The following is a 72,089-nucleotide window of genomic DNA, read 5'->3' on the forward strand; positions in this document are numbered from 1 at the left end:
TCCTGGATCTGGCCCAATAAACACATTGCTGGAGTGGCCATTGTGTCAGAGATGAACACTGTGCATGGGCTTGACGACAGAGTCCCCATTTGCCAAAGGCTATCTGGACACTGGTGCCTCTGAATGTCTAACCTGATACCAACAAAGACCAACTTTGAGCCCTCTAGATGGCACTATTTTTTGAGGAATCTGATTTGGTGGCAAGGAGACTCCATCTTGGAAGGGATAGAGATTTGTCCAAAGAGACGCTTGTGTATTCTTGGTAAGAATTTGCCTTTCTGGCCCTTAGTGCTTCAGCTAGCACTGTCGTCCTGGAGCTTTTAGAATGTTTGATCCACAAGTGTGGAATCCTACTAATCATCCCAGGTGCGATCCACTTACAGCAAAGGAGGCGTGAGAATGGGCCTACAACCGCTGGATTTACTGGTTGTATCATATACTTACAGTATCAAGAAGTAACTGGCCTGTTGCTCTAACAGGCCTTCTAGCAATGGCCTTCTCAAGACATAGGTGAAGCTCCAGCTTGAAGGCAATAATCCGAAAGGATGAAGAAGCACCATACTCAGAATGCACACTATACATTTAAACAGAGACCTAAATGTGATGCTCTGCCAATAATAGGAAGAATATATGGGCCCAGGTACCAAGGTGGGTAGCAGAAGGGTTCCTCTTGCCATCATCTCTGACATACTGGAGGACATTGTACTTCTCATCCCTATAATTCTGGGCATTGCATTGCTAGAGTTCCTTGCCTAAAGTGAGAGGACTCTTACAAGGAGACATAGCAAGAGTTTCATTCAACTGGAACACTTTGGACATCTTGTGTTCAGGGTCTCACAGGTAAGAAGAGACTCATCATTTGGTAGAATAATTGACACTGATCAGCAGAAGGAGGTAGCGAAACTTTCAGACATTGATGGTTAGGAGGAATGTATAGAAAGCAAGTAATCTCTGAGCACATCTTGGTACTCTCTTATCTCAACATAAGTCTACATGGACCTATGCAGCAACTCTGAAGAAAGAACCGTGTGAAAACCAGGAGATCAGATCCTTCAGAAATGATATTTTGGGTCACACCACCAGGTAGGCCACCAGGACCTGTGAACGTGGTAACTGCGGGGAGGGAAATATAGAGAATCTCAAATTTGTTTTTCATGTTACTGATCTCATTTGCATTTTTGTTGTTTATTAACTGTGATGCTAATTTAATTTTGCAAATATATTTTAAATGCTTTACAGTTCTTATGCACCTCTCTGCTTTAAAATTCTTATTGTCTCTTTTTCAAAAATTTAAAACTGTGGAAGTTGATATGACTTCCTGCCAAAGTTTCACAGCAATTTTTTAAAAATATCTTTCTGAGGATTCTTCTACTTTACAACTTAGAAGTCTTCTCTTTGTCTAAGCCTTCTACAAGATGTTTTCTTTTCCTTGTCCTGCAGTATTCTGAATTCCTGTTTACGTATATATTTATATTTATATATTTATTTTCTGGGGGGGATGGAGTCTCGCTGTGTCCCCAGGCTGGAGTGCAGTGGTGTGATCTTGGCTCACTGCAACCTCTGCCTCCTGGGTTCCCGGATTCTCCTGCCTCAGCCTCCCAAGTAGCTGGGACTACAGGCGCGTGCCACCATACCTGGCTAATTTTTTTGTACTTTTAGTAGAGATGGGGTTTCACTGTGTTAGCCAGGATGGTCTCAGTCTCTTGACCTCATGATCCGCCTGCCTCGGCCTCCCAAAGTGCTGGGATTACAGGCGTGAGCCACTGTGCCTGGCCTTGTTTACTTATAGTTAAATGGTAAGAGCTCTATTCACATCTGGCAGTTGTCAACCACCAGGGTATATATATTGTCCTTGGCTTTAATCTCTGTCCATTTGGCAGTAGGTTAAAGCTCCTTTGCATATTTTTAGCAGCTTGGCAAGTTGATGTGTTCAGCTCAGACTGAAATTCTCTCTGTATAATGAGCTCCACATATTTTCTAGAACTATATTGGCTTTAAGTAGCAGAAATTCTCCTAGGAAGCTTCGGTAAAAGCAAAAACCAAGTTTAAGATGAAGATGCAAAAGTATATCTTGGAAACTGATGAGCAATAGAAACCATTGGTCACTTTCTTTGTCTCTTCTTTGCCTTGTGTTTGCTTCCTGCCATTCTCTTCCTGTCTCCCACCCTCCTCTTCTTGTTTCTGGCCAGTCTTCTCTAATTCATTCAACTCTCCTGCTATTCCAGCTGGTGTGGTCTGAACCATGACCATCATTAGCTCTCAAATAATGTGTCTTCTGTGGTGCGGCTAACCTGACTGATCTGAAATCTTCTTTTCAAATCTAAATTACCTAGGAAAGGAGTTTATTGGCTTAGTTATTTTTCTCCCATGGTGCAGTCAGCTGTTTCCCATGCAGTGCAGTCACATGGTATCAAAATAATCATTACCCACATGGAGGGGAGAAAAATGGTTCTCCGAGAAGTGTGTGCCATATGGTGGTGGGGCAAGGCAGGGGCTGAGGGGTAGGCAGGAGGGAGCTGGATTGGCAGTCTACTTACTAGGTGTTTATTCACTGTTATCCAGTGTGAACTCCTCTACCCTAGCTCCTTATACCTAGCTCCTTAACGATAGAAACAAATGGGAGAATGGAAAGTTCCGTCCACAGTAAACACTGCTGATAAGGCTCTTCTTGTTTCCATCATTGTCTACTCCTGACCCACCTGGTAGAAATTTCAGTTTCCAATTTTCCACCTGCCATTGCCAATTCCCTCATGTGCTGTTTATTGAAATTTGGAGTTTCTAACTGGATATAGGGAACTGGTATTGGATGGATAAGGGAATGTGTGAGGTTTGGAGCAATTTTCTGGTTTATTTTTTAAGGCATAGACAAAGAGGAAGGATGAAAAGGAGTATTTCTACTTATTTCCAGGTGGGTGGTGTCATAGCACAGGTGGCTCACAGTCCTGTTGTCCTTGTCATCGATGAAGATTTATTACAGATTTAGTAAGCTTTCACTTCTTGTTTACAATATTGTGAGTTTTCATCCTTTTTATTTTCTTAATTTGGTATTATATTTTGAAAGCGGAAGTGAGGCCAGTGTTAGGGTCCCTAACCCTAATCTGTTTAAAACTGAATATTGATTATACTATAATTTATTGGCCAAATGATTTCATTCTGTTTTGAAATAGATTGTTACCATTTTTATTTTTTTTACTAAGGAATCAGCATATACTTCAGTGTATACATAAAAAGACAAAACAATGATCATAATGAAAAACTACAGTTACACCTTTGGACTATAGAGTTTTCTCTCCTTTAATTTACATGTATTAGAAATGCTTTGCTAACTGAGAAGGACTAATTTTTCTATTAACTTGATTTTTCTTTATATGTAATTTCTGAATAGCAGAGCACTTTTAAACATAATTAAAAATAAAATAGGTTAAATAATTTAAAAAGTGATGCATTATTAAAAATAACCAGAATATCCATCTGTTGTGGCTAAATACATAATTTGTTTTAAAATATGGGTATGAAAAATACAGTAATTCATAAAATCAGCATGGGAAATAACTAAAAACTTTAAATAGGCTTTCCCACCTGGCTACTATTTTTGAAACGCTAGCAGGCTATAAAAGGAAATCAGTATTTGATAAAAAATTAGAAAACTGAGTAGAGATTTAGTTAAGTAAACCAAGAAAAGGATTTTTAAAATATGAATGGAATAGTATCAACACTATTTTGTAGAAGAATATTAATAAAGCCTACCAAGAGAGTACTGAAGTATTTTGTGCATTTTAAATGCTGTTGATTCTTCTAGGTAATGATGCTCTATTATAAGAAGAGTCAATATTTGTATGACACAAGATTAAACAATAGATTGTCTGAATTGGCCTCATTCGTTTGACTTGCAGGATAATATCCTCTGAATTGAGAAGCATATATTAATATTCATTTTGAGTTCTGAAGTGCCAAATTAGGCTATGAATCCAGACTAAAATAGAGTACTGCAAATTTGAAAGCACAACAGCCAATGTTTAAGGGGTGCTGTGGTTTGTATATGGTTTGTTTGGCCCCTTCCAGTCTCATGTTGAAATTTGATCCCCAGGGGTGGAGGTGGAGCCTGGTGGGTGGTGTCTGGCCCATGGGGGTGGATTTCTCATGAATGGCTTGGTGCCATTCTCCTCATAGTGAGTGAGTGTCACTCTATTGCTCCCTGCAAGAGTTGCTTGTTAAAAGAGCCTGGCACCCTTGCCTTCTCTCTCTTGCCTCCTCTCTCATCATGTGATTTCTGTACATGCAGCTCCCCTTCACCTTTCAATGTGAGTGGAAGCAGCTTGAGGCCTCACCAGAAGCTGAGCAGATGCTGACACCATGTTTCTTGTACAGCCTATAGAACTGTGAGCCAGATAAATATCTTTTCTTTATAAATTACCCAGCCTCAGGTATTTCTTTATAGCAACACAAATGAACCAAGACAAGGGGTCAGAAAACAAATAGCAAAATTCATGATGGCCAATAAGTTTCAGCTTCAACTGCTGAAGTGGAAGAATGCTTGGTAATGGGAATGAGAAATCCCTAACAGGGGGAAAAAATGGTAAGTTGGATAAAGCTTGGACAAAGAGATAATGTATTTGAAATATCTTATGTAATAGAAATGTAAATTGTGAGACATAATAATAATAAAATAAACTTATCCGGAGCAACCATCCAATCTTTTTTTTTTTTTTTTGAGACAAGGTCTTGCTCTGTTGCCCAGGCTGGAGTGCAGTGGCGTGATCTTGGCTCATTGCAACCTACGCCTCCTGGGTTCAAGCGTTTCTCTTGCTTTAGCCTCCCGAGTAGCTGGGATTACAGGCATGAGCCACCACACTCAGCTAATTACAACCGCCCAATCTTAGCAAGAGACTTTTACCAAGTATTTCTTTCAGTAGATACTGCCCATGTCTTCTTTACAGGAGGTCTGAGCTGAATTTTGTGATCATCATTCTCTTTCTTCTCATTATAATTTTACCAAGTACAAATGCATCACTAAGCCATGCATTATTCAGTTTCACAGCTTCTGAATTTTAAGAACTGATTTCATTGTATATATATGAATTTTGAAATTTGCTTCTGTCACTCAACATTTTAAAGATTCATTCTTGTTGATGTATAAACCTGTAGTCCATTCACTTTTACTGTTGTATAGGATTCTACCTTATGAGTATGTCATAGTTTATCCATTCCCCTGTTGATGGGCATTTTTTTTATAATTTTAAAAACAGGAACAATGCTCCTATGAACATTCTTGTTTATGTTACTGGGCACATATGTATGTGTTCTCCAGAACAGCACTGTGTAACCAAACTTTCTGCAGTGATGGACGTGTTCTATGTCTATGCTATCCAGTATTGCAGCCAATACTCACAGGGGCTTTTGAGTACTTGCAATGTGGCTAATACAACTTAGGAACTGAATTTCTATTTAACTTTCTTTAAAAAGCATGGATTTTATGCACTTAATATAAAAAAAATCAATCTATGGGGTGTTGAAATTAATTTCTCTTGATGCAAAGATTGAGGGGAAGAGGGACAATACATGTCATTTAGAGCTTCATTATATATTTTTATTACTATTGTATTTGTAATATATTAATATTTCTTTATTTTTTCCTAATGTTGTTTTTCTGCTCCAAGATCCCATTCAGGATCCCACGTTACATTAATCATCATGTTTCCTTAGGCACTTCCTGGCTGTGACAGTTTCTCAGACTCTCCTTGTTTTTGATGACTTTGAAAATTTTGAGTACTTGTCATATATTTTGCATAATGTCACAGTATTGGGATTTGTCTGATGTTTTTCTTATGATTAGATTGAAGATAAGGGTTTTGGGTAGGAAGAGAAGAGTAGAGTACCATTTTATCACATCATATCAAGAGTATTATACTGTCAACATGGCTTATCACTGTTGACATTGACCTGGCTGAGGTAGGTTTGTCTTTGTCAGGTTTTTCCACTCTGAAGCTACTCTTTACCATTTCTCCCTGCCCCATCTTTCCATATTGTCCTCTTCAGAACAAAGTCACTATGTGCAGCCTACGTTTAAGGAGTGGAAATTATTTGGGATTCTTCTGCAAAAGCTTTGTCTTTTCTCTCTCATTTACTTTCTTATTCAGTAATTAACTTATATTGTATGGATTCATGAACATGTATATTTTAGGTTATAATCTTACTTCATTGCCCAAATTGTTCTAGCTTTGGTCATTGGGAGCTCTTTCAGGTGGTTCCTGTGTCTCTTTGACATACTCCCATCAGTATGCATGTGTATGTGTGTGTACTGATGAGTGTGTGTGTATGTGTGTGTTTTGAGCCCTTTCTTTCTGGCACTGCAAGATGCTCCAGGCTTATCTTGTGTATTTCCTATTCTAGCCCCTAGAATCAGCCATTTCCCCAAAGGACCTGGTTCCTTTTATTGGAAATTGGTATTAGAGACCAACATCCAGGCACTAAGTCTGCTCATTACTACTGCATATATTTTACTCAATTTTAATTAATTAAAATTTACATAGGTGTATGTGGCTAGTGGCTTCTATATTAGACACTACAGCTCTAGGATACATTCTTACAAATAGACTTGCTGAATCGTGGGATATGTGAATGACCCAGTTTATAAGATAATTCCTAATTGTTTTCTAAAGCGTTTGTACCAGTTTATACTCTTACCAACAGTGTTTGAGTTTCTGTGCCTCCTGCTTTCTCACCAATACTTTGTATTCCAAACTACCAAACTTTTGCAGGTTGTAAATATTCAATACTAAAATGTTAATATCAGCATAGATTTTTAAAGTAGAAATTCAATGCCTCTTTTAAAAATTAATTACAAAATTGCATCCAATTGGGTCAAGATCCTAAGGAGACAACCTGTAGCTCTTGAATCATAGCTTTCTTATTACTGATGTATATGATTGAGGCAGATGTGATCATAGGGGGAAAACATAAAGTGTTATGCTTACTCTAGGTTTTTCCTAGATGTCCTTTATTAAGTGATAAAATTTCCCTCTCTTCCTAGTTCGGTGAAGTTTTCATTGAGAATGGATTTTGGCAAATTCTTTTTTTATTGGTTGAAATGATCATGTGATCATTTGGTGTACCTGATCATATGATCATATGATTTTCCTTTTAGTTTCTTACTGGGGTTAATTACAATGATTAACAGTGTAACTGAGAATTTTTAAATTATACAATTTGGGCTGGGCGTGGTGGCTCACGCCTGTAATCCCAGCACTTTGGGAGGCCAAGGCAGGCAGACCACGAGGTCAAGAGATTAAGACCATCCTGGCCAACATGGTGAAACCCTGTCTACTGAAAATACAAAAATTAGCTGGGTGTGGTGGTGCATGCCTGTAGTCCCAGATTCTTGGGAGGTTAAGGCAGGAGAATCGCTTGAACCTGGGAGGCATAGGTTGCAGTGAGCCGAGATCACGCCACTGCACTCCAGCCTGGAGAAAGAGTGAGACAGTCTCAAAAAAAAAAAAAATTATACAGTTCATCCATTGAAAATGTACAGTTGAAATGTTTTAAAGTATACAATTCAATAGTTCTTGGTACACTTCAACCATTACTATAATCAATTATGGATCATTTTTATCACTCCAAAACCCTATACCCATTGGCAGTCACTCCCTATTTCTCCCCACTTCCCTCTTCCTTGAGTCTCTAGGCAACTACTAATCTACTTTCTGTCTGTATGGCTTTGCCCATTCTAGACATTTCATATAAATGGAATCTTACAATATGTGGTCCTCTGTGACTGAGTTCTTTTACTTAACATAATACTTTCAATTTTAATTCATGTAGTATGTATCAGTACTTCATTTTTCTTTATTGCTAAATAATATTCCATTGTATAATATACCACAGTTTATTTAGCACTTATCACCTGACAAATTGGTTAACCTTTGAACATAAACCAAACTTGTATTTCTGGGATAAACTCAATTTGGTCAGGATATACTATACTATTTATAAATTGTGGGATTCAATGTGTTAAAATTTGTTTAGAACTTTTGCATATATATCATGAGGGATACTAGTTATAAAGGATAAAATTTTGTTTTCTTGTAATGTTTTTGTATAGTTTGGGTGTCAGGATAATGCTGGCTCCATACAATGAGTTGGGAAGTGGTCCTTCCTCTTCGATTTTCTGGAAGAGTGTGTTTGTAGAATTGGTATTATTTCTTCCTCAAATATTTGGCACAATTTGGTGAAACTTCTAAGCTTGGAGTTTTATTTATGGAAAGGACTTTAAAAATTTAATTTCTTTGATATATGGAGCATCTTGTAAGGCCTACTAGAAGAAAATTAGGGGTTCTTTTGTGGATGATCTCTTCTTAAACCTGACATGACATTTTTGTGATGGTCAAGCATGTGCCTTTATCTTTTTGGACATTCTATACTTATTATAATTGATTTAATGATAAATTTCCAGGTACACCAAACAGCCTTAGAAGTTGACTTCCCCTGTGGCATGCCTGCAAGGAAAATACATTGACCAAAGGATTTGAGTGATAGGTCCTCTCTGCAGTCATTTTTTAAAATGGAAATCAATAAACTCGTATTCTTATTTTGTGTGTTAGTTTTGTGAGCTTGGTTAATGTGATTTCCCCTATTTGTACTGACTGACATACCATCATCATCAACCTGCAAAGGTTGAACTGTGGCAAGTTAATTAAAGGCTTGACACTCTATGAAGACACTTGGGAGTTTGGAGGGTACTTGCTTTTGCTTATTCAACTCCTTTCCCTCTAAATTATTGTGAAGGTTAACACACTCCTTTCCTTCTAAATTATTGTGATGGTTAACACACTCCTTTCCCTATTTGAATTTCTAAACCTGCAATATGAAATATAATTCAGAGGGAAAATCATTTAGTTCTGTTCAGTTGATATTAGAGGAGAAAATACGTATAAAAGTTTTGATAGTATTTACAAATTTAGCATTCAACAAATAAAAATTCAAATTCTTCATGAATTTTTGCTCTGGTTAAGGCATTACTACATGAAAAGATGCATCGTGCTGGAGAAGAAAATCAATATTGGCCTGTGAAAAACCCAAGTGAAAATATCTTGAACGACATATGACATTCAATAGAAACTTCGCAGGTATGGATATCTGACTGTCCAGTGAAAGGAAATAAGGATCCTTGACCTTCCGTAGATCATAGGCCATGAGAGAAGTTTTGGAACAGTGAACAAAAGAGCAGGAATTAAATGAGAAATTTATTATTCCCCTTAAAAAAGCTATTGAAAGTTAGTAAACCAAAAGTGTCCAGAATAAAACTCCAAACATGTCAAAATGCTAGGTTCTAATGCCTGACTTCTAAATAGTAAGCACAAGAATACATTACTTTTACCATATTTAATTAGTCTATATTATGTAATATCATAAGAGATGTCACTATGATGGAAGTAGGTGCAATGTACAAAGCACACACATGCATTCAGGCAGCCGTTCCCAGTCTTCTTAGCACCAGGGACTGGTTTCATGGAAGGCAGTTTTTCATGGGGTTGGGGTGTGGGTGGATGGGGGATGGTTTCTGGATGATTGAAGTGCATTACATTTATTGTGCACTTTCTTTCTACTATTATTGCATTGTAATATATAATGAAATAATTTTACAACTCACCATAATGGAGAATCAGTGGGAGACCTGAGTTCATTTACCTGCAGCTAGATGGTCCCATCTGTGGGTAATGAGATACAATGACAGATCATCTGACATTAGATTCTTATAAGGGGCCCACAACCTAGATTGCTTGCATGAGCAATTCACAGCAGGGTTTGCACTCCTGTGAGAATCTAATGCCACTGCTGATCCAACAGGAGGTGGAACTCAGGTGGTAATGCCAGTGATGGGGAACCAATGAAGCTTTGCTCACTCGCCCACTGCTCACTTCCTGCTATGTGGCTTGGTTCCTAACTGGCCAGGAACGTGGTGGTGGTCTGTGGCCTGGAGGTTAGGCACCCCTGCATTAAGTGATTTTACCTTGATTTCTTTGGTTGAATTTGCAAATGGAGTTTATAATTCTACTTATGTGAAGGACCTCAAAGTAGATGTTTAACGTTTTCTCATATTTTTCTTATTTAGATATTTTTAGATTTTTGTTTAGATTTTTTATTTTAGATGTTGTGACTATTTTTAATTTTATACCAGTTACCTCCAATGTCATTTTTCAATGTCTCATTTACCTGATGTCATTTGCTAAATATTCCAAAAATAAACCACATCTTGCCAGCATAACTGCTGAAAGAAAAAAAAAAGATTTTTTTTAAGTTATAAGGGCAGATCTTATTATGTATAGGAGAGGAAGTTAGAACAATAGAAAATCTCATATATGGAAGGTAGGAGTATAAATTGATACGATGAGTTTGAAGAATAATTTGGCGCTATCTAGCAGGTCTAAAGATGCATATACCCTGTGACCAGCAATTTTATACTTCATTCCCATGATCTGAAGAAGGTATCTATCTACCTATCTGTCTGTCTGTCTATCATCTATCTATTAAATATCTATTTTTTCTTATCTAAAAATATGACTATTTATTACTATTCTTTGCAATTAAACTGAAACCAATAGAGGTGGCCATTAATAGGAAAAATGAGTAAACTGTCACATATTCTTACAAGTGAACATTAATGGCAATTAAAGAGAGTAAACCAGACCTTTAGCAACATGCATAAATTGCAAAAACAAAACTTTAAGCAAAAAATAGAAGTGTGTAAGCCTATATAAAGAATAATAGAATGTATGCATAGTTGGGATACTTGTAAAACAATACTATATGGTTTAATAATACACATTGTTACACCATGAGGTGTAACAACATGGGTGGGATAAATAATGCCAGATTCAGTGACTACCACTGGGAAGAAGAGAGGTGCACGATTTTCTATCTGCTATGTCTTGTTTGTTTATTTGCTTTTAGCTAGGTAGGTACACCTAGTTCATTGTTATTATTTTCTGTGTATTTTGTATGACTGAAAATGTTTCCTAATAAGAAAAAAATCATTTTTAGGCTATTACTTCTATAGTGCTCATTGCCCAGAGAAGAACTATTTGTATCATAGACAGTTAATCCTCTAGCCCTTAAATATGAAAAATCCAAATTTTGGGGGATCTTTACCTAGGTTGTCAGTTTTATTTGCAGCAAAATATACAAAACTTGAAAATATACTAATGTAACTCTGAAATACCACTACTGGAAAATGTTTCATAACATTCCAATGACCCTCCGTCAGTTTGGGTAATAAGAATGCAGGGAGAGTATGAAGAGTATGTCTTTTCACCACTTTATCCTTCTCTACTTTTATTACTGGGGATTGCATAGCAGTCTGACATACATAATACTGAGGCAGACACAAAGCATTATTCTGTAAGAGTAGTATTGCATTATTACCATGATGCATGTGAACTTACAGAACAGCTAAATAGATGAAGTTTGTGCCTTGCTTTGATGTTCTTATATTCTGCCCTCTTTCACCCTATGTTCTGTCTTCTCAGAGTTTGTTAAGGAAGTGATAGTTCTCAGACTTACACACTTTTAAATATTCCATGCTCTAAAATTATCATCCCCTTACCAGGAAATAAAGCTCAATGGTATAAGTTAAGCAAACAGACCTCAGTTAGTACCATATAAGGGTCATATATACTGTATATGAGATAATATACCTTGAGCTACTCTATAAATTTAATCAATTTAATGAACTAATTACTATGCTGTACTATTTTTCTATTTGTAGTAAAATTGGAAATTGGACTAGTTAATCTTTAAGATATTTTCTAGCTCGAACATATGCATAATTCTATTTTATTTCCCCAATCTGCAATATTCTAAGGTATTACTAGGTGAAGTTAAGTAAACATGGCAGAGGAGACAGATTTAAGAATACAGGTCAGAAAAATCTCTCTTTTCTTTTAAAGGACTCACATCTAGGAATAGATAAATGGAACAAACAAAACCAGAACAACACACAGTAAAATATGAAATGCTGTTTTTCTTCAAAGTGATTTGCTATTATTACCTATTGTATATTGGGCACCTGTATATATCACCTCTAAGCCTTGGAGTAATGAAAGATGTGATAATTATCCCTACTTTATGTTGATAAAATAAAGATTCAGATAAATTAAGGAAAATATCAAAGTTAACCAGATAATAAATAGATGCAGAATTATAGTTTAATTCATGTTGTCTGCATATAGAGATGATGCTTAGTTCACTATACTATATTGCCTGCATTACATGCACTTTCTAATTGATTTCTTAGAATTATTTTTAAATAAAAAAGTAATCTTGCATTATATGCCTGTTGCCATTCAATATAAACAATAAAAAATAAAGGAATGAAAGCAAAAGTATCCCTTCATAGCCTACTTCCCCTCAGCATTCTCATTTCTTCGTTTACAATTTCAGATCATGCCACACACATTATTCTTTGACTTCTTTTTTAATGGGAAAGTATTTCTTGTGATTATTTCCTATCTGTTCATATAAACCTACTTCAGTGAACCACACCGTAATTTATTTAATTTTTTATTTCCTTATTTTTGGATACAAATTGTTTCTATTTTTTTATAAAATGCTCCAATAAATATATTCACATATATAAATTATCCCTTGTGCAAATTTCTCCTGTAGGAGAGTTTCCTGAAAGTCATGTGCTATGTCGTTTGAGCTCATGAACTCCAAAGCCTATTCTCCCCATCTCACTCATGCCAAAGTTAATTATTTATTTTCCCTCCCTCTTTCCTTCCCTTCTTTTATGAAGCTTGTTTCACTAATGACTTGCTAAAGTCTGCTTTCTTGCAAAATTCTGCCTCAGTGTTTTTAACTCTTTAAAAATTCCAAGGATTGTTACTTAAAATTTTGCCTTAAAATTTAACATTAAAAAATGATTATAGCAAAAAACAACATTGTGTGCTAATGGCCTATATTACATAAATGCCCCAATAATGAATATTATTTTAATCTGTTTTATGGGCATTCTAGGTAAATAAGGATCGACCCTTGAGTGTGTAATATCTACTAGTAGATGTTAGTTTCTTTTATAGAATTTAAAAAATGATTTAGAAGAAATGATTTAGAAATTAAAGAGGAAGAATATAATAAAATAATGGAATGAAAGTGGATTTTAGAGACAAATTTGAATATCAGTTCTATCATCCCTTAGTTCTGTGGCTTTGGACAAATAATTAATTTTTTTTTTTACTGTCATAGTACTTTAAATTAAGAGTAGTAGTAATAAGAATAAAACTAATAATACTAAATATATTAAAACTTTGTCTAAGGCAGCATTTTGCAAAGTAATTTCACTTGAACCTAAAAAAAAATAGTTTCACGATCAAGTTAACATAAGAAACCTTGAGATAAAAACTTGTATTGCTTTTTTTTTTCACACTATAGATCTCAGATGATTTAATATATGAATATGTTTCAGGAACCTGAACATCAAGAAATAGTTTGAACCAGTCTCTAAATGATCCCCAAAGCCTAGTGTTTTTTAAACACTTTAGAGGACTTGAGCTGCAAATAACATATTTTTGGGAAATACTTGTAATATTTAAACATAACCGGCCGGGCGCGGTGGTTCACGCCTGTAATCCCAGCACTTTGGGAGGCCGAGGCAGGCGGATCACAAGGTCAGGAGATCGAGACCATCCTGGCTAACACGGTGAAACCCCGTCTCTACTAAAAATACAAAAAAATTAGCCGGGCGTGGTGGTGGGCGCCTGTAGTCCCAGCTACTCGGGAGGCTGAGGCAGGAGAATGGCGCAAACCCAGGAGGCGGAGCTTGCAGTGAGCCGAGATTGCGCCACTGCACTCCAGCCTGGGCGACAGAGCAAGACTCCGTCTCAAAAAATAAATAAATAAATAAATAAATAAATATAAAATAAACATAACCTATATAAAATTTCTGGAATATTTTAGATACTCAGTAATGGTTTCTATTACTATTATAAATCAATTTTAAAAATATAAAACAAAGGGCTATATAGGAGAGCTAATGGGCATTGGAGAAGAGGGAATACGAACAATATAATTAATAAAGAACACCCTCCCACAAAGTTTTAGGAGAAATTTTACCCAATAAATGAGCTTTAAAATGTAGCAAAGATTTGTGAAGTTTAGAAAGTAAGCATCAGAGGTATTAGTTTTCAACACAAATGTATTGAATTTCTCCTGTCTTTTCCATCATTGTCCTATGTGTGAGCGTATTAGCCTGAGAATAAAGAGCTCTAAAATCTTTAAACACAAAAGACAATAGAATGATGGCCTTGATGACAAGAAATGGGGCGGACACTATAAAAACAGGCATGTTGAGAATGGGATAATTAAAAAAAGAAATTGGTAGGTGCTCTTTGTTTCTAGAGTTTGGTATATTTGTTTGCTTTTTTTTTTTTTAACACATTGATGGATTCTAGTGAAATAATGATCTCTGTTGATAATTTATTAATTCAGGCCATTTGCTATAAATACAGTAGGCGTCTATGGATTATTTCTGGTATCTTCTAATTGTCTAGTGCTTCTGATGTTATTCTATTGATTGAACTTTTCCATTGTGTGTCCCAAAGGCAGAGAAGGGCAAACAACAATCATGAAATATGAATGAGATGCCTCATTAACCTTTGGGCTTTTGAGTACTTGGAAGCATCTAATCTATGTCATTGGCAAGAAAAGCCTGGAAGCACTGCAGGAGGTAGAGGGGAGAGAGGAAGGACAGTTTCCTTTGTGGTTGGTAAACTCTTGTATGCCAAGTGCTGGTGAGGTGCCTGCTCTCACACAACAGGATCCTGCATTAAACTAGAGACTCTGAAATCTTAGTGGACATAAATGTGATGCAGAAAGCTTGCTGACATTTAGATCACGTTGTATCCCCAAAGATTCTGATTCAGCAGCAGAGGCTAGATTTCCATAATCTGCACTTTCACAGGCACTCAGGCGATTACAGTCCAGGTGATCCATGGACTACACTTGGAAGAATATCAGACCCACTCAACAAAGAGGAATTAAGCTGACAAAATTAGATTTCTTGTGTGTGTTATTATTTTTTTTTACCAGAACATGTAGAACTGCTTTTATTTTTGTATATTTTTCATTTCAGATAAATTTCCTGTAAGTTTGTTTGAGTTCATTGTAGATTCTGGATATTAGCCTTTTGTCAGATGAGTAGGTTGCAAAAATTTTCTCCCATTTTGTAGGTGGCCTGTTCACTCTGATGGTAGTTTCTTTTGCTGTGCAGAAGCTCTTTAGTTTAATTAGATCCCATTTGTCAATTTTGGCTTTTGTTACCATTGCTTTTGGTGTTTTAGACATGAAGTCCTTGCCCATGCCTATGTCCTGAATGGTAATGCCTAGGTTTTCTTCTAGGGTTTTTATGGTTTTAGGTCTAATGTTTAAGTCTTGAATCCATCTTGAATTAATTTTTGTATAAGGTGTAAGGAAGGAATCCAGTTTCAGCTTTCTACATATGGCTAGCCAGTTTTCCCAGCACCATTTATTAAATAGGGAATCCTTTCCCCATTGCTTGTTTTTCTCAGGTTTGTCAAAGATCAGATAGTTGTAGATAATGCAGCGTTATTTCTGAGTGCTCTGTTCTGTTCCATTGATCTATATCTCTGTTTTGGTACCAGTACCATGCTGTTTTGGTTACTGTAGCCTTGTAGTATAGTTTGAAGTCAGGTAGCGTGATGCTTCCAGCTTTGTTCTTTTGGCTTAGGATTGACTTGGCAATGCGGGCTCTTTTTTGGTTCCATATGAACTTTGAAGTAGTTTTTTCCAATTCTGTGAAGAAAGTCATTGGTACCTTGATGGGGATGGCATTGAATCTATAAATTACCTTGGGCAATATGGCCATTTTCATGATATTGATTCTTCCTATCCATGAGCATGGAATGTTCTTCCATTTCTTTGTATCCTCTTTTATTTCAGTGAGCAGTGGTTTGTAGTTCTCCTTGAAGAGGTCCTTCATGTCCCTTGTAAGTTGGATTCCTAGGTATTTTATTCTCTTTGAAGCAATACAAGAAAAAAAACAAACAACCCCATCAAAAAGTGGGTGAAGGACATGAATAGACACTTCTCAAAAGAAGACATTTATGCAGCCAAAAAACACATGAAAAAATGCTCACCATCACTGGCCATCAGAGAAATGCAAATCAAAACCACAATGAGATACCATCTCACACCAGTTAGAATGGCAATCATTAAAAAGTCAGGAAACAACAGGTGCTGGAGAGGATGTGGAGAAATAGCAATACTTTTACACTGTTGGTGGGACTGTAAACTAGTTCAACCATTGTGGAAGTCAGTGTGGCAATTCCTCAGGGATCTAGAACTAGAAATACCATTTGGCCCAGCCATCCCATTACTGGGTATATACCCAAAGGACTATAAATCATGCTGCTATAAAGACACATGCACATGTATGTTTATTGCGGCACTATTCACAATAGCAAAGACTTGGAACCAACCCAAATGTCCAACAACGATAGACTGGATTAAGAAAATGTGGCACATATACACCATGGAATACTATGCAGCCATAAAAAAGGATGAGTTCATGTCCTTTGTAGGGACATGGATGAAATTGGAAATCATCATTCTCAGTAAACTATGGCAAGGACAAAAAAACCAAACACCGCATGTTCTCACTCATAGGTGGGAGTTGAACAATGAGAACACATGGACACAGGAAGGGGATCATCACACTCTGGGGACTGTTGTGGGGTTGGGGGAGGGGGGAGGGATAGCATTAGGAGATATACCTAATGCTAAATGACGAGTTAATGGGTGCAGCACACCAGCATGACACATGTATACATATGAAACTAACCTGCACATTGTGCACATGTACCCTAAAACTTAAAGTATAATAATAATAATAATAATAAATTTCCTACCAAAGTACATAATATTTTGAGTTAAAGTTATTATTTCCGTATCACCAGAAGCTATTTCATCTACAAAGAAGTCATTGCCATGTGGACTATTTAGGGCTTGTCTTTTCAGATTTTACAGTGGCCTTGCAGATGTATAGTCATTATTGTGTGAACACTGTCTATTGCAGGGAGAAAACTCAAAAACTTAATATTTTCAAGTGTTAACAAAAATGCTACGTGATACCAGAAGCTGACAACATATGACATCAATGTAAATAGTAGATAGAGCTATTAACCATGAGGTGATAAGCAGAGTAAAATAACAGCACAAGAAGATAGAAAGCCCAGTTTTGTAGGAGGCAGGTGGAAGTACTTAAAAGAAGAAGAAAGTGAAAGTTGTTTTCAATTACCTGCCCTGAAACAACTTTTCTGGTTCTCTCACAAACCATCTGTAGTGTCTTAGATTAATGAGAACTGGGGAGGTGAATTATTTGACTCAACGTCTTCTTCCTACCTTCTCTTTTCTTTGTCTGCCGTAACCTCTCTGATTCCATAGCTTTTCCTTTTATAGCTAAAAGCCTAGTTAATTGCTTGTATCACAGTCACTTTCTCATGCTCACCCTGTAGTCTTTAATCTCATTTTTTTACCCCTTTACACTCCTGCCTCATGCCTCTTGAAAATCTATAATCACCTTCCTCTTTCTCTCTTCAATTGAGGTCAAAGAATAACAACACAATTGTTAAGCATAAGAATTATGACAGAGATGTGCATTATAATAAGAAAAAGAAAAGTCATATGTTCTGAAATACTAGCTATAATAATGATAAGCAAAACAGTGTCATTGGGATATAAAGGGCCTTGAAAATACTCAGAACATTTGCAGAATTCCTAAAATAGTCTCCATCTACCAGCTCATTCTCCACTAATTAAAATTGCTTTGCCTCAAGGAGTCACTTTCAAGATAAACTATGTTCAATTAGATAAGCTATATTCTATAATTTTTTACTTTTATTCCACTTCAGACTTGTATTGCTTCCTTTTTCATATATACACACTTTTTTTTTTTTCAGAGACAGAGTCTTGCTCTCTTGCCCAGGCTGGAGTGCAGTGGCATGATCTCAGCTCACTGCAACCTCCGCCTCCCAGGTGCAAGAGATTCTCCTGCCTCGGCCTCCCGAGTAGCTGGGAATACAGGCGCCCGCCACCATACCCAGCTAATTTTTTTGAAATTTTAGTAGAGACAGGTTTCACCGCACACACACTTCTTAATTGTTTTAATATTTTAAATAAAAGGTAAACCAGGTTTTCTTAGAAGAATTGAGAGATTTTGATTCATCTGAAAACATTGACTTTGTAGGAAAAAGCCTTTCTAGTTCTAAAGACTGTCTTTTAATGAACTTCAGAACACCACATAGTAAAAAAAAACATCTGAGAGGTTAGGACAGGACATGAGAAGTTAACTCTGTTCCTACATTCTGCAGAAACAGAATCGGAAAGGTTATGGTCACATAGCTAATTAGTTGCACAGTTATCAGTGGAACCCATATTTTGTAATGTGATTTCTTTATATCATGCTGCACATTTATAATTTGGTTTCATCTCTAGAGAGATTGTGTTGTTTAATGCCTATATCAAACATTTATTGTGCTACTACTACGTGCGTGGAGCCACGCTAAATATCTGAAATACCAAGATGAGAAAAACAAGTTTCTGCTCCCATGTCATTCACAGTAAATGTTTATAGTGTTATTATGTTTTCCCTTTATTTTAAGTTGGCACATAACAATTATATGTATTTATGGGACACAGTGATATTTTAATACATAGGATTTGTGTATCAGTGATCAAATTAGGATAATTCACATATCCATTACCTTGAACATTTATCACTTTGTATGTCGTGAACATTCAGAATTCTCTCTTCTAGCCTTTTGAAATATACACTAAACTGTTGTTAACCATGTACACCCCACAGTGCTACAGAACACTAGAACTTATTACTTTCAACTAACTATAACTTGTCTTTGTTAACAAACCTCTCCCTACTCTACTCCTCTCCCTAGCTAGCATTCCTGTTCTCTAATGACTACAATTCTACTCTCTACTTCTATGAGCTCAATTTTTTTTTTAACCTCCACATATGAGTGAAAACGTGGTATTTACCTTTCTGTGCCTGTCTTATTTCACTTAACATAATGTGCTCCAGGCTTATCAATGTTGCTGCAAATGAGAAGATTTCATTTTTTATGGCTGAGTAATATTCCATTTTTTATGGCTGAGTAATATTCCATTGTATATATATGCCACATTTTATTTATTCATCTGTTGATAGATATTTTGGTTGATTTCAAACCTTAGCTATCATGAATAGAGCTGCAATAAACATGAGAGTGAAAACATCTCTTCGATGTACTGATTTCTTTTCCTTTGGTTAAATACCCAGTAGTGGGGTTGCTGGATCATATGGTAGTTCTAGTTTTAGTCTTTTGAGAAAACGCCACGCTGTTTTCCATAATGGCTATGTTAATTTACATTCCCACCAACAGTGTATGAGTTCTCTTTTCTTTGCATCCTTGCTAGCACTTGTTATTTTTTGTCTTTTTGACAGTTGTCATTCTAACTGGGGCAAGATGGTATTCCATTGTGGTTTTGATTCGCATTTACCTGATTATTAGTAATGTTGAGCATTTTTTCATATGTTGCATGTTCATTTGTATGTCTTTTTTGGAGAAATTTCTATTCAGATCCTTTGTCCATTTTTAATCAAATCATTTGTTATGTTGTTGCTGTTGAGTTTTTGAATATTTTGGATATTAGTCCCTTGTTGGTTGAATAGTTTGCAAATATTTTCTCTCATTCTACAGTTTGTTTCTTCACTCTGTTGACTTTTTCCTTTGCTGTGCAAAAGCTTTTAGTTAGATATAATTTCACTGGTCAATTTTTTGTTTTTGTTGCCTATGCTTCTGAAATCTTACTCATAAAATCTTTGCCTATATCAGTGTTCTGAAGCATTTCTCCTATGTTTTCTTCTGGTAGTTATATAGTTTAGGATCTTATGTTTGTCTGTAACCCATTTTGACTAGATTTTTAAAAATGGGGTGAGAGATAAAGGTCTTGTTTCATTCTTCTGTATATGGAGATCCTGTTTTCCCAGCACCATTTATTGAAGAGGTTGTTCTTTCCCCAGTATATGTTCTTGGTGCTTTTGTCAAAAAAAGAGTTGGCTAGTGGGGCACCATGGCTCACACCTGTAATCCTAGCACTTTGGGAGGATGAGGCACGTGGATTTCTTCAGCCCAGGAGTTTAAGACCAGGCTGGACAACAAAGTGAAACTCAATTTCTACAAAAAATAGTAAAATCAGCTGGGTGTGGTGGTGCATGCCTGTGGTCCCAACAAAAACAAAAAATTGACCAATGAATTATACTACATTGGCAGCTGAGGCAGGAGAATTTCTTGAGCCCAGGAGATTAAGGCTGCAGTGAATGGTTTTCGCACCATTGCACTCCAGTCTGGGTGACAGAGTGAGCTCCTGTCTCAAAAAAATAAATCAGTTGGCTGTAAGTACGTGGATTTATTTCTGGGTTATCTATTCTGTTCCATTCTATGTGCTTGATTTTATGTCAGTACCATGCTGTTTTGGTTACTATAGCTTTGTAATATATTTTTGTATAACTTTGTATATTTGTAGTATATTTTGATATAATTTTGGCATTGTTTTGCTTCCAGCTTTTTGCTCAGTATTGCTTTGGCTGTTTAGGGTCTTTTGTATTTTCATATAAATTTTATGATTGTTTTTCTATTCTTGTGAATAAGTCATTTGTATTTTGATAGGAATTGCATTGAATATGTAGATGCTTTGGGTGATATGATCTTTATAACAACACTTATTCTTCTAATCCATGAGCATGGAATGTCTTTCTATTTGTGTCCCCTTCAATTTCTTTCATCAGTGTTTTGTAGTTTTCCTTGTAGAGGTCTTTCACCTCCCTGGTTAAATTTATTCATATTTATTTTATTATTATTATTATTTGTAGCTATTGTGAATGAGATTGCTTTCTTGTTCTTTTTTTCAGCCCATTTGTCAGTGGTGTATAGAAATGCTACCAGTTTTTGTATGTTGATTTTGTGTGTTGCAACTTTCCTGAATTCATTTGTCAGTCCTAAAAGTGTTTTGTTAGAGTCTAGGTTTTCTCTATATAAGATCATATCATCTGCAAGGGACAATTTGACTTCCTCTTTCCAGTTGGATGCCCTTTCTTTCTTTCTCTTGCCTAATTGCTCTTATGTTGAGTAAGACTGATGAAAATAGGCATCCTTGTCTTGCTCTAGTTCTTAGAGGAAAGGCTTTTAGCTTTTCCTCATTCAGTATGATGTTAGCTGTGAGTTTGTCATATATGGTCTCTATTGTGCTGAGATGTGTTCCTTCTATACCTACTTTGTTGAGAGTTTTGGTCATGAAGGGATGTTGAAGTTTATCAAATGCTTTTTTCTTCATCTTTTGAAATCATCAGATGGTTTTTGTCCTTCATTTGGTTAATGTAATGTATCATACTTACTGATTTGCGTATGTTGAACCATCCCCACATTCCTAAGGTAAATCCCACTTGATTGTGGTATATTATGTTTTTGATGTCTTATTTGGTTTGCTAGTATTTTGTTGAGGACTTTTGCATGTATGTTTATCAGGGCTTTTAGCCTATGGTTTTCTTTCTGTCTTATTTCTTTTTTTTTTTTTTTAATTCTGTCCTCGTCTGGTTTTGGTATCAGGGTTATGCTGGCCTTGTAGAATTAGTTAGGAAGAAATCCTCCCTCTTTAATTTTTTTGGAATAGTTTGAGAAGAATTTGTGTTCTTTAAAAGTTTGGTAGAATTCAGCAGGAAAGCTATCCAGGCCTAGGCTTTAATGTGTTGTGAGGCATTTTATGACTAATTCAATCTCATTACTCATTATTGGTCTGTTCAGGTTTTCTCTTTCTTGCTGGTTTAATCTTGCTAGGTTGTATGTGTCCAGGAATATATCAATTACCTCTAGGATTTCTCAGTTGTTGGCATATTTATCCATAATAGTCTCTAATGATTCTTTGTATTTTTGTGGTATCAGTTGTAATGTCTCCTTGTTCATTTCTGATTTAATTTTGTGTCTTCTGTTATTCTTCATATAGCTAATGGTTTGTCAATTTTGTTTATCTTTTAGAAAACATTTTGTTTTGTTGACTTTTTGTATTTTATTAGTTTCTATTTTGCTTAGTTCTGGTTTATTCTTTATTATTTATTTCTGCTACTAATTTTGGGTTTGTATTGTTTTCACTTTTCTAGTTCCTTAAAATGCATCATTAAATTCTTTATTTGAAGTTTTTCTACTTTTTAATGTATGGATTTATTGCTATAAAATTCCCTCAGTACTATTTTTGTTGTATCCCATACATTTTGGTATGTCATTTCCAATTTCATTTTTTTCAAGAAACTTTTTGATTTCCCTTTAAATTTTTTAATTGGCCCTTTGGTCATTCAGGGGCATGTTTTTAAATTTTCATGTATTTGCAGTTTCCAGAGTTCCTCTTGTTATTAATTTCTAGTTATATTCCATTATGGTCTAAGAAGATACTTAATATAATTTTTAATTATTTTATTGATATTTGTTCTGTGGTCTTGCATGTGGTTCATCCAGCAGAATATTTCACAAGCTGATGAGAAGAATATGTATTTTGTAGCTTTTGGATAAAATGTTCTGTAAATGTCTTTTAGGTCCATTTTGCTTATCGTGCAGTTTAAATCTGATGTTTCTTTGTTAATTGGCCAACTGGATGGTTTGTCCATTTCTAAAAGTGAGGTGTTAAAGTTCCCAACGATTATTGTATTAAGGTCTATGTCTCTCTTCACCTTTAATAATCCTTGCTTTATATATCTTGGTGCTCTGTATCGAGTATATATATTTACAATTGTTACATCCTCCAGCTAAATTGATTCCTTTTTGTTGTATAATAATTCTGTCTCTTTTTGTTTTTATTAAAGTCTGCTTTAGCAAAGTGTAGCTACTCCTGCATGCTTTTGATTTCCATTGCATGGACTATCCTTTTTCATTCCTTCACTTTCAGTCTCTACATGTCTTTACAGGTGAAGTGTGTTTCTTGTAGGCAGCATATAGTTGGGTCTTTTTTGATTCATTCATTCAGCCTATAGCTTTTAATTGAGGAATTTGAACTATTTACATTCAAGGTTGTTATAGACTGGTGAGGACTGGCTCCTATCACTTTGTTAGATAGCTTCTGATTGTTTTGCATATCCTTATTTTCTTTCATCTTCTCCTATTGTTTATTTTTGGATTTGGTGGTTTTCTGTAGTGATAAGGTTTAATTCCTTTTGCTTCCATATTGTATATTTGCTCTACCAGTGAATTTTATTTATACTTCCATGTGTTTTCATGATGGTAGATATCATCCTTTCGCTTTCAGTTGTAGGACTTGCTTAAGCATTTCTTGTAGGAATAGTCTAGTAGTGATGAAATCTCTCAGTTTTTGTTTGTCTGGTAGAGACTCATTCTCTTTCATTTCTGAAGAATAGCTTTGCTGAGTATAGTATTCTTGGCAGCCATTTTATTTTTCTTTCATCACTTTGACTATATCATCTCGTCCTTTCCTGGCCTATATGGTTTCTGCTGAGAAATCTACTGTTAATATGATGGAAATTCCCTTATATGTGACTTGATGATTTTCTCTTGCTGGTTTTATAATTATTCATTTTGTCTTTGACTTTGATAACTTTGAAATTTTGGAGTTAAATTTATTTGGAGAATTTTGAACTTCCTGTATCTGGATGTCTATATTTCTCAAAAGACTTGGAAAGCTTTTAGTTATTATTTCATTAAATAGGTTTTCTATGCCTTCTCCTATTTCTTCTCTCCCTACAAAATTTGAATGTTTATTTGCTTCATGTTGTCCTGTATGTCATGTAGACCTTATTATTATTCTTTATTAATCATTTTTAGACAGAATCTCTCTGTCACACAGTGTCACAATCATGGCTGATTGCAGTCTTGACCTCCCAGGCTCAAGCAATCCTTCCACCTCAGTCCCCCACCCCCAGGTAGCTGGGATCACATGCACCACCATGCCCAGTTAATTTTTTAAAATTTTAGTAGACATGAAGTCTTGCTATGTTTTCCCAGGCTGGTCTCAAACTCCTGAGCTCAAGTGATCCTCCAGCCTTGGCTTCCCAAAGTGTTATGATTACAAGTGTAAGCCACTATGCCCAGCCTTCTTCATTCTTTTTCATTCTTGTATTTTTTATTTTTTACATTGGGTAATTTTCAAAAGACCTATCTTCAAGTTTAGAAATTGTTTTTTCTTCTTAATATAGTCTATTGTTAAAGGTCTTGATTTATTTCATTCATTGAATTATTTCATTCCAAGATTTCTCTTTAGTTCTTTTCTTATATATATATTTTTTGTTAAATTTCTCTTTCAGATCACAAGTTAGTTTCTTGATTTCTTTGTATTGTCCATCTGTGTTTACTTGTATTTTACTATTTTTTTAATATTGTTATTTTGAGTTCCTTTTAAGGTATTTTATAGATTTCTTTTGGGATCTGTTATTGGAGAATTATTGTGTTCCTCTGAAGGTGTTGTGTTGACTTGCTTTTTCATGTTTCTTGTTGATGTTTATGTTGATATCTATGCATCTGGTGTAACAGTGCATTTTCTAATTTTATGGAGTAGTTTCCATAGGGAAATATGATTTCTGGTTGATGTATCTATAGTGCCTATTGGTTAGGGTACTTTGACTTAGGTTCTGAGTGGGTGCCAGAGTGTAATCTCCATATGATTTCTTTGGCTGTAATCAACGTCAGTGGTGTCTGTGAATTCCTTAGTGGTTGTAGTTATTTGTGCAGGCTGTGGTAAGACTTTTCTGGAAACTGGGGTGCCAGTCAGGCCAGTCCTCAGGTCCCTGGGTGGCTTGGATGAGCCCCAGATGAATCAGTCCTCAGGTCCCTAAATAGCTTGTGTGGGTATTGGCTGTGGTGAGAATGGGCTCTGGGCGGGCCAGTTCTTGGGCCCCTACGTTGGGTGTGTGGGCACTGATGGTAGTGACAACAGAACCTGTGCTGGCTGGTCCTCAGCACCCTGGGTGTGGTGCACAGGCACGGGTAGTGGCAGCCATAGTCTGGCTTGTCTGTTCCTTGGGCTGCTCCTTCGGACCCTGGGCAGGGCATGCAGGTGTCGGTGGTGGTGGCATGGAGACACCTGGTGGGCTGGTCCTTGAGTTCCAAGGTAGTGTGTGTGGGTGCCAATAGTAACAGTGGTGACCCAAGAAGGCTTATCTTTGAGCCATCCCAGGAGGTGCACACATGTACTGGCTGTGGTAGTAGAGGTCTTTGGGCCCCTTCGTGAAGCATGTGGGTGTTGGTAGTTATTGTGGGAGGCAAGGTGGGCTAGGTTTTAGGTACCCAGGCAGTGTGCTTGGGTATACAATGGCTGCTGAGGTAGGGGCAGGATCACTGTTTGTTGTGGAGGCTTGGGCAGGTGGCTCTCAGGCTATAAGGAGCATGTGCTTTGGCTCCCTATGTCTTCGGGGCAGCCTCCTTGATGTGCTGGACTGTCTATTCCCTGTGTTGTAGGGTGTTGCATGGGCTTGGGTATCAGAGACATGGCCCACCTCTAGGTCCAGCTGGGGTGATGCTGCAGCCCTCTGGGGGATGTGGGAGAATGTTGATGGGGCCCCAAGGAAATGGAGATGTAGGAGTTATAGTGCTCCAGGGCGGGATATAGTCTGGTGTTGGCTCCACTCTGAAAGTGATGCTGGGCTGCAGCAAATTGGGTGCTGGTGGTGCATATACAAAGTATGAATTCCCTTGCAGGGACAACATAATTGTGCTGCCTGTAGGCTCAGGGTCTGGGAGGGTTGAGGGGCTCACCTGTAGTTAGGATTACAAGCATCTGTGGTGGGAAGATGGACCAGTGGGGATCTCTCATGTACATTTTTCCTGAAATGGGGAGTCTTCCCTGGCTCTTAACTGATCCTGACCATCTGGTTTGCTTCTCTGTTTATGGTGCAGTCTCAAGTTAAGTTTCCATGCCTCAGAGGGTCACTGTTACTTCTCTGCTGAATCTCAGTGGTTTTGCTTAGGCTATTGGACATGTGGTTATCTACTTGCTATTTTGGTCTTTTTTTTCAGGAGAGAAGAGTGCTGGGCACCTCTAGTCAGCCATCTTGAAGACCGTCAGTATTATTATTTTTTTGAGATAAAAAGTAATCTGTCTCTGAGTATATTTTTTCTTAAGCAACCACTACCAAAGTCTAATAATGAATGAATCCGTGTTCAAACAAAATTGTAACAGAATTCTGGACCTTAAGGGCACCATGGAGATTTTTGATCTTGCCCAATAGCCTCTTTTACAAATTATTTGGCCAATTAATTAATAATCCACTTTGTTGTAAAAATACTATAGCTGCGTACAAGCCATTTATTTTCTTCCTTTTTGTAAAAGTCTAGCATTGCCTGGGAGAAATTTGGAGGGATTATCTCAGAACACTTAATATAATAGTTTTAAAATTCAGTCATTCATTTAGCAAATACTTATCACGTGGCTGTTATATGCCTGGGGATTTTATTCTTTTTGAAAAAGAGAAAAATAACACCTCACTCCATGGAGCTTGTATTCTAGAGGTGGGAACATGTAACAAATAAGTAAAAACATAAATAAATAAAAATAATTTTAGATTCTGGAAATTGTGAAGTAACTAAGCAAGGCAATATGATAGAGGGAAGGTAATGTAAGTTTGGCTGTTAAGGAAGCATATCTGATAGTTGACATTGAAGTTGAGATGTGAAGGATAAGATGGAGTTAACAAAATAAAGACCTGGGGAAAAGGATATTCTAGGAATTTGATGGCAAGTGCAATAACCTGAGGGTTGAAGTTACTTTGTTTACTAAGAACTGTATTGCTGTAGCATAGTAAGCAATGTAATGAGTGAGCAATGAGAGGCAGAAGAAATATTATGCAAAACTGTACAGGATATGGAAATAAGCTTCAATTTTAAGGGTTATAGAGGCTATTGGAAAGGTTTTTTGACAATCTGATATGGTAAAATATGCTGTTTATGGGGTGTAGTTATACAGATTTTGGCAAATGCATGAAGTCATCATGTTTTGACCACCACAGTTATAAAATAGAATAGTTTTGGTATGGTTTGGCTGTGTTCCCACCCAGATCTCATCTTGAATTGCAGCTCCCACAATTTCCATGTGTTGTGGGAAAGACCCAGTGGGAGGTAATTGAATCATGGGGGCAGGTCTTTGCTATGCAGTTCTCATGATAGTGAATAACTCTCATGAGATCTGATGTTTTATAAAGGGGAGATCCCCTGCGCAAGTTCTCTCTTGCCTGTTGCCATGTAAGATGTCCATTGCTCTTCCACCATGATTGTGAGGCCTCCCTAGCCATGTGGAACTGTGAGTCAGTTAAACCTCTTTCTTTTAGAAATTACCCAGTTTCAGGTATGTCTTTATTAGCAGTGTGAGAACAGATGAATACAGGTTTCCTCATCACAAAGTCTCTCAGTGCTGCCCATTTGTACTCAACTCTTTCCTTCTCTTCCAATCCCTAACACCCTATGATATGGTTTGGCGCTGTGTTCCCACCCAAATCTCACCTTGAATTGTAATAATCCCCATGTGTCAAGGGTAGGACCAAGTGGAGACAATTGAATCATGGGGGCAGGTTTCCCCCATGCTGTTCTTGTGATAGTGAGTGAGTTCTCATGAAATCTGATGGTTTTATAAGGGACTTCCCCATTCTTTTGGCACTCATTCTCTCTCCTGCTGCTCTGTGAAGAGACTCCTTCTGCCATGATTGTAAGTTTCCCGAGGCCTCCCCAGTCATGTGGAACTGTGAGTCAATTCTACCTCTTTTTTTTATAAATTACCCAGTCTTGGGTATTTCTTAATAGCAGCGTGAAAATGAACTAATACAACCTATGATGTGTTTCCCATCCTATAATAAGCCATATAAAATGGAACCATATGATATGTAGCTTTTTGGATATGGTTTCTTTTACTTGGCTTAATGCATTTGAGATTCATCTATGTCATGTGAATCAAGTTCATTCCTTTTTATTCCTGAGCAACATCCCATTGAATGGGTTTGCTAAAGTTTATCAGTTTACCATTTGAAGAACGTATGAATTGTGTCATTTTTAGACTTTAAAAATAAAAACCTCTATAAATATATGAAGGTATTTGCATAAATATAGTTTTTATTTCTCGAGTAATTATCTGGAAGTAAAATTGTTGGGATGTATCGTAGGCACATGTCTAATTTTATTAAAAACTGCCAAACTATTTTCCAAGGATGCTGTAACATTTTGCATTTCTACCAGCAATGTATGAGATTTCCAGTTGCTCTTTACCCTTCTAAGTAACACGATGTTGCTAATTTTTAAATTTTCTTTTTAGCTATTTAAAAAATGCCTGGCAGCAGCCCTATGTGGCCCCTGCCCTGGGAGCAGCCCAGTGGAGAGGGGGCGGCTGTGTGCTGAGGAGCCGATCAGGTCTGCCATGGGTGAGGGGCCTGGCCAGAGCTATGGCAGTGGAGCTGTGGGTCCTTCATAATGAGAATCTTTGGGGCACTTCTGTCTCCTCTGTGTAGTTGGTAGTTTGGGTGGTGAAGAGATGCCTGACAGTGTTAAAACCTTTCTCCAGGACCTTGGCAGGGGAATCAAAGATTCCTTTTGGGGTATTTTTACAGTCTCCAAGCTGTGTGCTTGAATCCAGCAAAAGGGAGAGGAGCAGCATTGAAGAAAGGCAAGTAGTATCCTGGCACAGAGGAGCTAAGAACATAGAGTAAGAGTGAGAGAGTGAGCCATGTATTGTTAGTAGAATTTTTCAGTGTTGCACTTGGAATGGTGGAGTGTTCTGGTCCAGTCTCCTCCTGCTTTATTGAGTGTTTATTCTTCTGCTTTGGTCAGTGACACCCTGAATTATTGGTGATCTATCATGACATGGAGATGCTCAGTCATGGCTAGAATTCTTCCTCATGTCAACCTCCAGTGCTCATTGGGTGCTCCCCTTGTTTGTGCCTAGCAAAGTTGTCAATGCCATTTGGTTTCAAGATATAGCTGACCTGGCATTTGAGAAACCAGTGAGGAAGCCTCACCCATTCCCTAGTGTCTGCAAAATAATTGCTGACATGCTCTCCAACCTTTTGCTGCAGGCTCTTTTCCTCAATCAAGGAGTGTTTGTGGGTCTCTTTCCCATCCATATTGTTGTTCAGCTGGTTAGTCTCCTGCATATGTCTCTTCTCTACTCACTGTGCTGCTTCAAACATTGTTGGTTCAATAAAGGAATGAAGTGCACCAGCAGTTGCCTAACATAGAAAGGAACTGGTCTTACTACTTTGGGTTTGGTTTGCCCTTGGCTTTTCTCACGGCAATGCAGTCTTCATTACCAGTGCAGCCATATTATCAGTGGCTGCCTCATCTCTATCCTTGTTCCTTTATTCCTCTATCCTTGTTCTTTATCAGCACCAATGAAGCAAAGACCCCTGGCACAGCGTACCTCTTCCAGTTGTGCCTCTTGCCCTTGGTGGTCTTCCTAAGCACCAGACTCTTACAGGACAGTCTACCTGCAGTCTGCCCTGAGCAGCTTAACCTCTTTAGGGAAGTTCCCTTCACTGCATCCATCTCCTGCCAAACTGAAGGCTACTGCCATGCAAAGGGCATGGGTGAGGTAGGAGGGAGGCTGTGCTCACTTCCCCCTGCCAGGGAAGGCGGAACCCACTCTGCCAAGGTTCTTCTGTGTATTCCCTTCTTTCTGAGGAATCAGAATTTTTTTCTCTGGTGCACATAAGGCAGAATCTTCCTGACATCAGTGTGTGGATTTTTAACACCATCACGAGTCTGAAAGGAACACAGGTTTTTCTGCAGCTATTTTCTAGCATTTGCCAGTCCCTGTGCCTAGACTGATTTGAATACTTTGTTTTTTTCGCTGTGCCATTTACCCCCCCACCCCCCACCTTTCCTTCCTGCCATCTACCACCCTTGGATGAATGAATTTTATAATTCTAGCTGTTGTATTTTGTGGATTGGTTTTGCATGCGCGTGTGCGCACGTGTGTGTATGTGTGTGTGTTTCTGTGTTTCTGTGAAGCACATACGTTTGATGTGGGAGGTAAAGGAGTGTTCCAGTTGCTCCTGGTCACTCCCTTTATGGCCATCACCGTCTTGTTTTTTGTAACTCAGTTTAGCTATTGGTCTCTCCTGCTGTACTGCAAAAAATAAAAATAAAAAATAAAAAAGCCTGAAGAGATGGGACAGGAGGAAAGACCTCACAGACAGATCTGCTGAGCTTTGAAGTGATTTTCTTTCTTTCCCTTGAAGAGGAAAATGATATTTTCACCGGTACATTTGAAGTCCCCCAAGTATGGGAAGGTACCAATTCCGGACAAGTGCCACTGCAGCGTAACACTCAGAGAACCTGAACTTTTCAACTCTGTTGGTGATGGGGGCAGAAATTCACTGTTGGCCACTGCCAGGTCTGTTTCATATTTCAAAGGAATATTGGGTGCTGCAAATAGGAACTGAGGGTTAAACTCATTAAACCCATCAGTCCTGTGATTGGTGGGTATTTTGCCATCATTTTAAGACACTAAACGTGGGAGGCAGATGTCAAAATACTTGTACAATTTTAAAATGTCACAAGTTTAAAATGATACAATTAAAGCTGGTTGCTAACAAAATAAATTTAAAAAATATCTAGCTGTGTCTAATTGTGGTTTTAATTTGCATTAATGATATTAAGCATCTTTTTATATGCTTATTTGCCATCTGTATATCTCCTTTGGAGAAGGCTCGACTCTTTACTCATTTTTATCAGGTTTGTTGCTTTCTTATTGTTGAGTTTTGAGAGTTTTTAAACATCCTTTTAAAGAAATGTGATTTCTATTGACTTATCTTCAGGTTACCAATTTTATTCTCAGCTGCGTCATGTGTACAAAATCTTCATTGCAATTACTGTTTCATTTCCAGCATTTCTACTACCCCTCCCTCCCTTCCTTATTTCCATTTTTTTTTTTTTTTTTTTTTTGAGACAGAGTCTAGCTCTGTGTCCCAGGCTGGAGTGCAGTGGCACGATCGTGGCTCATTGCAACCTCCACCTCCCGGGTTCAAGTGATTCTCCTGCCTCAGCCTCCCGAGTAGCTGGGATTACAGGTGCCTGCCACCATGCCCAGCTAATTTTTTTTTTGTATTTTTAGTAGAGATGGGGTTTCACTGTGTTGGCCAGGCTGGTCTTGAACTCCTGACCTCATGATCTGCCCGCCTCAGCCTCCCAAAGTGCTGGGATTACAAGCATGAGCCACCACCCCCGGCCCCTTCTATTTCACTCTCTGGGATTTCCCATCTGATCTTGAATTCAAAAGAACATTTTGTAGCCGTGAACAAATTAGTCATAATTATTTAAAATTCCTGCCAGATAACTTCAACATCCATGTCATATCTGAGTGTGGTTCTGTTGATTTGTCTTTGGCAATGTGTTGTTCCATATTGCCTTTTTATGGGCCTCATATTTTTTTGTTGGGAGCTGGACATTTTATGTAGGACATAGAACTGAGCTAAATAAGTTTTAAGGCTAGTAATAGAAATGACTTTCTACTCTTCATAGATTCAAAGCTGTGAACTTGCAGTTTGCTTAGCTTTTTTGTGTTAAAAGAATGGGAGCCATGTTCTTTCCAGTTCACATCCTGATCAGAAGCCCAGAAGTACCCCTGGAAAGTTTAAGCAGGGACATTATATGATCTGATTGATTTATACTCTAAATGTTATGCTGAGTCCTGGGTGTTAACTGGATGGCAGGAATGCAAAAGAAGAAATAGGAATACCAGTTAAATTAAGAGACTATTGCAGTAGTTAAGTAGTTAAATTATCTTAGTTTGGGTTCAGCAATATATTGTTTGCAAAAATCTTGGCCTACTTAACAGATGGGGTTGATTACATACAAGCCAGTTGAATGTTGAAGGACATCTGCCAAAAAGCTGTTGACTCCATTTTTACAAAAGTTGATCTGTAGCCCCTATACATGGCAATGATCATGTACAGGATCATGCATAGAATCATAATGGACCCACATAGGAATGAGGGGTCTATTAAAGCCACTTCTAATTAAGAAAAATAAAACAAAGTCACCTGCCCCAAACCAGATTATATTAGTCCTTCCTCTGCATTTCCACACAGGCTACCCATTGCAGTTCTCTGAGTACCCAACACTTTTCTGGGATTTTAGTCCCTGTCTACCTCTCTTCACTCACCTTCCTTCACTCTTTGTTTATTCACTAAGCTCCAGTATTCTTTCTAGGTCTTCAGTACCACAGGCTGACTATAGCTTTAGGATTCTTGCTATATCTGACCTATTTGCCTAGGCCATTCACACCTGTGACTAAAGATGCTGTGAATTGAAATATATTATGAAGAAAATGGATATAAAATTTCAATGAAGCATTTTATTAGCTAATAAATCTACAATCTGGAAGCAGCTATGCACTGCCCTTTAGGCAACATTCTTTATCCATAGATGACCATGAACACACGTTGACGAAAGTGAACAATCTGGCAAAAATCCATTCGATCCTTCAGTGACAGTAGTTCCTGGACCATTCTGGATCTTCTCCAAATGTTTTATTTAGTTGGGCCTTTTGAAAATATAAAGTGTACAATACGAGGACCTGTTACCGGGGCTTTCTCAGGATGTATGCTGTAGACTAGTTTCACGCAGTTGACCTGGGCTTGAAAACTTGGGAAAATGTTAGTTCCTGTTATCTACCATGATCTCAGTTTTCATCGTCTCATTCTATGTTCTTATCTTAATTTTGTTTCAGAATGTTTTCATTTCTGGCCCTCATGGATCAAATCAGGATTTCCTAAAATATGTATTATGACAATAAAAAGTTGAACATATTTGTGTTTGGTAAAAGCCAAGGTTGCTTCTTCTAATAAGTGTTAAATCTACCCACCATCTTCATCCCATGCATACTGGGGCATACCTATGCACCATTAATATGAATGGTGAATGTTTGGAGTAGGTATGAGGTACTAAATGGCACAAGCGTGATTGTCAGATAAATTGCACAACACCATCCCGATTTGAATTTCAGACAAACAGTGAATGCTTTTGTAGTGAAATTATGTGCCACATGTTGAATGGGAAATATTTATAGTGAAAAAGCATTCATTGTTCAACCAAAATTCAAATTTAACTGGGAGTCCTGTGTTTTTATTAGTTAAATCTGGCAACCCTAGCCACATATACTGTCTTATCAAGCTTCAAGAAATCTACCAAGCAAGAATCCTTTAAGTTTAGCTATTATTTCATAAAAAAATTTATCATTGCACAACATATAATGAAGACACACAGTCTTCGGGCTGAGCCAAGGTGGATGTTTTGAGCACAGTTGCCCTACAGCCAGCGAGCCCTGCATCACCTTCGTGGAAGCCTGGGTCCACTGAGCAGCTTTCTTCCTTTGTCTCATAACCATGTTCACCAACAAGAATGCTAATTCACCAGCTGCCCAACTGAACAGATTCATTGAAGAACAAGAGTAAAGACAGTACAGAAATGAGGCATTGCAGTTGACTCACTATTGGCTCTTCTTGCAGTTCCTGATATGTCATCTTTAGCATGTGGTTACTTACGTAATCTTACCCAGACACTTACAAACCTTTGTTGCAACAAGAATCCTGCAGCTCCATTAGGTGCTGTTGAGAAAATTCTTCCTACTTTAGTTTGGCTCCTTCATCACAATAATCCAGAAGTATTAGTAGATACATGCTGGGCTGTTTCCTACCTTACTGATGGTCTGAATGAATGGATTGACATGGTCGTGAAAACAGAAGTTGTGACCCAACTCGTGAAGCTTCTAGGAGTTTCTGAATTGCCAATTGTGACTCCTGCACTAAGAGCCATAGGAAATATTGTCACTGGTACAGATGGACAGACTCAGGTTGTTATTGATGCAGGAGCACTCACCATCTTTCCCAGCCTAAAACTAACAATCGGAAGGAAGCTACATAGACTATGTCAACCATCATAGCTGGCCTTCAGGACCAGATACAGCAAGCCATGAATCATAGATTAGTCAGTGTTCTCTCTAAGGCAGATTTTAAGACACAAAAAGAAGCCGTATTGGCTGTGACCAACTCTACAAGTAGTGGAATAGTTGAACAGATTGTATACCTTGTTCATTGTGGCATAATAGAACCATTGATGAACCTCTTAACTGTGAAAGATACCAAGATTATTCTGGTTACTCTGGATGCCATTTCAAATATCTTTCAGGCTGTTGAGAAACTAGGTGAAACTGAGAAACTTAGTATAATGATTGAAGAATGTGGCGGCTTAGACAAAATTGAAGCTCTACAAAACCATGCAAATCAATTTATATATAAGGCTTCATTAAGCTTAATTGGGAAGTATTTTTCTGTAGAGGAAGAGGAAGATCAAAATGTGCCAGACACTACCTCTGAAAGCTATACCTCCCATGTTCAGAATGAGACTCTTGGGACCTTTAACATTTAGATCATGTAAGCTGAGGCATACAGTTGTTTTGTCCTATGTTTGGTATAAGTTTGTGTTGCTGTTTCTCTGCTAAGAACTATTTTTAAATGTGGTTTGTTATTGTAGCATTTTTTACACTGAAACTATACTTGAACAGTTCCAACCTGCATATACTGTATAAAGCTTGTCCTCTGAATGGGTTTTGTATTTCTATGTGGAATTTCATATCTCTTGGCATCCTGTAAATGAAGATTAAAGTCCATCCTTTACTTTGAAAAAAACAGGCCGGGTGCGGTGGCTCACGCCTGTAATCCCAGCACTTTGGGAGGCCGAGGGGGGTGGATCATGAGGTCAGGAGATCGAGACCATCCTGGCTAACAAGGTGAAACCCCGTCTCTACTAAAAATACAGAAAATTAGCCGGGCGCGGTGGCGGGCGCCTGTAGTCCCAGCTACTCGGGAGGCTGAGGCAGGAGAATGGCGTGAACCCGGGAAGCGGAGCTTGCAGTGAGCCGAGATTGCGCCACTGCAGTCCGCAGTCCGGCCTGGGCGACAGAGCGAGACTCCGTCTCAAAAAAAAGAAAAAAGAAAAAAGAAAAAAACAAGAAAACCAAGAATGTAAAGCCATACATCAATTTAAAAAATTAACTTATTGTTATGATTTTCTAATAAATGTTTAGATTCCCCATATTTTTATCTAGGTCTTATCTGTGGTCACACATAATTTCAATATAGGCATAATCATACTGTATAACTTGTTGTATCTTTTTTTTTTCCAGTTACATACATTTTTCACTTTGCTAAGTAGTTTTTAATACTTGTAACTTTAATAGCTTCATGTTTTATGATTTTTATTAAGGAAAAATCTATTGTTAGATAGTCTGGCTCTTTATATTATACACTACTGCATATAATAGTATACAATACTATTACTGCATATTATCCACATATTGTAGTATCATTAAATGTTTCTATGCATGTGGCTTGTTTTTACTTTTGGATGGTATATTTAGGATATCAATAAATGTAAATATTAGATGGCTATTGATTGAATGTTTGTTTCTCCCCAAAATTTATATGTTGAAACACTAATTCCCAGTTTGATGATATTTGGAGATAGGGCCTTTGGGAAGTGGTCATGAGAATAAAGCCCTCATGATGGAATTAGTGACCTTCTAAGAGACACAAGAGACTTTGCCTGCCTGCCCTCCCCTCCTCCCTTGCTTTCTCTCTGCTGTGTGAAAACATAACCAGGAAGAGGACCCTCACCAGAAACCACAATGGCTGCCACCTTCACTTTGGACTTTCCAGTCTCCAGAAATGTGAGAAATAAATTTCTGTAGTTTAAACCACCCAGTTTATGTCATTTTTGTTATAGCAGTCCCAATTGACAAAGACATTGATGAGAAGTTACAGCCATTTTAATAACACGTTGTAGATTACTTTCTAAATTTTTATGCCATTTTCACTCCTAACTTTTTTATGTGAGTTTTGTTTTAAATATATATTTATAATTTTATTTTACTTAAATTGACAGATAAAATTATATGTACTTACTGTGTTCAACATAATGCTATAATGTATATATACATTGTGGAATGACTAAATCCAGCTAATTATCATATGTATTACCACTAATAGTTATTTTTGTGGTGAGAAAACTTAACTCTCCTAGAATTTTTCTAGAATACATTATATTGTTATTAACTATAGTTTGCATGTTGTACAATAGAAAGACAAATACTGCATGATCTCACTCATATGTGAACTAAAAAAGCTGATGTCATAGAACTAGAGAGTAGAAGGTGGTTGGTTACTTGGGGCTGGGGTGATTTGGCTGATGTTGATCAAAGGATAAAAAATTTCAGGAGAAATAAGTTCAAATATATATATTTTTATACATAGACTCACTGATGTTATGTTTTCTTTCAGTAATTATTGCTTTAAGATTTTTCTATCAAATCAACTTTTGGGATTTAAATGTTTTTTGCTTATATTTTAATTTATTATGCACTAAATAGCTGTGTGATGTATTACCTAGAAAGAAATTTTCTCAATAAATGATTTTATCTTTATGTCTAAGTGTTATACATTTTTATATTATTTCTTTCAATAATTTTTTTCAAAGCTAAGAAAGTTATTTTAAAGATTAGATAAATATTAAATTTATCTTCTAGCAATTTAGAATTCTTATTTTCATGTTGAATTTTTCTGGAATTTAGAGTAAACTCCTTTCTCAGTTCCATTTTTCAAAGGCAAGAATACAATTCTGTAGCATTTAGAAAAATAATTTTGAAAGAAGCGGTTTTTTATTTTAATGACATGAATTAAAGGAGATACAGCTTGAATGATCAACGGAGAGAAGTAGGAAAATATTTACAAATGGCAATTTATTTTAATTGGTGATAGATTTATTAAGTGGGAATAAGTAAAAGCAAGAAAATTCAAGGGGTTTTTGTTTGCAGTAAGATCATTAAAAACATCCATGTCTAAAAATTAGTCCCAAGAAAATCTTTACAGAAGCAACCCATTTTACACTAAGATTTTAACAGTTTCTTGATTAGATTAACACAATTCCCTAAATGTCAGCAGGAATTCGCCTAAATGATAGTCATTGTTAGAAAAGTTAATTTTTAGAGCTATGTAAGGATAAAAAGAGATGAAGAAATGATGATGGAATTTAGAAAAGGTGCTTTTGTTGACTATGAATTTTTTACCTACTTGTCAAACACTCTAATACACCAATTTTCATATTAAAATAAACCTATGGTGTATTATCATTTGTATTTTATAGACGAAATTGAGGTTTAGTATTTAAGCAACTATGCTCACATCATACAAAGTGTCAGAGTCCCTATTTAAATTCTAGTTTGCTTGAATGCAAAGCCTATTTTAAAAATCACTTTGCTGTACTATTTAAAAGCTTAAAACATGGACAAAAATGCTTTCATATGAACACTGCTGTATATAATTTTGCCTCATCTCCTACAAATATTCCAAATAAGGTTATAATTTGGACCTAAGTTTCTTAAACTTTGATAAAATGACAGTCCATCTGCACATTGATGAACATTTCATTCAAAAGAGATAAACAACATTGGGCCCTTACGTGGCACATCTTGAGCATTATATAGTGAAAAGGTAACGATCTGGTATGGTACCTTCTCTCAGGGAATTTCCCTTCTATGTGGGTTAGTTAGGTAAATAAGTTCAAGATGATATTACAGATTGTAGTAAACAATTTTGGGGTGCTTAAGTTGTTGCCTGTGTTACTGACGACTTTCTGTATCTAAAGGGTTTGGGCCCTCATGCTGTGCGTCTTCTCTGTTAGCTACTACTGGTTCATCCTGTGGCCCACTAATTCTAGCAGGTTCAACCATTCTCTATCAGTATGAGTTGAGCTCCGAATGCTAATGAATCCTTGCATATTGCTAGACCATATAAGTAAACACAAGAGCTATATGGCAGTCATATGACAGTATGTGGCTGGAGAAAATGAAAAAACTGGTTTGCAAAGATAGAAAATCAAACAGAAATGAATAAGAAGCCAAGATGAGCGACTGAGAAAGAAAATCCAATATATTCTTTCATATCCAGTCTTTTTTTCTGAGGGTGATTACATTCATTTTCTATTTCTATAATTACCCCTTAACATTTGGCAGAATTGTTGCCACTGAAATAAAAGTCTCAAATAATACATACCATAATAAGAGAATGTCCTGGATACAGAAGGCAGCAAAAAGGATACTGTTGTCAGTTTATTGTGGGTGAGGACTGGGGAACAGGAAGGACTTCATTGTTAGCTGAATTTTGAATGATGAGCTGGGTTTATCAGTTGAACAGACTAGGAAGTTGGGAAGAGAATTCTAAAGACAGTTTGATAAAAAAGCAAAGACCCATAAGGCTTGATGTGGTGACATGGTGACTCTGAACTCTTCCATCTGATAATCCTTGGTATCCTTAACCTGAATTGTTATGTTCCTGGCATGTGTAGACAGGGCATTGAAATAAATGTTTTCAGAGAAAAAAGCTTGGTTCATTAATTACATGGAAGTGCTGGCCCTGAAACTGAATGTTGGGTTCTAGTCAAGCACAATGTACAGAAATAGGTCAAATGACTCTAGTGAGTTGAAGGGTACATGCATTTTTATATCTACAGAGGTGAAAAAAAAACCACACAGGTTTTCCATCATTCATGGTCTCTGCGGACTTAATCTTCAAGCTTTGAAATATCTTGTTCTCCTTCAGTATCTGTATAAAAGCACCCATTTAAAAAATGAAATAGCTTTTCAGTTTACTCTACTATTATCTTAATTGTTGGAACTTGGAGTTTTTCCTTGGAGGTCAGCTTTGGTGAACTTGGTCCACTGCTGTGTCCTGGCCAGACTTTGCATCTTTACCAGCTATTGAAGTGCTATTCCCAGGTGGGAAGGAATCATGGCAACTCCTCAGCAGTCTGCAGTAATCCAGCTCCCAGAGCAGCCAAGTCATTGCTCTACCAGCCATGAGAATAGCATTCCAGAATTACCTTTATTCCCAGCTTTTCCATGGTCGACACCTGGCTCAGTTACTAATAGGAAGAATCTGACTGAACGTTCCAGGGCCCAGGTGAATTTTTTTTTTTTTTTTTTAAGAGCAGAAGAAGCTGAAATATATGAAAGCAGCCAAATAACAGTAAGATCCTGGTCTCTAATATATTTTACTCCATTCCACAGAGTATGATGTGGCAAGATAAGCTTTAGTTTCGCTTCTCCTTTCAGACCCTGTATTCATTCCTTCCTTATGCAAGGAGTACACCTTTGGAATAAGTATGCAAATTTTTTTTTTTTTTTTGAGACAGAGTCTGGATCTGTCACCCAGGCTGGAGTGCAGTGGCGCGATCTCGGCTCACTGCAAGCTCCGCCTCCCGGGTTCACTCCATTCTCCTGCCTCAGCCTCCCGAGTAGGTGGGACTACAGATGTTCGCCACCACACCCGGCTAATTTTTTTTATTTTTAGTACAGACGGGGTTTCACCGTGGTCTCTATCTCCTGACCTCGTGATGCGCTCGCCTCGGCCTCCCAAAGTGCTGGGATTACAGGCGTGAGCAAACTTTTTAATAGAATAATGCAGCTGACTTATGCTGTGAAAGGCAGCCAAGAGAGAAAGGTTTTATATTTTACAATGGCTCTACTCTTAAGTATCTATCCCATCCCATCTAGTGATTCACTGAATTTCCATTGAACAGCAGCAGAGCCTCTTATGTAACTCCTTCAAGTTAGAGCCTGGAGCCCTAGGGTCAAGGACGACCAGTAGAGGAGGCTCAAGGGGCATGAAAGAAAGCGAGGAGAGTATTCAGAGTGAAGTAGCTATTTTTTAGGCATAAAGGGTGCATTTGTAAGGAGTGAAGGAAATATCTGTGCATTCTTGTTACTTTGTGTGCTTCAGTGGCTATCTAGTAGAAATGTATTTGTTCTGATAATGCACTGCACTACGGGTCCTCCCAGACATTTTGGAACTGAAAAAGGAATATACTGCTCTTCTTCCATTACACAATCTCATTCTTGTCTTTGTTTTCAATCTGTGTTTTGCCCCTGCTCTATAGGAATGTTTATGCTCTAAGCTGATTTATTGATAGTTCTTAGATACATCAGAGATTTCTAGTTAATCATTCTTTATGCAAAAGATTCTGTTTTGGAAATTTATAATGTATATTTATTATTGGCAGGTACATGAATTTAACATTTTTATAAATATTGGTAAATTTCTCTCCAAATAGGTAGTACCTATTGAACATAAATGTAATTTAAATTGAATTTACCGTTAAGAGTGCTGATGAGAATACTTCAGTCTTATTGCCATTTAAAAGCTATATGATATCCAACTAAAATGTTTGCTAATCTAGCGGTAATTTTTGTTAATCTGATTCTAGTTTTAATTTGCGTTTCTTTAATGTCATGAGTTTTAGTATTGTTTGAAATGTTTATAAGCTACTTCTGTTTTTCTTTGTGTTTGCCTTTTGTGGTTACATTTTTATGCTCTTTATAGGATTTCCGATTACATTTTTGTTTTTTCTTATTGGTTTGTAAGAGTTTTCTGTATGTTAAAGAAATATATCTTTTATCTGTCATATTGTTACAAATATTTTTTCTTTGGTTGTTTTATCTTTGACTTATGGATATATACCCTAGTAAAAATCTACTAAGATTAATAAGAGAAGATGATAAGCTAGCTGGATAAAGAATAACCTTACAAAACTCATACGTCTTATCTATACTGAAAACAGTTTGTTTGAATTGAAAATGAAAAACAATAAAATGCTGACAAAACTATAAAATACTTTGGAATAAATTTTAAAAGACTGATCAGTATCTCCAAAGAGAAATCTATACATTGTATTAAGGGAAAAAGATCTAAATAAAGTTTCAAGTCATACCATGTTTCAGGATGCAGAACATTTATTTTCTATTTTCAAATAAATATAAACATTTAACAAAGTGCTACTTCACTTTTTTTAAAAAATAGAATATCATGTTTAAAACTAAAATGGATAAATATTAGAAAATGGCTTCCCAAATTATGAAACAATCAAATAGTGTTAGGGTTCTTGGCTTGTCAGATACTAAAGCTGATTACAAAGTCACTAGAATAAAAGAAAGATAATAGCAAAGGAATAGGTAAACAGATTAGTAGAAGAGAACCAGAAATATATCTACTATATGCAGAAATGTGATATGTGACAACTGTTGCATTTCAGTTCATTTATTGAAGCAGATGGTTTCTCTAATAAGCGGTGCTAGCAAAAATGGCTGTTCAATTGAAAAAAATACGAGCATATTGTCCTGCCTCACATTATGTAGAAATTGAAATGTAACATAGATAGTAGTTTAAATATTAAAAAATAAGAAGTTTGGAAGAAAACATAGAAAAACATTTTTAAATATCTTAAAGAATATTTGTTTAAGCAAGAAAACAAACCCATGAACCTTAAAAACTCCCTAAAGATTAAAAGGTATATAAGCCCAGAAAAAATATATAAGCAAAATTAAGCTAAAAGCAATAGTCTCAGGGAAATAATTACAGTATTTCTGTCAGATAAAGCGTTAATATATAGAGTTTACCAAAAGCATTGATAAGAAAAAGAGAACAGTCAACAGACAAGAGGCAAAGTATAAGTATACAAACAGGAAACTCAGGTAAGAAGGAAACCCAAATGCCAGTAAATCAGTAGATGATATTCAACCTCCATTGTAGCAGAAAAATGTAAATTAAAAAAAATGAGCTTCTACTTTTTGCTCATCACATTATCAAAAAATAAAAAGCAATAAAGCTCAATGCTGTCAAAAAGGCAAAGGGCATGCGTATGTTGGAAGTTGTCTCAGGTAATAATGAAAATTAGTAACTAAAAATATATATAGCCTTTTATCCAGCAATCCCAATTCTGGGAATCTTTCTTATATAGATCAAAACACTAATATATAAAGATTATACTTTACAAAATTTAATGTATTATTTCTTGGTGAAAAAAAACCTTGAAAAACCATTAACATCCATTCATGCAGGAATGGTTAGAAAACAGAGACATTATTCTCTGCAGATCTGAGAATCAACTGAAATAAATCAGTTTTTTCTTTTTCAGAGTAGAAGATTAATTAAACAATGTCCAGTCCATAACCACCATTAAGTATTTTGAATGTCATTGGTAATTCAATGGGATATTATGTGGCTATCATAAAATGAGTTTGATCTATATTTATTGACTTGAAGGGATACCCATAACCTGTTTAAGGATGGAAGAAGTAAGTAACAGAGAAATGAGTATCATATGATCTTATTGTTAAAACAAAAGATAAAAAGAAAACCAAACATAGTTGGAGATGGGGCCCAGGAAAAGACAGGATAGGATTAAGAAAGGAAAAATACTTTTGCCAAATAGAAAGAAAGGTCCAATACTAAGGGAAAATTCTACCTTTCTCAATCTTATTTCACGATAGCACATAAAAGGATCAAGTAACATTTAACATCCTGATGAAGAGCATGCTGCTGAAAACACTGCTCTGGAAAGTGGTGACTCTTTGATGCTTCCCCATATGCCCAAATTCCAAGGAGAAATCTCCCAACTAACAGGTACTCTTTAATGTTTCCTAACTCACAAACTCGTGTGTACCTTTCAGCCTCAGAGTGGCTCCCAATCCTAAACAAGCCACATAACGGTTGTTTCCAGCAATGGCAATGTAGTCTTGGGGTTAAAAGCAAAACTTAGTCTATCCACAGATGATTGGATAAAGAAAATGTGGTGGAGGCCGAGGTGGGCGGATCACGAGGTCAGGAGTTCAAGACCAGCCTAGCCAACATGGTGAAACCCCGTTTTTACTAAAAATACAAAAATTAGCCAGGCGTGGTGGTTGCCTGTAATCCCAGCCACACGGGAGGCTAAGGCAGGAGAATTGCTTGAATCTGGGAGACGGAGGTTGCAGTGAGCTGAGATCACGCCACTGCACTCCAGCCTGGGTGACAGAGTGAGACTCCATCTCAAAAAAAAAAAAAAAAGTCATATATATATATATATATATATATATATATATATATATAAAAATATATATATAAATATATATATAAATATATATATATAAATATATTTATAAATATATATATAAATATATTTATAAATATATATAAATATATATATATAAATATATATATAAATATATGTATAAAAATATATATATAAATATAAATATATATATAAATATATATATAAAAATATATATATAAATATAAATATATATATAAATATATATATAAATATATATATATATATAAATATATATAAATATATATATATATATATATATAAATATCTATATAAACATATATATATAAATATATATATAAACATATATATATAAATATATATATAAACATATATATATAAATATATATATAAACATATATATATAAATATATATATATATATATATATATATATATATATATATAAACATATATATATTCAAATATATATATAAACATATATATATAAATATATATATAAACATATATATATAAATATATATATAAACATATATAATATAACATATATATATATATATATATATATAAATATATATATAAATATATATATAAATATATATATATAAATATATATATAAATATATATATATATATATATATATAAATATATATATATAAATATATATATATAAATATATATATATATATATATATATAAATATATATATAAATATATATATATAAATATATATATAAATATATATATATATAAACAGGAAACTCAAGTAAGAAGGAAACCCAAATGCCAGTAAATCAGCACATGCTTTTAAACCTCCATTGTAGCAGAAAAATGTAAATTTAAAAAAAGAGCTTCTACTTTTTGATATATATATCTATATCTATCTATCTCAGGTAATATATATATATCTCAAGTAATATCTATATATCTTACTTGAACATAAAAAAGAATAAAATCATGTCTTTTGCAGCAACATGGTTGGAACTGGAGGGCATTAAGTGAAATAACTCAGAAACAGAGATTCAAATACCAGCTGTTCTTATATGTTGGAGCTAAACACAGGGTATACATGGACATGCAGAGTGGAGTAATAGACATTGGAGACTCCAAAAGACGGGACAGTAGGAGAGATAAAAAAATTACTTGTTGGGCACAATGTTCACTGTTCAGGTGATGGATACACTAAATGCCCAAGCTCTACCACTATGCAACATATGCATGTTACGGAGTCTGTATTTGTACCTCCTAAATCTATAAAAATAAAAAAAAAGTTTAAAGCCCAACTTTAGTTATTTAATCCCTCTAAATTTTAGTTTCTTTTTCTGTAAAACGGGGATGGTAATGTCTGGGTTTTATTGTATTTCATAAAGTAGCATATACAATTTATGAGTCAATAGGAAGCTATCAGTAAATAATGGCAATTATTATTGGGACATATGTGTATTGTCTTCCTAGTTGTATTTTCAGCAATTTCTTGAGGAAGCATTCATGGAAAGTGATCACAAGTGGTCCCTTGGCTCCTGTCTCCAAGGCACAAGTTTTGATGGTCAAGCATTACATGAAAGAGAGAGACTAAGCTGAATAGCTGGGCTGGGAGTCCCACTGGGATGAGATCATTAACAGTTCTTTACTGATAACTACCAGAGGCAGAGACTATATTTGTTCCCCAATATGTGTCACCCCCTTTTCCACTATAAAATAATCCCAATGTTATGCTGGATGGTAATGTGCCGTCTAAATGACCACATTGTTTAACTCTACTTGCAGCACGGTTGCCCCTCGTAACTGTGCAGAATTGTTAAGAGGGACTTCTTTTTTTTTTTTTGGATGGATTTTTTTATTTATATATATACTTTTTATTATACTTTAAGTTCTAGGGTACATGTGCACAACGTGCAGGTTTGTTACATATGTATACATGTGCCGTGTTGGTGTGCCGCACCCATTAACTCGTCATTTACATTAGGTATATCTCCTAATGCTTTCCCTTCCCCCACCCCACGACAGACCCCAGTGTGTGATGTTCCCCTTCCTGTGTCCAAGTGTTCTCATTGTTCAATTCCCACCTGTGAGTGAGAACATGCGGTGTTTCTTTAGCATTACCTGAAGAGAATTGGCTCATCTGAGGGGAGCATTTCTTTTGTTTTCTCTTCCTTCTCTTTCCAGGTAACAGAAATGTTTATGCAATTGCTGGGATTTCAATAAAGATCGTATGCTGTGAGGTAATCTTACAAATAAAAACCACTTGCTAAAATGATATAACAGAAAGCTTCAAGGATCCTAGACTCTTTATTAGTGGGGGATCATAACAGTTCTGAGATTCATCTCTCTGGATGTCTTTTAAGAGAATATGTATTATTTAGGCTGCTCTTACCTTGAGGTTCTCACTGTATGCAACCGTACTTGATCTAAGTAATATGTTAAGTCCTTAAGTCTTCCTTAAGGCCTACAGTTTAAAAGGTTATCAGGAATGGGAGAGATTTAAAGAAATGATATTTAAATTTGTTAGATATTTTCTGAGAATTATAAAGTAAAATTTTAAAATTATCAAAACCAGTAACACATGGTGCAATGTTTATAAGATTGTCTGATATGCCAAGATTGTCAGCAGAGCAGAGCCTGGGTACGTTGTCACAAAATTGCCTAGACATTCTTAATTTCAGGTCAAGGCTTTCAAACTAACTACAGAGATAAAGCAGTATAGATGAGCAATAGGACCAATTCTCATAAACTTCATTGAGGACATTATAAAACAGTTTTTCATTTCCTTTTATGAGGTTTAATGCCAAAGTGTGTCAGTTATTTTTACCAGAGAGAGCTGTTCCTACACCTAAGTCACTCATAAAACTTTTCATGATCCGAGGGGGACTAAAAGTCTCCTCAATTGCCCAAAAGTCTCAATTTATATTGAGTTGTATTTTACCTATTTTCATAAAATGTCTTTAGTAATCTATCGACAGCTAAGTACTTTGATCTCCATGAAGAAAAGCTGTGAGTGAAACTTCTGTAATATTCCTGAGGGCCTGGAATGACCTTCTTTATTCAATGTTAGCCAAAGTATGAAAATTCACTCTTTTCAAATGTAAATCATTTAGTTTACAAAATCAAATATTAGATTAAAGATATACTTACACATGACATTTTTAAAAATCGTCATTGACGGTTAAGCAGTCCTTAGGGCTTCATGGACTATAAGAAAACAGCATATTGAGATGATAGTTTCTACAGAGTGAAATTGATATATGCAAAATTAATCTGTGTAATGCACAAAATAATGGCAGCTAGCGGGAGGATGCAGAACTATGAATTGATATAAATTCAAGAAACAAAACACATTCTTGTAAAATATTCTTAGTTAGCAAACCAAACTAGAAATCACTAAAATGAGATCTATAACACATTTTTGTAACAGTATATATTTTTTCATAATACAATTAATATCTATCTTCTGTTTCTAGATATTTGGATGTCTATTTACTCCTACAGTTTTACAGAAACTTGCTTCTTACATTTTAATCAAATATAGGTCTTTTCTTTGATTATGACTCTTGAATTATTACTTTTCACTTATAGTGCCAATTTCTTCTATTTATTTCATGCAATATTCTTCAAGTCAGAATCTTCAAAGAAATCTTTATATGCATCATTAAAATGCATTTTCTAATTTGTTTGGCCAGATTAAAATATATAAAATGATTTACATATAAAATTAGATGAGATTTTCTTATGCAGTTTTAAGAGGGGCTGTATGGATATTTGAAAATTTTATTTGGCAACTATCAGAAGTCACTGAACATTTTAATTGTAATGAAGATTGGTTGAGTTAGTCTTGATCTAGTTATTCTTCAATATTTGTAATTAAGAATTCTCATTGTACTGAAATAAATTATGAAACTATTAACAGTGATTATAGGTAAGTAATAGAATTACAGGTGCTTTTGATTACCTTATAGAATCTCCCTTGGATTTTTCAAAATTTCTATAATAAGCATTCTCCAGACTCTGAGCTAGAGGTTTGTGTGTGAGAGGCTTATTGGGAACTGGTCTTGAGAAGAGGTGTAATACAGTGAAGGAATCAGGGCCAGGCAGAGCAAGAAGTTGAACTGTGGTGTGGATGATATAGAGGCCTCTGTCAATTCCTTTTTTGCTCAGGACCTGGGATGGCCCTTCAAATAAACCTAATAGGCTTTACTTCCCACCTTCTGGTAGAGTGTGTGTCTTACCAGGACATCCAGGGTGATCATAATCTCTTGCTCATTAATACCTATTGATACGATGTTATCACATCATTCTGTAGACTGTCCAGAGAAGGGGTCAACAAATTTCAGTCCATGGACCAAATGTGGCCCACCACCTGCTTTTGCAAGTGAAATTTCACTGGAAAACAACCATGTCTACTTGTTTAAGATTTGTCTGTGGCTTTTTTTTTGTATTTTCATGTTTGCAATGTACTGTATGGCTTGCAATGCCTAAAATGTTAGTATTTGCTATATAGCCCTTTGCAGAGAAAGCTTGCTGATCTGTGTGGTGCAGGCCATCTTCAGATTATATTGTGAAAGAAAACAATTGAGTCAATAGAGCTCATTAATTTACTGCTGTATCATGCAAAATCGTAAAAATAAAATCTTAGATAAGCTCCTCTCTGGCTATTACTAATTACTAATTATCCTTCCAGTTCTCTAATTTCTTTACTTCTACTCAGCCTAATCTTTGATCTTAAATAAGAACACCACTCCCTTGAAGTAGACACAGTGATTGTATCCACCTCCTTATTTTATGTTCTTTTCTATTTATAGGTGCCATAGTCTATTGGATTCCACAGTTTCCATCACACTGTAACTAGTACTGTAAATGTTTTTAATTCCCATTCTTATAGCTATATCACCTCCCCTATTACTTAAGCTGTTATAGTTCCATGCCAATCAAAATTTATATCCTCCAATCTTAGCTGGACTTTCAATGAAAAAGTTTATATCGGTTTCTGGTCATCTCCTCTGAATTTACAAGTAAACTATTTTAAACGTTAATACTCTCTTCAAAAGTTTCCTAAATAGTCTTCATAGTGGATGATCTTGTATCCTCCTATGTAGAGAAATAGCATAATCTCAGTGTCTCCTTAGTTGGGTGTTTGTACCTTATGTTTGTCTCTTTTTAAAAGTTTTATCCTGACATGGGAAAAGCAAAGCCCTTCTTTCCTGATTGCTCTGACCTCTTAATCTATCATTCTGTTCTCTCTTGGCTCTTAAGTCATTTTCCATGCCTCAGATTCAGGGATTGGAAAGGCCTTATTTTTTTCATCCTGTGGAATAAAACTTACATTATATCATGGATTCTTAGCTATTATTTGGTCTATGGTTAATTCCCTCAGCTATGATTCTTCGTATATAAAAACCCAGAAATATTTTAAAATACATTATTTGCATGTAAAAACCCAGAAAAATCTTTTCTTTCCATCAAGTCTGGGGTTCTAGACTATTGCCTTTCTCTGAAATTAAAAGATTCTAACTAAAACTTTGTGCTGTGATTTAATGCATCCAGCACAAATGTCCTTCCCTTTTCTTTCCTACCCAACACGTCCTTCCCTTTCCTCACATCATTCTCATATCTTAGTTGTAATAGTCAAGTAGACATGTGGGGTAGCAAAAAGTTCCAATTATGGAGAAGAAAAAACTTATTCCATAATCCAAAACATTATTATTAAAACCTGTGTTAGCTGTATCCATTTATATATTTTTGAATGAAAGCAATGTATTTTTTAATCCATTTGACTATTTAAAAATACCTCCTTAATAATGTGATTCATTTCCAAAATATGTATCATAGAAAAAGTCCAAGCTAATAAGTATATATCAATTTTATGTATGGCATAGAATTCCATGATAAAGTGGATATATGATTATTTCACTTATCTCCTATTCACAGTTCTTGGGTTGCATTTTAACTTTTCATTATAATTTTTATATTATAAACAATAATGGAATTATTTGTTTACTTTTTCTTCTCCACTTGAAAGCTTTAGCACTGTGTTTTGGTGTATTCACTTTTATACTCTTAAAAAGTTAAACTCTACCTGCTACCTATTAAGACATCAACTTATATATGTTTAATTAATAAATGAGTCAGTTAATTCCTTACTTTCATGTATCTGATAAACTCTATCAATAATATTTGACTGCTTAGAGACAGCAAGTGGGAGAGAGACTCATTAATAAGAGAGATGGGGAAATATAGTCTATCGTATGATATATGACATTGATTTGAATATGAAGAGTATATTAATCACAAAAATCTGGTTGTGGTATCATTAAGTATGATAATCTTAAAATTATATGTGTACATAAAACCTCAAGAAAGGGGAAGATTAGAAATTCTTGAGCAATTTAGTGAAAACATGTGATTTGGCTGTGTACATCTGTATTAAAAGTAGAAGTAAGAAATAAGGGACATTTTCTCTATTTGTTAACAATATGACCTTATATATAAAAAATTCCAAAAACTCCATAAAAAAAGTTAGAACTGATAAATGAATTCAGTAAAGTTGCAGATACAAAATCAACATACAAAAATCAGTAGTGTTTCTATACACTGGTAATAAACTATCCAAAAAAATTAAGAAAAAATCCCATTTGCAATAGCAAAAAAGAAAAAAACTTAAGCATAAATTTAACCAAGGAGGTGAAAGACCTGTATATTAAAAACTATAAAACACTGATGAAAGAAATTGAAGAAAACACAAATAAATGGAAAGATATTCCATGTTCATGGATTGTAAGTGTAAATACTGTTAAAATGTCTATGATAGTCAGAGAAACCTGCAGATTCAACGAAATCTCATCAAAATTCCCATGTCATTTTTTAACAGAAATAGGAAAAAATTCTAAAATTTGTATGGGACCACAAAAGACCCTGAAGAGCCAAAATAATTTTGATCCCGAAGAACAAAGCTTGAGGCATCATACTACCTGACTTCAAAATATACTGCAAGCCATAGTTATCAAAACAGCATGGTATTGACATAAAGACAGACACCTAGATCAATGGAACAGAATAGAAAGCCAGAAATAAACTTGCACATTTATGATCAATTCATTTTTGACAATGGTGTCAAGAACCCACGATGGGGAAAGGATAGTCTTCAATAAATGGTATGGTGAAAACTGGTTATCTACATGCAGAAGAACAAAATTAGATCCTTATCTCACACCACGTACAAAAATTAACTCAAAATTGATTATAGACTTAAATATAAGAACTGAAACTATAGGACTACTAGAAGAAAACATAGAGTATAAAAGCTCCACAATATTAGTTTCGTCTGGCAATGATTTTTTGCATATGACCCAGAAAACATAGGCAACAAAAACAAAACAAAAATAGACAAGTGAGACAATGTCAAACTAAAAAGATTCTGCACAGCTCAGGAAACAATTAACAGAATGAAAAAAACAATCTACAGAATGGAAGAAAATATTTGCAAATTATACATCTGATAAGGTATTAATATTTAAAGTTTACAAGGAGCTCAATTCAACAGCAAAAAAAAAAATCTGAATAAAAATGGAAAGGAACCCATAAATATTTCTCAAAATAATGCATACGAGTGCCCAAAAGCTTCATGAAAAAATGCTCAGCATCATTAATCTTTAGGTAAATGCCAATCAAAACCACAATGAAATATTACCTGTTAGAATAGCTACTGTTGAAAACATGAAAGATAAATGCTAGCAAGGATGTGAAGAAAAGGAAACCCTCTCTTGTACACTGTTGGTGAAAATGTAAATAATACCGCCATTATGGAAAATGGTATGGAGTTTCCCTTAAAAAACTAAAAATAGAACTACCATATGATCTAGCGGTCCCACTTCTGGATATACATCCAAAGAAACTGCAATCAATATGTTGAGGGGATATCTGTACTCCCACATTCATGGCAGCAAATTATTCCCAATAGCCAAGATATGAAATAAATGTAAGTGTCCATCAGCAGAAGAATGAATAAGAAAATGTGGAATAATACATACATATATGTATGTGTGTAAATATATATACAAATGTGTATATATAATTCAGCCTTAAAAAAGAATGAAACTTTGTTATTTCAGACAAATACTGCAACTTCAACTCATAGAAGTTGAGAGTAGTATTATGGTTACCAGAGGCTGGGGTGGGGTGGGGAAGAGAAGGAATGGAAAGTTGTTGATCAAAGTGTTCAAAGTTGCAAAGAGGAGGAATAAGTTTTGAGATCGATTGCAGAGCAGGGTGACTATAGTCCATAATAATGTAGTATACATTTCAAAATAAGAGTAAATTTCAAATTTCTCACCACAGAAAAACTTATAAGGGAGGTGCTGGATATGTTAATTAGCTTGATTTATTTATTCCACGTTGTATACGTATATTAAAACATTACATTGTACCCCATGAATGTATAAAACTATGATGTGTCAATTAAAAGTATTAAGAAATATAAGGAGAGCACAGGTTAATTTCAAGAGCAGAATTACTTTCTACAGCTTGCAAATGCCAAATCAAGGATGGTTTTCATTGACACAGTTGATGTTCACCAGGGTGATATAATTTTAAGGCTTGGTAATACCCTCCTGACAGAAACATCTCTCCAAGGATTTATCACTGATGCTTGACAATCCACCGTTGTCAGTTAATCCCTTCAGGTTACTAAAACAATTATTCTTTTCTGAAATGCATATACTCTTGAGAAATCATTTTAATAACTGCAAGACATTTTAAATGAGAGACATAAGACTGATAGCCATGGAGAATACAGGACAGAGTAGAATAAATGTCACTGATATTAGAAAATTAAGAGTCAGTGGCAACAGTGTATGCTATCCAGACTCAGTGGCTCTTAAGACGAGACCGTAGGTTTATGAGTTACTTCACTAAATGTGACCTTTGATGCTCACCTCTAGCAGTGGCTTTTCACACATTTTAAAGTATTTGGATTGAAAAAGAAAGGAGGCTAAAGAGAAGTGCATGCTGGCCCCTCAAAAATCCATAGCTCCAGCTCCAACTTTCCTCCTAAACTCTGTACCTGCATCTTCACGGGTCTTCAGGATGCCTCTATTGCGATGTTGTACATATATGCCAAACTGAAATTTTCTTCTATAGACTTTGCTTTTCAAATATCTATTACAATTTTTTTAATATAATACTTGCTTAATAAATATTTCTTCAATGACTACATGTAGAACCTTTGCTTGATCTGTTTGTACCACAGATTATTACTTATTGCAGTGTTGACCTGCTTAATCATAGATTGTGGAATCCAGAGAAGAGTTCAGAGATTTTTCTAATTCAAACCACTCATTTTATTTTTGAAAAAATTTGTAGGGAAGGTAAATTTCACCAGGTGGCAGAAGTAGAAATAGAACTCAAGTCTCTTGACTTTAAATCACATGTACTTTTAGGCCTTATTTCCACCTAGCAATTTGGATAATTCATTGTCTAATTACTTTCTAGCTTAAGCATATTCTTCCTTCATACTCAAGAGTGTTATTCAGCTTCACAGCTAAACTATATCAATATCAGCTTAAGTTACTAATCCCTTTGCTGATTTTAGATTCAATTTATGGCATAACATTTTTTATACTTCCTTTCAGAAAAAACACAACTGAAATTATTCAAAATGTCTCTGATTTAACATGATACATTGTTTGAATGCCGTGTAGTCCACAATCTCCCTAGAAAATATGCTCAATTTAAATGGTACTGATTTCATCTCAATGCACAGAAGTCCTTGTCACTTGTAAAATATCTTGTACAGTGGGAATCTGTTTTTAAAAAGGTCAAAAATCTTTAGGGTTTAGTGAATTAATACCATCTATTCAGGGATGAACTAGTGCTCTCCTATTCAGGACAGTAGATGGACACATTTATAAAAGCAGTAGAAGATGTCTCTAGGAGAGTGGTGACATGTTTTAAATTTCATGCAGAATTGAATACAAACTTGCTACACTTGAACAGACCAAAAGATAAAATGTCAGCCTAAGAACTGGGAGAACAGGAAGCTTCAGTTGCATAGCAACAGAGGGATAAGTGATACAAAAGGAAGTGGATTGAATAGTCACTTCTGAATCTGTGACCACATCTTCTCTCCCAGCAATTGGAAGTTCTAAGGGTATGCAGTTGCTATACTTTGTAAAACAGTTTGGTGGGTGAGTTATCAATAAACTCTGAAAAATATATTAATGACACAGGTTCAGAAGTCAATGGCATAACATAGGGGCCATTATTCCTTGATGGTTTATCATTTTGTTGTGCTGCCTTTCTCAAATCACCTAATAATTTCTGAACATACACTCTGTGTGCAACTTTGGAGCAATTAGGGCTACCTTCATCAGAAAGAAATGAGCCCATGTCTGTGCCACAGAAACATGAAGTTGGAATTATAGACTAAAATAGAACTCAATTAACTTTGTTTTGATTATTTTAAATTCCCCTGACTTTCAGAATCATGGAACCTGTGGGCTGATAAGACCTGTGTGGTTTGTATCCTTCCTATAATTCTCCAGATTATCTGTCTTCTCTGCTTGAACACCTTTAGCAATGGGAACTGAGGATTTCCTAAAGCAGATCATTCTTTTTTTTAAGATAATTTGCAATTTAGGAATTTCTTTATGGAGCTGGAATTACTTTTATTTTAAAATCATTGACCAATTAGTTGTCTGATTAGGATTTTGTATTGCCTCTGAGATGCATAAGAGATCTTTTTTCTTCTCTGGTACTAAAATGAGGTACAACAAAAAGAACATCTTGGGCTTCCCCTGAGGTTAGAATATATAATCAACATTATACAGCATAAATAATGCTAAATGAGGCCAACAGATTTGACCAAACAGCTTCCTTCCTCCAAAATATACAAGCAGTCTGAACATTAAAACAAAATTTACGAATAAATATATGTTTCAGTTCATTCAAGGACGTCCCCAAAAGTCCAGGGAGTCATCAATGCTGGGTGGAGGCCTTTCCATTTTCTGTCTTAAACAGAGGACTCCCCCACCTTTCCACCAGCTGCTGGAGGAGTTATTTTAATGTCTTCTGGGTAGCCGAGTTCTTCCTCTCATCTCAGCCCATGCAACTCTCCCTCTTTTAGTCTTCTATTCCTAGGTGGAGCAATTTGTTTTTGAGCAAAAGGAATGGAATAATGAATTTGCATGCATATCTGAGCATTAACACTTTTAGGATTAACTTCTTCAGGTTTACAGGCCCCTTTATTTTTTTCTGTTTCATTTGTCTCCTTCTGTATCCTAGGACCGCAGAAAAGTTCTCAGGTTTGTCCAAGCTGGAGTTGTTCTGCAGCAGCTGGGCTAGCAGAAAGCCACCTCCACAGGGCAGGCGGAAAGCAGGCGATCAGAGCAGTGTGGGTTGCAGAGAAAGCAGAGGCTCAATAGGAAACCCCTGGGGGCACAGGTAGGACAGGTGAGGTGAAGGGGCTGAAGAGGGAATTCAGGCCTGAGGCTTCTGGGACACAGGTTTCGATGGAAAGCTTATGCCAGCCTGAGCTGCAAGGTTGCGGAGGCACTGCTGTGGGCCTGTGCCTCATAGAGAGCTCACAGATGTTCTTGAACCTGTACTATCCATTCACACACTGCAGTCAGGGACTTCAGGACAGCCCCTTTTTGCTGCAGTCTCCCTCTCGACCCTTTTAATGCTGTACTCACTTCGAAGGGGAGAAGCTTAAAGGGATTCCATCATCTATCACAGAGCATATATTGAAGGGTGCATTTCAAGTTGAGAGCCTATAATTTCATAATTGGCATAGAGAGATCAAATTGAAACCATTCAAGTCAACCTTTCGATCTTGCAGCGTGACCTTGCATAAAGGCAGGATGTGGGTGGAAGCCCTGACTCCCATTCAAGTTACAGGTCAGCCTGAGGCCGGAATTTAACAAAGTGTAACAGCAGAAGAAATTTGAGAGAGTGAACCAAAGATGAGAGAACATGAGGGACATGTTGTTTTGTTGTTTGAATACATCTTTGTGAAAGATTTTGACACCAGACTTTAATCATAGCTGATAGGTCCATGACAGTACTGGTGACAATACATTTTTATGGAAAACAAGCGTAGAAGCTTAGATATGTAAAAAGAAAATCGTAGTAAAGAATCAATATCATCTACTCAAAGACCTAGAAAGGGCCCAGAAGTCTTGGAAATTTCCCTGGGATTTTTTTAAACCTGCTCATTTGCTTCTAAATAAATCAGCGTCTCTCTAAAATGCCAGAGGTGAGGTGAAACAAACAAGCAAGCAAACACATGGTTTAAAAAAATTCTTTTCCCGATTATATCAGGGAAAATGTCTTCTTACAGACTTCAGGGGTTCAAACATTTTAAAAATGTATTTTAAAGGTATGTCACATTACATTATTGTTTTCTATTATTTCTAGCACTGCAAGTAGTTAAATTTCCTCTAGGTTTAAATCTGACTTTATGGATTAATCTGTGAATCAATTGTAAGTAACATTGTTACTACAAAAAATGAGTTTTAAGTTTTAGAATCATTCATTTATAAACAGAATATAGTTTTTACATTGGGGAATATCTTTAGTTATCAATTAAATACGTGGTTGATAGAGTTCATGTTTAAAATTAAATGCTTTTAGAATACAATAAAATCTTGGTAAATGTCAACTTGTTAGTCATTAAAATGTGATTTGGAAGAATAGCATGCATTGTTTTCCAGTGGTGCAGGTTCAAACAACAACATAATTGCAATAATTAATAGATTTTTCATTAAAACTTCAGAATTACTTTTCTTCATGGAATAAAGATTCGAAACTTCTCCATAAAATGTTGTTGTTATTCTGAACAACTGCTGCCACCATTTTAAGTCTCCAATCCAAAATAATAACAAAGGAAAACCATCTTTCAAGAAGTAATAAAACCATATGACAAGTAATAAAGGGAAAAAAGCAAAATTCTAAGATGCCGCATTATTGAGTACAGATATTCAAGTTTAATAGCATTTAAAAAAGCATGTTATTTCAGCAAGAAAAAAATAGATCTAAAGAGAGGCACAAATTTAGAATTTAGACCCAAACTAAATTTCAAATGCAATTTGAATAAGATAGTCCCCAACTTATAGTATGACCTGTGATTTTTTGATTTATAATGCTGTGAAAATAGCATTCATTTTGAGAAATTATGCTTTGTATTTTGATTCAAAGTTTTTGTTTTGTTTTATTTTGTTTTGTTTTGGATATGGAGTCTTGCTGTGTCACCCAGGCTGGAGTGCAGTGGCACGATCTCAGCTCACCGCAACCTCTCCCTTGTGGGTTCAAGCAATTTTCATGCCTCAGCCTCCCCAGTAGCTGGGACTACAGGCATGGGACACCACAACTGGCTAATTTTTGTATTTTTAGTACAGAAGAGGTTTCACCATGTTGGCCAGACTAGTCTCGAACTGCTGACCTCATGTAATTCACCTGCCTTATCCTCCCGAAGTGCTGGGATTACAGGTATGAGCCACCGTGCCCAGACAATTCAAATTTTTAAATAATAACTTTATTATAGAATAGTCTCTGTGTTAAGTGATTTTTTCCCAATTGTAGATTAGTATAAGTGTTCTGAGCATGTGTAAGGTAGGTGAGGCTGAGTTAGGATGTTCACTTTGTTAGGCATATTGAATGCATTTTCAGCTCATATTTTTCACTTAAGATGAGTTTATTGGGCTGTAATCCTATCATAAGACAAGGAGCATCTGTATAGAGATTACGGTCATAGATTCTTAAATTGTATAAATGAATTGTACCATGGTAATGAGAACATGATGTGGTGAGAAAAAAATATTTATTTCCACCTAGAGTCTTGGAGTTTTATTACAGGCCATTACAAAGGTACTACAGAGTGATCCTTGTATCTTTCATTCAGTTTCCCCTAATGGTTCCATCTTATATAGTTATAGTACAGTATCAAACTATAGTAGGAAACGGATGTTGGTACAATGCGTATCAGTCTGTTTTGTGTTACTATAAAGGAATACCTGAGGCTGGGTGTACTTATAAGGAAAATAGGTTTATTTGGCTTATGGTTCTGCAGGCTATACAAGAAGCATGGTGCCAGTACCTGCTTCTGGTGAGGGCCTCAGAAAGTTTACACTCATAGCAGAGGGTGAAGGGAACCTGGTGTGTCACATGGCAAAGAGAACAAGAGAGAGAAAAGATGACAGACTCTTTTTAAAAAAGAATTTCAACTTTTATTTTAGATTCAAGGAGTACATGTGCAGGTTTTTTACATGGTATATTGTGTAATGCCGAAGTTTGGAGTACGACGGATCCCATCACCCAGGTACTGAGTACCCAATAAATAATTTTTCAACCCTTGTCTTCCGTTCCTCTCACCCTCCACTAGTAGTCCCTAGTATCTATTGTTGCCATCTTTATGTCCATGAGTAGCGCCCAACATTGAACTCCCACTTAAAAGTGATAACGTGTGGTATTTGGTTTTCTGTTCTGCATTAATGTGTTTAGGATAATGGCCTCCAGCTGCATCCATGTTGCTGCAAAGGACATGATTCCATTCTTTTTTATGGCTGTGTTATATTCCACGGTGTATATGTACCACATTGTTTTAAATCCAGTCCACCACTGATAGACACTAGGTTGATTCTATGTTGTTGTTATTGTGAATCGTGCTGTGACAACATACAAATGCATGTGTCTTTTTGGTAAAACCATTTATTGTCTTTTGGATATTTACCCAGTAATGGTATTGCTGGGCCAAATGGTAGTTCTGTTGTCTGTTCTTTGAGAAGTCTCCGAACTGCTTTCCACAGTGCCTGAAGTAATTTCCATTCCCGCCAACAGTGTAGCAGAGTTCCCTTTTCTCTGCAGCCTTGCCAGCATCTGTTTTTTGACTTTTTAATAATCGCCATTCTGGCTGGTATGAGATGGTGTCTCACTGTGATTTTATGTTCCTCTGATGATCAGTGATGTGGAACATTTTTTCACATGTTTGTTGGCTGCTTGTATATCTTGTTTTGAGAAGTATCTGTTTAAGTCTTTTGCCTACTTTTTAATGTTGTGTTGTTGATGATTAGTTTTAGTTCCTTATAGATTCTGGATATTAGACCTTTGTCAGATGCATAATTTGCAAATATTTTCCATTCTGTAGATTGTCTGTTAACTGTTGATAGTTTCTTTCGCTGTGCAAAAGGTCTTTAGTTTAATTAGCTTCCACTTGTCAATTTTTGTTTTTGTTGCTATTGCTTTTGAGGACTTAATCATAAATTCTTTCCGAAGGTCGACATCCAGAATGGTGTTTCCTGGGTTTTCTTTTAGGATTCTTAAAGTTTGAGGTCTTACATTTAAATCTTTAATCCATTTTGAGTCAATTTTGGTATATGGTAAAAGGTAGAGGTTCAGTTTCATTTTTCTGCAGATGGATAGCCAGCTCTCACAGCACCATGTATTGGATAGGGAGTCCTTTCCCTATTGCTTATTTTTGTCAACTTTGTTGAAGATCAGATGACTGTAGGTGTGTGGCTTTATTTCTGGGTTCTCTAAACTGTTTCATTGGTCTGTGTATCTGTTTTTGTACCAGTTCCATGCTGCTTTGGTTATTGTAGCCGTATAGTATAGTTTCAAGTCAGGTAATGTGATGCCTCTGGCTTTGTTCTTTTTGCTTAGAATTGCTTTGGCTATTCAGGCTCTTTTGGTTCCATATGAATTTCGGAATTGTTTTTTTTCCAGTTCTGTGAAAAATGACCTTGGTAGCTTGATAGGAATAGTGTTGAATCTGTAGTTTGCTTAGGAGAGTATGGCCAAGCATTTTTAATTATATTGACTCTTCCAATCCATGAGCATGGAATGTTTTTCTATTTGTTTGTGTCATCTATGATTTCTTTCAGCAGTGTTTTGTAATTCTCCTTGTAGAGATCTTTCACTTCCTCAGTTATATGTGTTCCTAGATATGTTATTATTTTTTTTCAGCTATTGTAAATGGGATTGCATTCTTGATTTGGCTCTCAGCTTGAATGTTACTGGTGTGTAGACATGCTATTGACTTTTGTACATTGATTTTGTGCCCTGAAACTTTACTGAAGTAATTTATTAGTTCCAGGAGCCTTTTGGAAGAGTCTTTAGGATTTTCTAGGTAAAAAATCATATTGTCAGTTAAGTGAGATAGTTTGATTTCCTCTTTTCTTACTTGGATGCCTTTTATTTCTTTCTCTTGCCTGATTGCTCTAGCTAGGATTTCTCAGGCTGTTATGAACAATCAGATAGTTAATAGAGCAAGAATTCACTCATTACCATGGGGATGGCAGCCACACCCATTCATGAGGAATCTACCTCCATGAGGCAAACACGTCCCACTAGTATCTACCTCCAACACTGGCGATCACGTTTCAGTGTGAGATATGGAGACTTACCCAAACTATACCAATGTGCATTTGTAGATCTATGTCATTTCATCACGTGTGTATATTCATGGAACCTCTACCACAGTCAAAATACAGAACTATTCCATCACCAGAAAGATCTCCCTCTTGCTGTTCCTTTAGTCACACCTGCTTCTCTTCCCCCAACCCCCGACGACTACTAATTGTTTCTCATCTCTATAATTTTGTCAGTTCAGGAATGTTATGTAATGGAATCACACAGTATGTGATCATTTGGGAGAGGCTTTTCTTTTTTCCACACAGCATAAAGGATGTACAGTGGCTAAGTAGTGTATATCAGTAGTTTGCCCATTTTTATTGAGCAGAATTATTTATTCTAATAATGGCTTTTTGACTCATCTAGATTTTGGCTCCTGGCATGGTCTCTTGCTTTAATGAGGTATAGGAAAAATCTTTTAGATATCACTAATACATTGGAGGAGCTCAGTAGATAGCATAAACTAAATACTAGGGGAAGTGGAGATATATTTCATAATCTTTCATGCTTGTGGAGCATAAGTACTTGGAAAAATATGTAATATTTAAATATGTAAATATTTAAAACCAATCGATTTGAAATTTAAGATTCAAGAGATGTTAGAACAAGTGTTATATAAAATACTGCTAATAATGGAAGTACAACAGGATTAGATTAAGTTGTTTTTAATAACAAACACTAGTGAGAAGAATATGTTTCCATTAGAAACTGTTTTTCTAAGAAAAACAATCGATGTGAATTTTTTTACTATGACATATTTAAATGTTTAGGCTCTTCATTGAAACATTTTCATAAATAGCACTAGTAGGAACATTAATTGGATAAACCTTGAATTTCCTTCAAAACATGCAATTTAGAGTTGAGACTTTGGGAATGATACCAAAATCTACCACCTGGTGGCAGTATATCCTAACTGCATACTTCAAAAGTAGGTAGGTGTTGTGACGGGTGGGAGAGGGCGGCAGCTTTGTGAATGCTGAACCTGGTAACAAGTTTGGACTTATATCCAAAGACTTCACACCAAGTAGTTGAAGTGGGGTAGGTGTTTCTATCAGTGGCTAGACAAAGGATGCAGGAGACATGTTGTACTTTCATGAAGAAAAATCTTTGAAAACTATTCTGGCTCAAATTAGTTTTCCAAATTCCAAACTCTAACACAGGAGCATGCCTGAAAATTTCCTAAACAGTGTAATATTAATAAATGAATGAAAGTGGAACTCACAATGGCCTTTTAATAGAGCTCTTTCATACAGCGTTTCTCAGCATATGTTTGTGGCACCATGCCAAAATGCAGCACAGTAAAAGAGCCTCTAAAGAGTGAAGAAATTATGCAGCTTCCCCTACCCCTGGGCAGAATACTAGAGGTTTATTTTCTTCAGTGGGTAACATAGAGGGTTTCTGAAAAAGGGTCCTTCAGTTACAGTTGAAAATGGAGATTCTGTACTGGCAGCAGTTCTATTAAGTGCACACAGGCATATACGATGCTGATGCTCTCTTTTCCTCGTCTCTTGCTAGGCTCCTAGAATCAAATAACCAGTCTGCTATTGTTAGAACAGGAGAATGGAAGAACTTTCTCTGGAAAGTCTGATCAGTGGAAGAGCAAAGCTCTAAAAATATTAACATCACTGCTTTTCCAATGAAATAGCACAGTTAGCTCACCTTATGATAAAATGAATCCTTGAGAGGCTTAACTCATATACTCAATGAATCAACTCATTAGTTTCCCACTTACAAATAAGAACAGAAAACTGAGAGTTGCCAGATATCTGAGGAAAGCCTCTTACATAAAAAATCAGAGACTAAGCAAATGAAGAGGGGAAAAAAAGAAGTTCGGAGGAAACAGACTGTAAGGAGGAAAAGATTTTTAAAATACCACAAATATGCTCAGCTACAAGGAGATATTGTAATCATGAAACAAGAACAGGTGCAGTTAAACATGGACATGCAGGACACAAATACCTTTTTGAAGTTAAAAATATAACTAAAATTCTACTGGAAGTATTAGAAAATAAAAAATTTGGAAAGCAGAACTAAGAAAAATAAATCGAAAAATGGGAGAAATAAATTAGAGGATCAGCAAGCACAGTTGGTGTCTTATCTGTTGAATAGCAAGTTTCAGAAACAGAGTAAATAGAAATGGAGAAAGATGAGAGTTATCAAGGCAATAATTTAAAGAATTTTCCTAGAACTGATACAAATGAGTTGTCAGGCAGATGGTCTCACTGAATGCCTAGAAAAATAAGCAAAATTCAGCCCTCATCAAGGCAAATTATTAGAAGACTAGCAGCAAAGAAAATACCTATATCTTTCCTGAGTATCACTGTCCAATAAAGTTGCCGCAAACCACATGTGACGATGGAGCTTTTGATATGCAGCTAGTCCAAACAAACATGCTATAAGTGTGAAATACACATTATATACACATTAAATACACATTATATTTTGAACACCTAGATTTTAAAAGTTTGTAAAATACTTTCTTACAATGATTTATATTGATCACTTCTTAATGATAACATCCGGATATATTTAGTTAAATAAAATACTAAAATTAATTTCACCTGTTTCTTTTTAATATTTTAAAACGTGCTATTAAAATTTTAAAATTGCGTATGTGGCTAACATTTGTAGATTATCTTATATTTCAATTGAACAGTGCTATTCTAGAGGAAATAAAAACCACAGAGAAAGAATCATGAATCATGTGGGTTCTCTATGATTCTAGAAGCTAGAACACAAAATTCTGAAGGAAAAATCATTTTCCATCTATAGTTCTATGATCAGGACAATTATCAACCAAGTATGCAAAAAATATAAAGATATTCTTAGGTATGTAGGTTCTCAAAAAATTTATCCTGAATACATCCAATCTTAGGGAAATACTGGCTAATATTCTCTATTAAAATAAGTAACCTAAGAATGAGAAAGGTATGGGATTAAAAAGAATAGCAAAATCAATACTTTCCTATTTTATTTCTGATAGAGGAGAGAAAAAAGGAATGTCCAGGAGGGATAAAGGCATAGCAAGCAACAGGTTCATGTGAGCACTCTTCATAGGGCTCCAGGAGATATTTCTTCAAGAAGATGAAATTGAGATATTGCTTTATGTGTCTCTATTTCCTGAGGGAAGATACAGGATTGGGAGAAAGTTTGGGGTTAAATTGATGCTAATTTAATAGAAATTAAACAATTATACAATGATTAACTGCAAGACAGAGAGTTGTACGGTAAATGAAAGCAATCGGTTTACTGCATATCTCCTTTGAGAATAGTGTTACTGTAGTCTTGTAAATATTGAATATCAATCAATTGAAATTATGGTATAACTCTACGGGAGGATAGGGAGAGGAGAAAGAGGAAATGTAGAGGGGTAAGGGAAGAAATGAAGCTTCATCTTCATCTGCCATAATGGGTATTCTTTTCACAAAACTAAAACTGACAAATCAAGAATTAGCAAACATGTTACTTAATAATATCAAAGAAATTTCTTAAAATATCAGCTTTAATAGAATTGAATGTGGCTGCTTGTAGAGAGGAGAAAATTGGACAAGAAGAAGTGGTCAGGAAAATTGCTATTTTATTTAACAACATTAATGGAATATTTAACCTTAAACTATAGTCATATGTAACTTAGACTTTTACAAAAACTGATACATAAAAAATGAGTACAACTTTGGTAATCTGAGGATTCATCATGTCCAAAGTCTGCAAGTCAATCTAATGACCCATAGGCCTAAGAAGGCCCAGTGTGCCAGAAAGATATCAGGCAGAAACGTAGCTTACATTTTGGATTGTGTAATAAATTAATGAGTCTGCTAATCTGGGGTAAAGTAAGTAAGGAGTTGCCCTTTTAAGAACTGGAATAGACTATCCTCTGTATCTAGGTAGCTGGGACCATGCTTATAGCATCGATAAAAGGACATGACTAGCCAAGAATCCAAGCCCACAATTCAGAGAAATCCTTGGTTCATTCTTGGGTTAGGGAACCTTCTCCAGGTGTATTTATTTTCAGGTTTTTTTTGTTGTCGTTGTTCAGTTTGAAAGCAGGTACAACCAGCTTAGAAAAATAATCATGGTAGACACCTTAGTTCATTCTTCTAATAAGCCTGTTGATCTGGTCCTCCCTCTTGTCAGCATCTCCTCCTTCTGCAAAATGGATGGCTGTTTTCTTTATTCTGCCTCATAGAGAAGATAATTTGAAGGGCCACAGGAAGTTATTTGCTTCTTTGAAGCATTTTCCGACAGTATAGATCTCATGAATCAGATCCTCCATGCAGATGATGCCATAGTTACCAAGAGATCGAGCAATCAAAGCATGATCTGTCGAAGCAATTTTCTTCTTATCTATTTTGCCATAACCAACCTTGTAGGTTAGTTCATTTACTGCCTTTAGATTTGGGTTCCCCCATGCAATCTATGGCTCTACAATCCTCAGCATGTAAACAGTATAGATCTCATGAATCAGATCCTCCATGCAGATGATGCCATAGTTACCAAGAGATCGAGCAATCAAAGCATGATCTGTCGAAGCAATTTTCTTCTTATCTATTTTGCCATAACCACCCTTGCAGGTTAGTTCATTTACTGACTTTAGATTTGGGTTCCCCCATGCAATCTATGGCTCTACAATCCTCAGCATGTAAATTGAAGCCTTGTTGATCTTCACACAGGTTCCATTGAAGACTTGACGAAGGCGAAGAATCTGCAACACCTTTTGGACCTTTGGGCTCACACCATTGATACCTCTGATCTTGATGACAAAGGCCAATTTGGCTTCTGCAGGTACATAGAAATTGCCAGCTTTTCTTGCCATCCTCGCCATTCGAATTTCAGTTCTGTAAATCTGCCTATATTCCTTGTAATAGTGCTTCTCTTTTTCATAGATAAGCTTCCTCCTTGCCTTTCAAAGCATCTTTTGGGCAAACTTCTTTCTCAGGCGCTTGATCTTCAGCTCTGTGAAATTCCTTTGCTTTTTCTTAAGGGTTTCTGTCACAGCAGAAACCTCCTTCTTCTTCTCTTCTACACCCTCCATGGTTCCAGTTGGAAAAAGAGGAAGTTCTATTTTCCAGTTTTTAAAGAAATTTTCACATTAGGGAGCATTACAGGAACTGAGAAAGAAGCTTGCATCTACAAAATAGAAAGAATACACAGTTGTCTCAGTTGAGGAGAGAATTGTGCGTGTGTTCTAAAATCTTTTCTCTTTGCAGTATAACAATCTGTTGGTAAATAATAAATTGCCATTTTCTTTAAAGTGAATTATTTAGGAAATATGGTTCCTCTCAATGTTTTTGAAACTATCTTAAAATAAATTAGTTGCTATGTGTATAAACAACAGTTCTTTCAGATCATTAGGAAACATTTTAACCAGTTTCATTGTTAGGGAGAACAATTACATAAGTTGGTCAGATGCGTTAGACAAAAGGTTTTGGTTAAATCCAAGTCTGGGTCACTTCGCATCTCCTTCTAATTTAAATTAGATTTAAATTTCCAAAACACCCAATAGTTACTTGAGGAGATTAGGTGGAAGAACATGAATGAATTGGCACAAATATATCAATATTCTTCACAAATTAGGGATGCTCTGGTAGAATGTGTGTTTCTATGGAGATGAGAATAACTCTGAGGCCATTGTCATGGTCTTGAATGACTGGGGTTCTAATAATTCAGCAACATTCTGTGCTTATGTATAAACTACTATTCATAGCAACTGGCCCATTGACATTTTTGCAAAGCCACTTTTGACACTCTATTAAAGCTTACATTTGTTTATGTATAGAGTGAATATTTTAGGAAATTGAGGCCTGTGTTTTTTTTTAAAAAAAAGAGAAAGTAAGATTTATTTATTCTACGATCAGCTATTTTAAAAACAAAGGGATTACAATTAACACTTGAGCCTGGAAGTCTCCTCACATAGCAAATTGCCAAAGAATTCCTTCTTAAGAAGCAACAGAGTTATTACAGATTCCTGTCTGCAGTCTGCTCCCTATCCATAAGCTCCTGATCTATGGTATATTTGCTGAATTGTCAGTGAAGTTTCTGCAGAGAAAACTGCCCTCAGTGCTGCATAGAGGAAATAATGCTAGAAGTAGAATCAAGCTGGCTTGCTGCATAATCTCAGCAAAAACACATAGATAGCCTCTCTGGGTTTTTAAGAAAATAAAAAGAAAGGCCAAAGATTAGAAAATATATTTTCAAAATATGTATTTAATAAATCACTTGTATTAAGAATATATTAACTCTTATAGCTCAATAATAAGAGAAAAAAATCTCAATTAAAAATGGGCAGAAGATTTGAACACACTTCATCAAAGAACATACACAAATGGCCAACAAACACATAAAGAGATGTTCAATGCTATTGCTAATTACCCAAATTCAAATTAACCTCATAATAAGATATTACCACATACTAGAGTTTAACAGGAGTGATAGATAGTACAGAAAATCAGGAGCAATTTGATTCTTGTCTATACCCTGATGGGCTGTTTAAATTGTCTTTTAGAAATTCTACTTTTTGCCAGAAGAATATCTAGTTTTCCTTTAGGAAGAGCATCTCCATCTAGTTGTCATCTCAGATTTTCTTAGAACCAAAAAGCATTGCCTAGAGTAAAATGTTTCTACCCTCTCTTTAGGTTCTGATATATTTTTGTAGCCTGAAATCCTTCAGTATAATTTCTGACCAAAATAGGGCATCCCACCCCTAGAAGAATTTGGATAAAATTCTCATTGCAAGCTTTGTCTTAACTCTTTCAATGAGAGAAAGAAGTCAATGGATTATAACACTGAGGAGATTCTTGGATGATTCCTCTGAGAGGGGAATAACACAACCCAGAAAATGTGTTGAGCATTCAGGTGTAAGTAGAAGATGTCTGTGGTTCCTCTACCACATTGTGAATCGTAAGTAACCATCAGAAGGCCCATCGCCACCTGCTTGCTTAGGATTTCTGACCCAGGACAGTGAATGGAGAGCCTTGCCTTAGCTTTGAATTTCCAAAACACCCAGGCTCATGGTACAGTATAGTATATGGGGACAGAGATGGTAAGTGTCAAAATTTGTATCTTTCCACATAAGGCTTGGATGGTAGGAGGTTTTTAAGAAGAAAAGCATACCTGGAAAAATTTTATATTCTAAGGGTTAACCTATAGATTAAGTATCTTAAGTTTGTTTTTTCATATCCATCATTATGAAGTACTTAGGTCCAGGAGATCTGTTTGGAAAAACCAGTGAAGTAATCATAAGGACAATTCTAGGAACAAAATATTTATGCACCCCTATTTTTTGATGACTTAGACTCATTAAGGAATTTCAGCACAAATGCACAATTTTCTCAACAAATATTATAAAAAAGATACTGAAAAGGATGGGAGAAGAGAAACAATTGGGGAAATAAGCATTTGTAAGAACATAAAATGTTAAGAAAAGCTAAACACATGAGAGTATTTTATTAACGCTTTCGTTCCCATAAAGTAGGAGTTGAGGTCTAACAAGAATGTTAAACATTAAAGCTAAAATTTAAAATTTGAGATAAGAGAAATCAAATTGAAAATAAAGGCTAAAACCAAATTCTAAAACGTCTGTAAAGAAGCAGTAAAAGTTTCAGGCAAAATGACAAAACCCAATGGGATGAGAGCCTGAAGCTGTTATTCTAGATGAGATTAAGGATAAGGAAGAATTAAGAGCTAAAAATATGGAAGTAAGAAAAAGCTTAAAGGGGAAAATTGTGAGAAAATTTGAAATATCATAGAAGATAAGTCATTCTGACATATTACCAGAATTATTCTTCAAAATGGAATAATCCTATGATGATTTGTAAAATGGCCATTCTTTAAAAAATTTTACATTGCAGTTACAGAAGGATGATTCGCTTGTAGTGGGGTGGGCCATTGGATAGTGAAAGGCAGGTCAGGGGTGTCAAGGTGCCCCAACCCAGTATGTGCAGATGGGATGGTGGGATCTAGGTAGACCCATGATGAGAACAGAGGGGACAACATGGAGTCTTGTTGGAAAGGCAGACTTTGTGATAGCTCTTGCTTGATTTTATATCTTGGTGGACCATCAGATTCTGATTTTAATGCAAATACATTCCATTCCTTTAAATATATACACTCTCTTCCATATGTATTATAAATAAAAAAGAACTTATTTAGAATAGCTCTGGGCTCACTCATGTTTTTGTATATTACTGTATCCTTTTGGAGCTGTTCTCCAAACTCTAGAGGCACCATTCAGACAGAAGAAATCAATTTCAGACACGATGGGATAACAGTTTTCAACTCACTGGGCTGCAAGTTTGCAGGTGAGTCACATAGCCTAAAAGAGACACAGACAAACAGACAGAGACACAGGCGGGCTTACTGAGACGTGGGAAGAGAGAGAAGCAGAGAGAGGATGAAGAATTAGCAGGGAAAAGAAACAATAACATCCTTGATTTGGGCCAAGGTTTTGCAACCAACTTCATGAAATCCATCTGATGTCTGCAACTGAGATGTCTATTGCAGCAAAAAACCCAGAGGCTCCACAGCAATTTTATGTACTGTTCTTATTCTGTGTTTTGTTCTCAGTGGCTTCTGGCCCTTAGCAGTGAATATTTATAATAACAGGGACGGTGATTTGTTGGGAAAAATGGGCAGAAGGGAGAGAAGTAATCCTGGTTTCTCAGTGCAAACAAGGAAAAAAAGGATGGATTTTCTGGTGGCAGTACCAGGGAATTAGGGTTTTTCAGTTCATCTACAGAACATACTGGAGAAAAGTGACCAACATCTAAATATTCCATTTGCTTATAAAAATAAAAAAGTGTCAATTGTTAAAATATATTTTTCTGAAAACTGAACATGAGAAGAAATTATGTAACTATCATACTATGACAGTTCTGTTTAATTAGCAATCAGTACAAGGCAAACATACTTCAAGAAAATTATTTTAAAAGGCAGGATTGTATAGTGCTGTCCATTTAATGAAATTTCTGTTTTCCAAAATAGACAAAATTGTGAAATTTGTGCTGCTGGTGTTCAGCAGCTCTGATCTTTCCTTTATTATTGTTATTATTATTATTTTATTTATATTTTTTGAGATGGAGTTTTGCTCTTGTTGCTCATGCTGGATTGCAATGGCGTGATCTCGGCTCACTGCAACCTCCGCCTCCTGGGTTCAAGTGATTCTCCTGCCTCAGCCTCCCAAGTAGCTGGGATGACAGGCATGTGCCACCACACCCTGCTAATTTTTGTATTTTTATTAGAGATGGGGTTTCGCCATGTTCACCAGGCTGGTTACGAACTCCTGATCTCAAGTGATCTGCCCGCCTGGGCCTTCCAAAGTGCTGGGATTACAGGCATGAGCCACGGCACCTGGCCTGATCTTTTCTTTCTTTAGAGCTCGTTAGTGCCCTTCGTGCCATTTCCTCCTCCTCCACAATGTGGGATGGCACCCAGTGCCCTGGAGAGCCCAGTCCTCCCCTAGATGAGCAATTTGTTATAGGAACCATTTACAATTTCGTATCAAGGAGTTTACAAGTCACTGCCTCAATTCTATATTTTAAGACGTATATTTTTCTAAATAAAATATTTGCTTTGGCTAAAGAGCTTTCACTCACCTATGAGCAGCTGAACAGAGGGAATTTCAGAAGGCAGAGGGTACTTCCATTGCACCTAAAACTCTACCTCTAAAAGAATTGATTTTGTCAGTGAGGAAGGCCTAAAATGGTAGTTTATTTTCCAAAAGTGAAGCAAACAAAAAAAATCAGAGGATATTATATATTTGTATATAATACGTATCTCCAGTGAAAAGCTGATCTTTTTGTCCTTTGTCTAGATGGCTTGTACAGAGGCTAAATGGAATGCTATTTGGTTTCTTCAGGTCATAGAAACCTAGCATGGGGGGGCTGCAGAGGCAAGAGGCTTAGATGAACTGTGTGACTTTCATTTGGCACCAAATTTTGAGCAGTGTGTTTAATGCCATCACACAGTCTTCTAAATTAAACTGCTGAATGTATCTCAAGTTTGAAATGAGTCTTAGATATCACAGCAGCAAAATGGTACTTTGAGAGAGGCTCCTGAAGCACTTCATGCTTAGGGAATAGATTTCAAGTCCTCATAGTAGAACCAGATAGGCATTAGACTTGTGCGCGTGTTCCTTCTCCGCAGTCCTTCCAGCAGCTTCTGAACTCTCTGCCTTTGCCTGCCGTGCAGGAGGGAAGCTGAGAGCCCTTTCCTGCCTGCACTGCCCTGGAGCTCAGGTGGGTTGCAAGGCCCCAGTGAGGTTGAGCAGAGAATGCACAGCTGGAGCATGGTTTACGGAACAGGACAAACTGTATGGCGGACCTATGATGATACATATTCTTAAAGAGAATAATATTCAACCTGTAAATAAAAAACCTTGAGAGAATGGAGTTAAAATAATGTTATCATTAGTGAGCATCTTAGTTTGTGGGAGTTCACATAAAATATCTCTGCCTGCAGCATTCTTGCTTAGTTACACTCGCCTCCATCACTCCATGCACACATTAATTTGGCTTATTATATCAAATCAGTGAATCAAGTATTTATCTAAGGCTTGTTACAGAACCAGCACTGTGCTGGGGACTATGGGAGCACTTTAGGAAGTCAGATGATACATTTCCTTGCTAAGGGAATCACAAGCCTGTTGGGGAAGACACCCCTTAGTAGAACCATGCTAGACTTTATTGTGCATATCAATGTTTGGGAACTTTGTGACATTTCAGTTGTTCTTGAAAGTCTATTTATACATCTGCACATTGCCCTGAAGGGCATGGGAAAATATTTGGGAGGAGAAGGTAGTTGTGAGTTTCCCAGGGCCTCTGATTATCCGAGTTAAAGATTACCTGAAAAAATAGCTGCGATGCCTTCCTCTCAACGCACCTTTTCCCTCTCTGTCAACCAGGCTTTGTGGCTGTATCCATTCTGCATGGAAAGAAATCCTGGGAACTAGTTCTTCTTTGCTTGCTTACTTGGGATTCTTGAAAAGTGTCTATGCAACTTCTGATCATTATTCGATGTGGAACTTTCATAAAGATCATATTTTGGGTCTCGCCAATTTTTCATATCTACCCACTGCCTTAGCTTTCACTGCCTTTAAGGCAGTGATTTTCAGAGTGGTGTTTGTAGATCCCTGGGGGTCTTCAAGACCCTTCTGCATGGTCCACAAGGCCCATACTGCTTTCATAATATGAGATGTTATTTGATCCTTTCACTCTTGATAGTTGCACCAGTGGTGCAAAAGTCAATGGTAGGCAAAGCAGCTGGTGCCTTTGCACAAATCAAAACGGTGGTACCAACCTATAGTTGGGGTAATTATGTTATCAACACCAGGTACTCAGAGTTAAAAAAGTTTTACTTAAGAATGTCCTGATGAAATAGCAAATGTATTCATTTAAAAATTTTTATATTTAATTTTCATGGGTACATAGTAGTTGTATATATTTATGGGGCACATGAGATATTTTGATACAGGCATATGACACATAATAATCACATCAGGGTAAGTGGGGATATCCATCACCTCAAACATGCATTATTTGTTTGTGTTTTGAATATTACAACTGTACTTCCTCACTTATTCTAAAATGGACAAAAAATTATTGCTGACTGTAGTCACCCTGCCATGCTATCAAATACTAGATCTTATTCATTGTATCTAACTATATTTTTAAACCCATTAACCATCTAAATTTTCTATCCCCCCAGCCCCAGCTACCCTTCCCATTCCCTGGAAACCATCATTCTTCTCTCTGTATCCATGAGTTCAATTGTTTTAATTTTTAGCTCCCACAAATAAGTGAAAACATGAGAAGTTTGACTTTCTGTGCCTGGATTATTTCACTTAGCGTAATGTCCTCAGTTCCATCCATGTTTTGCACATGACAGGGTCTTATTCTGTTTTCCACTGCTAACTTGTGTATATGTACCACATTTTCTTTGTCCAGTCATCTGTTGATGGACACTAAGGGTGATTCCAAATCTTAGTTATTGTGAATCATGCTGCAGTAAACATAGGACTGCAGATATCTCATCAATATACTGATTTCTTTTGGGTATCTATCTAGCAGCGGGATTGCTGAATCATCTTGCAGTTCTACTTTTACTTTTTGAGGAACCCTCTATACTGTTCTCCATGGTGGTGGTACTAATTTGCATTGCTGCCAACAGTGTATGAGGTTTCCCTTTTCTCCACATCCTCGCCAGTATTCATTTTTGCCTATCTTTTGGATAAAAGCCATTTTAACTAGGGTGAGGGGAAATCTCATTGTAGTTTTGAATTGCATTTCTCTGATGATCAGTGATGTTGAGTACCTTTTCATGTATCTGTTTGCCATTTGTGTGTCTTCTTTTGAGAAATGTCTATTCAAATTTTTTACCCATTTTCAAATCAGATTATTAGATTTTTTCCTATAAAGATGTTTGAGCTCCTTATCTATTCTGCTTATTAATACCTTGTCTGATGGGTAGTTTGCAAATATTTTCTCCCATTCTGTATATTGTCTTTTCACTTTGTTGTTTCCTTTGCTGTGCAGAAGCTTTTTAACTTGATATGATCCCATTTGTCCATATTTGCTTTGGTTGCTTGTGCTTATGTGGTATTACTCAATAAATTTTTGCCCAGACCAATGGCATGGATAACTTCCCCATTATTATTATTATTATTATTATTATTATTATTATTTGAGATGGAGTCTCACTCTGTCACACAGGCTGGAGTGCAGTGGC

The 72,089-nt window shown here is 36.0% G+C and overlaps 1 long non-coding RNA gene and 3 pseudogenes across 1 annotated transcript; 3 read left to right on the forward strand and 1 right to left on the reverse strand.

The window, feature by feature from the left end:
• Positions 1–362: 362 nt before the first annotated feature.
• Positions 363–2,962, forward strand: LOC105375552 (uncharacterized). Its single transcript, XR_928091.2, has 3 exons — positions 363–840; positions 989–1,083; positions 2,909–2,962. It is a non-coding gene; the product is annotated as an uncharacterized LOC105375552 (long non-coding RNA).
• On the forward strand, positions 28,387–29,804 carry EI24P4 (EI24 pseudogene 4; annotated as a pseudogene).
• Positions 33,513–34,714, forward strand: LOC402715 (karyopherin subunit alpha 2 pseudogene; annotated as a pseudogene).
• RPL7P59 (ribosomal protein L7 pseudogene 59) lies at positions 63,811–64,422 on the reverse strand (annotated as a pseudogene).

Source organism: Homo sapiens, chromosome 7, assembly GCF_000001405.40.
Source record: "Homo sapiens chromosome 7, GRCh38.p14 Primary Assembly".
In the NCBI taxonomy this organism is placed as follows: Eukaryota; Metazoa; Chordata; class Mammalia; order Primates; family Hominidae; genus Homo; species Homo sapiens.